Here is a 72,089-nt window from a genome sequence, read left to right as displayed (position 1 = left end):
TTTCCAAAGCATCAAACAAAACTTCCTCTACAATAAGTCCACCATCCCAAACTACAAAACTTTAAAATTTTAAAGTAACGAGCCTTGGGAAAAGACTGTTATTGAAACATACACTAAATTACACTATAGCAAAACATACCATTTATATGGTTATAAATTATATATAGTCAATTCAGATCAATGTAACTAATATATTGCTTTACAAGTTGAGTAACGAGCCTTCTGATAATTAGTGTATGCACAGAGAGAAAACATACCATTTATTAGATGAGTACCAATACTCAGCAGCGGAAACATATATATACATATATACATACATACATATACATATATATATATATATATATATATATATATATATATATATATATATATATATATCAGACCAATCAATTACAAAATTGAATCTCTGAATGCAATAAACCTAGCTAACAATTATACTAATTGATCATTAAACTAGCTAAACATAAACTTAACTTTAGAGAAGAACATTACTACCACACCAGCATTTTGAACTTCACAGTAGCAACACTTTTCAAACTTTATTTTGACAGCAATTGCTCTTTGTAAAACAGAATAACAAACTACTCCCACTGATCAAAAGACTCTTCACAAACATTAACTACCTCTTTGCCATTAGCTCTCAGATAATCCTTAAACAGTTCACAATCCTTTCTTAGATGACCTCGAGTTTTGTAGAAAAAACACTTAAGCTTGGCAACATTTTTAATTTTTGGTTTAAGATTGTTAGACCCTTTAGAAATATCAAATATTTTCAGCCCTTGAACTTTGATCAATGATTACAGGCTTGGGATTGTCAATTGCTATATCAAACTCATTGAGAGTTAATAGCAATCCAATTTCCCTTCTCCACTTCTTGTAGTTACTGCCATCAGTGAGAATTGGAATGTTGGCCAAATTTAGGGTCTTCATTGATATTGCAGACACTAAAGAAAACCAATGAAATCACATTATGAACTTTCCAAGTTCCTGATTTCCTTTTCTTAGTTTATTGCACATCATGACATAAATTCAATATCCATATACATAATCTTAACAACAGAGGTTGAAAAGCACATATAGAATAGGTGAATTTCACAGAAGGTAAAACCCTAAACTGAATGCGGATCATTTATAAACAATCATCATATTTATTTAAGTTTGATCTTAATAGCTGCAGATCAACCATACCATCAGAACACATACCTCATATGCGAAATAACATCAATGATTGTCAGCGGAAGAAAATTTTGTATCAATGACTAATTCAATTTTATAGAGAAAAGAGAAAAAATCAAAACCCAGACCACCGATGCATCTAAAGGTGAAAACAATGAGGTTTGCACCAGCAATTGGCCCGAGATCAATTCCCAAAAACCATGACAGTCATTTTTATTTTATTAATTCTCCGCTTATTGAAAACGCAATGTCGTTTTCATGAAACTCTCTTTTCCAGTGAATTCGTTTAAACCAGTTTCGAAACCTGGAAGTCGCAAATTTTTATTTTATTTTATTTTTATTTTTTAATAACTTACGAACTAATCGATTTCAAGACTGAATTCATAAACATGTAATCCAGGCTCTGATACCACATGTTAGCAAGAACATATTCCTATATACATGTAATATGAACCACAGACCTCAAACACAAAACCATGTTCATAACCTTCAAACATATAGCAAGATTACTTACCTGCAGATGAATTCAAAGAACCTGCCATGACTTGTTCCTGCAGCAGATCCGAAGTGCACCTTCTCCTCTCTTCAGTAATCAATTTGCTCTTAACTAATAATAGGTCTTAGTCTAGAAGAATAGAGCGTATATACTGCGAGAGCAGAGGTCACTATATATACAACATAATCCTAGCCAAGTTCTTTAAGGATTCCCCTATTAAAATCCATATAGACAACCAACATAGTGTTTCAGCATAACATGGATTACAAATCCATTCTCAATAGGACTTCCTATCCAAACTTGAATCAAATAACTTAATCCACAGATTCATACTCATGCTCATATTCTAACATTCTCCCACTTGAGCAAGTATGAAAAAGTAAATTAGTTCTATCAAGTTTACAACAGGATGATCACTAAGTCTTTTGAGTTTCATCATAAACAATCTACCCGTGCATTTCATAACATGGATTACAAATCCATTCTCAATAAGACTTCCTATCCAAACTTGAACCAAATAACTTAATCCACGGATTCATACTCATGCTCGTATTCTAACACTTGGGCTTTGCAGATAACGAGGTTGTTTCAATTTCTACTTGTAGGACACAAACGCAAGAAGACGGCAACGACATTTTCATTTATAATGAGAATTCCTGGTGAATGCAAAAGCCCCAAATACAAAGGGGTATGGATCTACCCCAAGTTTTATCAAATCTGTCCAAAAGATCAGAGTTGGTAATTTGATTCCAGTACTTCATGATGATCTCTTCTTTCTGGAATGGATTACCTTTTTCGTTTCTTGGCATTGCGCTCTTTCTGTTTGATTTCGGTCTGACTTTTTCATGTACTCTATTGCTTTTCTGTTTCTAATTTCTTACTTTCTGGGGTTATTCACTCAAACAATGAATGACTTGAAGGACTTCGCAATTTGGGTTTTCGTCAGATTTTGTTGGCAATCAACTTGGTTAGTGTTCAACCAAAATAATTGCAGCATTCTTTTGGTTTGTGCCGTTGTATGCATACAGTGGCGAAGCCAGGATTTGCCTAGGGAAAGGGCGAAATTCAAAAGAGTGCAAGGTTCAATCGAAACGGTTACTTTCACATTGGAGAGTGCAAAGTTTTGAGTCAATATTCATAGCAGAAAATAGTATCTCCACTAAAGCGGTTGTAAGCAATAACATCAAAGCCAATGTAAAAAACTGAAATTGGCTAGGATTAGATCCTAAAAAATGTTAGGCTCTAGTCAAGCAACGGACTGGGACCTAGCAGCTAGATGCCTAGGCAAGATCTAGGCAGGAGCCTAGATGGATTTAAATTATCATAAAATAAGCATTAAACAATATTTACATTGTTTTTAAAAAGTTAAATAATGTGAGAATTTAAGATAAATACAGTAAGAGTCTTAAAGGAGAAAATAAAAATACATACAAGAATTAAAAAAAAAAGAAAGAAAGAGAGAAATGGGTTAATAAACCACAAAAAAAAGGTGGGGTCAGAAGAGAAAAAAAAGGAGGAAATGGGTAAACAAACAAGTGGAGCATAAAGATAAAGACTGGAAGAGAAGTGGTAGGTCAATCCTTGGGTAATACTTGGGTAAAGTGTCAGTACCTAATTTTTACTGACTTATTAGGTGGCCCAATAATTGTCCAACACCTGTCTTTAAAACTCACACCCAAATAGATAAGACTTAGGTACTCGCAAGGGAGTACCCAAATTTTACTCACTTCTTATGTGGTCCAATAATCTTGAAACACCTGTCATCTATACTTTCTCTCTACATTTGTAACCAAACACTAAGTTTCCCATTGAACCCGTGACCAAACATAACCTCTCATCTTCCTACCTTCTTGCCATCGCTGCAAATCTAACCCTCGAGTCCCTTTCTCCTCCGTCGAACACCCACCCACCCCTTCCTTCAACCTTTTCGTCGATTCTAACCCGAATAGTTCTACAAACCTCTCTTCTCCGTCGAACCCTCTCTTTCGCTAAAACCTCCGTCTTCCGTCAAACCGATCCCCAATTCTTCCTTCGTGAAACCCATTTTTATAGGTGCCATGAATTCCAACAAGAGCGGAGGGGCTGAACCAGCGCTCCTAGGTGTGTTTTCCGGCGAGGGGAGAGGCTCCTCGCCCTCATGTAGCTTAGTCACTGTATGCATATATATATAAGCCACAACCATAGTATGTTTTTTCTTTTGTTCACTTTTGCAATGTCCAAATGAGAAGCGTCATTCGAGTTTTTAGTACTTCAAGTTTGTAGTCTCTCTTTGTTAGAGTTTGTAGTTTCAGGTTTGCCCTTCGGTGGTAATTCTCGGTTCATAGAGCCAGACAAGAAACATATTTACTCCTTACACCATAAGTGTGAAAACCAAAACCACAGTTATATATAGAGTTCGAGGTTACTTCAAACTAGTCCAGGGAACAATGAGATTTCGCTCTCATTAATACCACAGAGAATGTTACGTGTACTTCAAGTTTGTTACTTGTATATATTGTACTCTATTTCATATCAATAAAATCATTCAGTTAAAACTTTCTACATGATATCAATCGTTTAGGTTATTTTTCTAAGTAACTTCTCCTCTCTCGGGACCCAATGTTGCTCACTTTCTCAAACTCATGGAGTCCAACTATCTTTTCTAGACTTATCATATGAAACCCTTCTTGGTTGGCCATGACTTGTTTCAGTTTGTTGATGAATTGAATGCTGCCCTTGCAGCCACTCTCCTTATCTTCAGTGATGCTCTTGCCAAGCCCAATCCTGCCTATGTCAATTGGTACAAACAGGATAAGTTGGTAGGCATTTATTTTACCTCTACTCTTTCTGAGTTGATTATCTCGCTTATCGTCAGCAAACCATCATCCAAGGCTATTTGGGATTGTCTTCATGAGCGCTTCTCTCAAGATTCTAGGGCTAATGCTACTAATCTTCGATTTCAGCCGCTTGATATTTCCAAGGGTACTAATTTCATCTCTGAATACCTTTAGCATGCCGAATCTTTGTTCGACAACCTTTCTGCTATTAACCGCCCAATCTTTTAGGAAGTTTTCGTGACTACTGCATTGAAGAGGCTTGGTAGCGAGTGTGGATGCAAATTTCCACCGTTTTCTCCTTTGACGAAAATGCACTTGCAAAATAATAATACCTAAGATTAAGGTCAAAAGCCTCACGTGTTGACGATGAATTAGGGGGGGTTTTGGCCGAAGAATCTCCGATGCCAAAGTTATAATTCTGAAAAGAATGTGTTTAGGAGTTTGTGGGTAACAAAATGGCTTAGCTTTTTAGTAGGAGAATAAGACTATTTATAGGGGAGTGACTGGCCCTATTTGGAGAATAAGGGCCGGCCATATATGGTCAAATTGTGAGTATAATTGCAAGATATTATGTGAAATAATATCTTGCAATTAACTTGGCAATTAAACCTAAATTGAATGGGAAAATTGGGAGTTACCTTTTGAATAAGGATTTGATAAGGAGTGATGAGAGGGATTTGAATAAATACTATTTTGATCACCTTTGACTCTTCCTTGATTGAGCCATTATTATCCGTTGCATGCACGTGAGAATCCCAGTGTGCCTTGAGGGTAATTTTGTCATTTTTACCCAAAGGGCAACATGTATAGAGATCTTCCTTTGCTTTAGGAAATGTAAGATTGTTTCCTATTTTGATGTAGATTCCCACATTGATTGGAAATTAGATCCTTCTAGGAAAGAGAAATAAATCACTTCCAATGTTTATTTAAGTCTACCTTAAGTAGATGATTAAATCAACTTCAGAGAGCAATTTATTCTACCCTACAAGAGAGAGAAAGCTAGAGGATATTTGTTTCCCCTCCCCTAGCAATCTTCTACACTTGCTTGTGCAAAATGACCATCTTTTGTTGCTTTCTTCGTCTTCATGCCGCACCAAGGTAAGAAAAAATTATTTTTCCTTGTCTTCTTAATTTTTGGGAGCTTCAAGGCTTGAAATTTGGCTTGATGAGGGTCGAGGATGTGTGAAAAAATGGCTGGAGAGGTCACGACATGGATACTATCGTGGGTTGTTGTTGTTGGCTTGGCATGGGCCGAGGTCTGGATGCAACAATGTGGGCCGTAAAGGTGAGCTAGGGCTTGGCTTGGGTCAGGAACTTCTCAGCTTGGGCCTAGGTTATGAGGTGCTCATATTTGGGCCGCTGGGCTTAGGCCAGTGCGGGAGAGATGAGAGAGAGAGGTGCAAGGGCACCAGCCCCCTTTTTGGATTGTGCCGCAAGGCCTTTGGGCTGAGAGAATGGCAACGCCTGGCGTGTTGGGTCTCTTGGTGCGCTGAGCTACCTAGCTTGTTAGGCCGAGAGAGAGATGGGAGCTAGCACGGGCTGGGCTCCCTTGATTGCTATCCTTGGGCCGTGGAGCCTGATGTAATTTTTTTTTATGCAACCGTTTAATGATTCTTCCTTGTATCATTGTAGAATTTCTTTGAGCATGTCTTCTTCAAGCCACAAGAGTGATGATGGTGTGCCGCTGTTGTAACCCCAAGGTGGGTCTTTGAGTAAAGTGGGCTACTTCAAGGCTGCTCACTTCAAAATTAGCTCCGATGACTCGTTCAGAGATTTTCTTGAAGCATATAGGCACGTCATTTCGTCTCGGGTGCGTGTGAAGTGTGTCAAGGAAGGTGGTAGCCTTGAGCCAAGTAGTGGGGCTCAGAGAGCAAGTTTCACCCCTACTACTTTGTGTTGGGATTTACTTTTCCTATGCCACGTTTCTTCCAAGAAGTGCTTTGCTTCATGAAGTATGCCTTCTCTCAATGTTCTCTAAATGTGGTCCATGTGATGGTGGCGTTCCTCAATATAAGCTAATTCTTTGACTTAGATCTGACTATTAGCGAATTTTGGTACTTCTTTGACATAGGCCATATTGATAGAGTTAGGCAGCTACGATCCCATCATAGGCTATTCGATCATTCGAGTAAGGGAAATCACGACTGGGCCAAGGAGACTTTGGAGATAAGGAGGAAATGAGAATCTGATTCTTCCTTTGAGCTGCACGTTCCGATGATTTTCATCATCATTAAGTAGACTTCTTAGTCTTTAGGCTGCTTTGTGCTTTTCTTGAGTTGCTTTTTGATTTGTTGATTGTCCTTCTCTGCTTATGTAGATTCAGAATTCGGCTCAACTCCCAAGACTTCTTTAGATATGAAGAAGGGGCATGCTACTTTAGGTATCTCTACTGAGTACCATGAGTGGTGTTGGTTGCATAGTCATCTTCGCCGGAAGAAATGTAGGCTGCCCCCGATAGAGGAGATAAAGTGGATTAAGGCGGATGCATTAGCTTGTCCGATAAAGCAGATTATAGAGCCTGCTGTGAATGAAGGTGGAAAGAAGAGATCTTCTCAGCCTGCTCAAGAGATGCCGGTGAAGAAAAATTGAAGGCTTTTTCCATTGCTCGTGAGGGTCCGCTTGCTGCCTGTAGGTTTGTGATTGACTTGACTTTTTCCAAGGGGGAAGAAAGATAAGGCTGCTAGATTTGAACTAGTGACACATACCATGTCGAAGGTAGCTAGTACGATTGTATATATGATTGCTCAACGTAGAGGTTCCGTTGTGCCCCCAATACCAAAATCTATTCCAAGATGTCTGTTAAGAGCTAAGAATGGTTCCTATTCGAAGAAGCTTGTTACTAAACGATAAGGTGGACTCCGTTGCTATAGTGGCGCCAATGCCTTATCCTTTTGCTGCTGAGATTGGTTCGCCTGCTGAGAAGATGAGACTGCTCATTTGGGCAGTTGTGAGAAATCCACCAAGCCTGTTTCTAGAGAGGCTACTGAGAATTGTGCACTTTTGAAGCCAACTCTACTTGAAGACAAAGACGCGTGTGCCAAGCTTGTTGATGGTGTTAGATGGGGGTTGTTTGTCCAATATAGAAGGACTACTCTACTTGCTATGATGAAAAAAATGGCGATTTTGGCAGCCGAGTTTATACTCCTGAACCAAGAAGATACCAAGGCTGCCAAGGAGATAGCAAAAACTATGGCACCTGAAGGTTATTCTTCCGCTGAGAAGATCAAGAGGTTGGAGTCTGAGCTCATCGCTTTGAATGGGTCTAATATCTCTGCCCCCACTTCTTTGCAGCTTGATACCACTTACTAGAAGATCGTTGACTTGAAGACTAGGCTTGACGCGATCTAAGTTAAATATGGAAGTGTAGAGAAGGAGATTGGATGTTACATACCTTAGATTCAAGATCTTGAACGTGCCATTTTTGAGCTTCATTCTGCTACTTACGCAAAGGATGAAGAGTTGATTGTTGCTTATAATCAAGTGATCCACTTCAAAAAGGTCGTTAATAGGCTTGAACTCTAAGTGTTAGAACTCCAAGATGCACTTAAGATCAATGAAAGTCTGAAGAAGGAAGCGGATGAGCTATAACCCATCTGTGTTGCTCAGCTCGAGGAGAACAAGCAACTGAAGAGTGAGAAGGCGGGGCTTGAGGCTTCGTTTGTTTAGAGTTATGCCAATTTCTACAAGCTGGGTTATGTAGATCATTTCTTTGGTAGGTCGTATGACTTTGAGTTTGTTGGGAAAGACTTCAAGACATTTTCTATTTCTCTAGAAGATTTGCTTGCCTTTATTTTTTAGGCTTCCATTCGTGCAGGAGTCGGAGAAGTTAGTGCCCAAGCTGGGGCAGCTGGCGGTAAAACGTTGGATGATGTTGCTGCTGAGCGTTGCGACTACTGAAGGTGTGGCGACCGAGTAGTCGTGAGATGTCTAAGTTGTTGAAGAGTGGTCTTTTAGTTAGCCTTTAGGATTTTCCTTATTTTCCTTGTTGCTTTTTTTCTTTGCTTGAACTCCTTTGGCCTTTGCTATTTGTTTATCAATTTTTCTTGAAAATTTAATAAACTTGCTTCCTTCACTTTTCTTCATCTTTGCTTCTTTTGTTTACGCCCAACTTTTAACCTTTAGACTAGTGGCATATGTGCTACTTTTCTATAAGCAGACAGGCCCACGTAGGTTATGCATCCATAGGTGTTGGTGTAAAAATGTTGCAAAGTTGTTAGCCATAGGGTCGGTAGCCGAAAGCTTTGAGTATAGAAGCAGACAAGTCTGCATGATCACTTGGTTGTTAACCTTGGCTTTTTTTAATCCTTTGAGCTGTGTGACCTGCATCACAACTTATTAAAGATTTTTGGGTCATGAAATTCGTTAACCGTTCATATCAAAAGTACACGATTATATGGAATTTCCTAAGCAAAGGTCTTGGAGAACTCTTTGCTCCTTAAATAACCAATTCCATGGGTTGCATAGCAAGTATCACAACACTTTAGGAATTAATGTAGATCTAAACGATCCTTCTGTACTTGGCAGTGGTGAAGCTTATCGACTGCGTAGAATGTCGACAGTGGATAGAGCTTCGTATATACACGCTAACTGTTGAACCTTTCACAAAAATGTGCGGTTGTATAAGTTTAACATGACTTATTGCTTGAAGGGCAAGCCGTAGGCAGTGTTCTAGAAACCGTAGGCTACCTTAATGTACTCGTAGCAGCTTTAGGGTTCCATGGCAGCCATCCAAAGGGCGTACTGCATAATGTGCCTCTTCCGTCTCTGAGGCCTGGTTCCCCACGGATTAGGCCAATAGACCAAAAATCCTTCAGTTAGCTAAACCTTGAAAATGACCATTGTGTTTAATTCTAGGAATCTCAGCGCAAGACATCTTACACCTAGTTAAACCAGGGTAGCTTGACTCATCCATGTCTAGATATTTTGAATGTATAGTTTATCCTCATGCATCGGAGTGCAAATCCATATGGGTGTCAGAGAATTGGTTTTCCCTTTTGCACTGGAGAGCATGGTTTGGTCCTCAAGGGGGTGCAAGTCTTGCGACAAGTCACTAAGAAGGGCGCAATCTTTCTTTTGAAGTGTAAGAGTGATCAATTGTTGTAACCATGCAGCTAAGCCAAGTTGAAAATTACTTATGAATTCCTCATTGAAAAATGAGTGAAACAAACAAAAACTTAGCTGTAAGGTAGGAATTGCATAACAATTGGATAGTCCTCAGCTTGCGAAGTGGTGCCCGTCGAGCTGCTTAAGTCTTCAGGATTTAATATAGCAGGAGGTCATGCATGGTACTTCCTCAAATTGTAGGTGTTCCGCTGTTTTTCGATCTCTTTGTCATTCCTGATGGCAAAGGTGTAGCTACCCTTGCTGCATACTTTGCTGATCTTGTATGGATATTTTCAGATGAGATCCATCTTTTTAGAGCCTTCTCTATGGGTAGTGATGAAGGTTTTTCATAGGACTAGATCTCTAGGTTGGAATTGCTTGATCTTGGACGTTTTGTTATGGCTAGAGAGGAATTACTGCTGCTAAGCTACGATGCGAATGATGACCTTCTTGTGTTTCTCCTCTACCAGATTTAAGTTTGTGGCCATCTTCTTTCTGTTTTGCTCGATGTTTGGCAATAGAGTGCTGATACTTAGCATGATGACATTGGGATGAATGACTGCTTCTGAACCAAATGCCAAAGAGAAAGGAGTCTCACCGATTGCTCATCATTTGGTTATGCGTTATGCCCATAGACATCCAGAATGTTCATTTGGCCACTTTCCCTTCTTGTCAGAGAGGGATTTCTTGAGACAGTCAAGAATCATCTTGTTGGACGCTTTGGCTTGCCCATTGCCTTGGGGATACCTTGGAATGGACATGTGCTGCTTGATGAACATATCCAGATCTTTGCCTACGAATTGCAAGCCGTTGTTTGTGACGATGGATTGAGGGATGCCAAATCGACAAATGATGTTCCTTTATATGAAACGCTATATGTTCGTTTGAATTGTGGTTTTCATGGGCTCGACTTCCACCCACTTAGTGAAGTAGTCAATTGCCACGATCATCATGCATCTGCCCCTAGTAGCGGGTGGCATTAACCCTACCAAGTTGATTTTTCATTGCATGAATAGCCAATGACTCGTTTGCGAGTGTAGTTCGTTGGCAAGCAGTGCTGGTACTGACTTGTAGCGTTGGTAGCGGTCGCACTTTTATACTAACTCCTTAGTGTGTTGATGCATAGTAGGCCAGTAGCAGCCTGCGTTAAGAGCCTTCTGTGCTAAGGATCAACCTCCGGAGTTATTCCACAAACGCATTCGTGGATTAAACTTAGAACCTTTAGGTCTTTGGGTCACACTAGGCAGCAGAGATGTGGTCCAATGTAGGATATTCAGACGAGAATGTCGTTCCACATGTAGTAAGTGCTATTTTTGTTTGGAGCTTTCTAGACTCTAATCTTTCCATATAGAGTATGCCATTGACAAGGTAGTTATAAAGGAATCTTGCCAGTTTAGAGTTGTACTAACCTGTGACACCCCGGCTGCTGGCTCTACCTTTATGCTTGGCTTGTTTAGATATTCCAGTAGAATATAGCGTTTAAGTTGATGGTCGAAGATAGAGCCTAAGCCGGCTAGCGTGTCTGTGTGGGCGTTGTCTGCTTACGGAACTTGAGTGAGGGTGTAAGTTTGAAATGCCTCAAGTTGCTTTCATAAATTCTCTAGGTATCATGCCATCTTCAGATATTTTGTTGTGTACTCCCCAGTAGTCTGGCTGGTGATTAGCTGGGAATCAGAATGAATTGCAAGCTTTTTCATTGCCAAGTCTTTTGCCATTCTAACTTGCTAGTAGGGCTTCGTACTCTGCTTCGTTGTTGGATGCTTTGAATCCTAGAGTGATTGCTTGTTAGAGCATCGAATCGTCACCCCAAGGACCCCGCCTGCTCCCGACCCTTTATAGTTAGATGCACTATTGGCATGCAAATGCCAGAAGTCTCCATCAGGTGAAGGAAACATGGCTAGGGCGTGCTTGGTTTCCTTCAAGGCGTCGTTGGGTCACTCTGTTGCATTGTTTAGGCTAGGCGTGAATTATGTTATGAAGTTTGCCAAGGCTTGGGCCTTTATTGCCGTGTGGGGTCGGAAAATTAATTCGTATTGGCCAAGTTCCAACACCCATTTCATTACTCGTTGAGACGCATCTGGACTATATAGGATTGAGCGTAAAGGATACTGAGTCACGACAATGACTATATGAGCTTGAAAATATGGTCTAAGCTTCCGAGCCGCAACAACTAAATCTAAAATTAATTTCTTGATCTTCAAATATCTAGTTTCTGTATTGAAAAGAGCTTTAGAAGTGTAGAATACTAACAGTTGGGCCCCAAGCTCTTTTCGTATGAGGGTAGAGCTCACCGTTACTTTCAAGATTGCCAAGTAGATGTATAAATCCTCCGCTGCTTTCGGCTTGGAGAGTAAGGAAGGTGATGTGAGATACTTTTTCAGGTTTTGGAAAGTTCTTTCGCAATCATCATCCCATTTATCTTGTTATGCCCTTTTGATTGCTTTGAAAAAAGGATTGCATCAATCAGTAGACTGCGAGAGGAAGCGGTTAAGTCCAGCTGCTCGTTTGGTCAAGCTTTGGATCTCCTTCAAGGAAGTTGGAGACTTCATCTTTAGGATTGCTCGGATTTTCTTAGGATGTGCTTCGATTCTTTGTTGGGTTACTAGGTAACCTAAGAATCTACTTGAAGATACTCCGAATATGCATTGGGCAGGATTGAGCTTCATCTTGTACTTTCTAAGGATGTCGAAAGTTTTTGCCAAGTTGCCGATGTGGTCTGATCGCTGCTTGTCCTTCACCATGATGTCGTAGACGTAGACCTCCATGGTTACTCCAATTTTCTTCTTAAACATCATGTTTACCCATTGTTGGTAAGTGGCTCCCACATTCCTGAAGCCAAAAGGCATAACCTTGTAGTTGTAGGTGCCTTGCTCGATCACGAATATGGATTTTTTTTATCGATCTCGTGCATGGCTATTTGGTTGTAACCGGAGTATGCATCAAAGAAACTTAGCAGCTGGTTCCTGAAAGTTGAATCTACTAGTAGATCGATTCGAGGAACTGGATAAGGATCCTTCGAGCATGCTTTGTTCAGAGTTAGGCCGATTTCTACAAGTTGGGTTACGTAAATCTTTTCTTTGTTTCTCCGGAATACTTGCTTGCCTATATTTTTTAGGCTTTCATTCGTGAAGTAGTCAGAAAAGTTGGTGGCCAAGCTAAGGTAGTCGGTGGTGAAGTGCTGGATGATGCCGCTGTTAAGAGCGTCGTAGCTGCTGAAGGTGCAGCGACCGAGTAGTAGTGAGATGTCCAAGCTACTGAAGAGTAGTCTTCTAGGTAGCCTTTAGGATTTTCTTTACTTTCTTTGTTGCTTTTTTGCTTTGCTTGAACTCATTCGGCATTTGTTATTTGTTTATCAATTTTGCTAGAAAATTTAATAAACTTACTTCATTCGCTTTTCTTCATCTTTGCTTCTTTTGTTTACACACAACTTTTGACCTTTAGACCAGCGGCATGCGTGTTGCTTTTCTATAAGCAGACAAGCCACGTAGGCTATGCATCCATAGGTGTTGGTGTAAAACTGTTGCAAAGTTGTTAGCCATAGGGTCGGCAGCCGAATGCCTTGCGTACAGAAATATACGAGTATGCATGACCACTTGGCTATTAACCTTGGCTTTGTTTAATCCTTTGAGCTGTGTGGCATGCATCACAACATACTAAAGATTTTCGGGTCACGAAATTCGCTAACTTTTCGTATCAAAAGTATGCGGTTGTATGGAATTTCGTAAGCAAAGGTCTAAGAGAACTTCTTGCTCCTTACGTAACCAATTCCATGGGTTGCATAGCAAGTATCACAACACTTTAGGAATTAGTGTAGATCTAAATGATCATTCTGTGCTTGGCAGTGGTGAAACTTATTAATTGTGTAACATGTCGGTAGTGGATAGAGCTTCGTATATGCACGCTAACTGTTGAACCTTTCACAAAAATGTGCGACTGTATAAGTTTAGCACGGCTTACTGCTTGAAGGGTAAGCCATAGGCAGTCTTTTGGAAATAGTAGTCTAGTGCACTAGGTAGTAGCTTTAGGGTTCCATGGCAGTCGTCTATATGGCGTACTGCGTAATGTGCCTCTTCCGTCCCTGAGGCCCGGTTCCTCACGGATTAGGCTAAGAGACCAAAATCCTTCAGTTAGCTAAGCCTTGAAATGGACCATTGTGGCTACTCTAGGAATCCCGGCACAAGCCATCACACGCCTAATTATACCAAGGCAGCCCGACTCATCCACGTCTAAATATTCGGAGTGTATAGTTTATCCTCCCACATCGGAGAGCAAACCCATGTAGGTGTCGGGGAATTGGTTTATCCTCTCACATTGGAGAGAATGGTTGGTCCCCAGGTGGGTGCAATTCTTACGATAAGTCTCTAAGAAGGGGCAGTCTTTTTTAGAAGTGTATGAGTGAATAGTTATTATAAGCATGCAGGCGAGCCAAGTTGAAAATTACTTATGAATTCCTCATTGAAAAACGAGTGAAACGAACAAAAAGTTGTAAGGGAGGAACTGCATAACAATTGGATAATCCTTGGCTTGCGAAGTAGTGCCCGTCGAGCTACTTAAGTTTTCAGGCTTTAATGTAGAAGAAGGTCACGCATGGTACTTCCTCAGATTGTAGGTGTTCCATAGTTTTTCGATCTCTTTGTCGTTCATGGTGGTAAGGGTGTAGCTACCCTTGCTGCATACTCTGCTGATCTTGTACGGACCTTGCTAGATGAGATCCATCTTTTTGGAGCCTTTTCTGCCATATCTTAGCCCTTTTGTTGTAGCTAAAGAAAAGCTGCTACTAGTAGGCTGCGATGTGGGTGATGACCTTCTCGTGTTTTTTATCTACCAGATCTAAGTTTGTGGCCATCTTCTTTCTGTTTTGCTCGATGCTTGGCAGTAGAGTGCTGATACTTGGCACGATGACATTAGGAGGAATGATTGCTTCTGAACCTAATGCCAAAGAGAAATGAGTCTCACCGGTTGCTCATTGTTTGGTTGTGAGATACGCCAATAGACATCCGGAAAATTCCTCTGGCCATTTTTCCTTCTTGTCAGAGAGGGATTTCTTGAGGTAGTCGAGAATCGTCTTATTGGATGCTTTGGCTTGCCCATTACCTTTGGGGATACCTTGGTGTGGACATGTGCTGCTTGATGTCATATTTTTTGAAGAACATTGTCAGATCTTTGCCTATGAATTGCAGATCGTTGTTTGTGACGATAGATTGAGGGTTGCCAAATCAGCAAATGATGTTTCTCTATATGAAACACTCTATGTACGTCTAAGTTGTGGTTTTCATGGGCTCTACTTCTGCCCACTTAGTGAAGTAGTTAGTTGCCACGATCATCATGCCTCTACCCCCCAGTAGCAAACGGCATTGGCCCTACCAAGTCGATTGCCTATTGCATAAACGGCTAAGGACTTATCTGCGGGTATAGTTTGCTAGTAGACAGTACTGGTATAGGCTTGTAGCCTTGGCTGCAGTAGCACTTTTGTACTCGTTAAAAGCCTTATGTGCTAAAGATCAACCTCTGGAGTGATTTCCACAAATGCATTCGTGGATTAAACTTAGAACCTTAGGTCGTCAGGATACGCTAGGCAGCAAAGATGTGGGCCAGTGTATGATACTTGGATGAGAATGCCGTTCCACATGTAATAAATGCTGCCTTTGTTTGGAGCTTTCTAGACTTTAATCTTCCAATCTTTCTATACTTTAATCTTTCAATAAAGAATGTAGTCTATAAGGGAATCTAGCTGGTTTAGAGTTGTACTAACTTATGACACCTTGACTGCTGGTTTTGCCTATATGCTTGGCTTATCTAGATATTCCGCTGAAATAGAGCGTTTGAGTTGATGGTCGAGGGCGAAGCCTAGACCGGCTAGCGTGTCCGTGTAGGCGTTGTCTACTCACGGAACTTGAGTGAAGGTGTAAGTCTGAAACCCATAAGTTTCTTTTATACCTTATTTAGGTATTGCGTCATCTTTAGTTGTTTTGTCGTTTACCCCCAATAGTCTAGCTATTGATTGGCTAGGAATAAGAATGAATTGCAAGCTTTTTCACTGCTCTTTTACCATTCTGAGACCTGTAAGTAGGGCTTAGTACTCTGATTCGTTGTTGGATGATTTGAAGCCTAGAGTGATTGCATGCTTGAGCATCAAACCGTCTAGGGGTGACAAGGACCATGCTTGCTCCCGACCCTTTATAGTTAGATGTGATGTTAATGTGCAAATGCCAGACGTCTCCATCGGGTGAAGCAGGCGTGGCTAGGGTGTTCTCAGTTGCCTTCGGGGTGTCGTTGGGTCGCTCTGTTAAGTCTGATAAGGCTTAGGCCTTTATCATCGTGCGAGGTCAGAAAACTAAGATGTATTGGCCAAGTTCCAACACCCATTTTATTACTCGTTAAGAAGCGTTTGGACCATGTAGGTTTCATCATAGAGGATACTGAGTCATGACGATGACTGTATGAGCTTGAAAATATGGTCTGATCTTCCGAGCCACAACAGCTAGCATTAAAATTAATTTCTCGATCTTTGGATATCTAGTTTTCGCATTAAAAAGAGCTTTAGAAGTGTAGAATACCGTTAGTTGGGCCTCCAGCTCTTTTCGTATGAGGATAGAGCTCACAGCTACTTCCAAGATTGCCAAGTAGATGTATAAGTTTTTCGCTGCTTTCGGCTTGGATAGTAAAAGAGGTGATGTGAGATACTTCTACAGGTCTTGGAAAGCTCTTTCGCATTCATCATCTCATTTGTCTCGTTGTGCCCTCTTGAATGTTTTGAAAAAAAAGCTTGCATCAATCAGTAGACTGCGAGAAGAAATGGTTGAGTGCAGCAACTTGTCTAGTCAAGGTTTGGATCTCTTTCCAGGAAGTTGAAGACTTCATCTCTAGGATTGTTTCGATTTGCTTAGGATGTGCTTCGATTCCTTGTTAAGTTACTAGTTATCCTAAGAATCTGCCTAAAGATACTTCAAATATGCATTTGGCAGGACTGAGCTTCATCTTGTACTTTCTAAGGATGTCGAAAGTTTTCGCCAAGTTACTGATGTGGTCTGATTTCTGCTTGCCCTTCACTATGATCTCTATAGTTACTCCAATTTACTTCCTAAACATCATGTTTACCCATCGTTGGTAAGTGGCTCAGCATTCTTGATGCCAAAAGGCATGACCTTGTAGCAGTAGGTGCCTTGCTCGATCACGAACGCGATTTTCTTTTTATCGGGCTCATGGATGGCTATTTGGTTATAGCCAGAGTATGCATCAAAGAAACTAAGTAGCTGGTTTCTGAAAGTTGAATTTACTAGTAGATCAAGTCGGGGAACTGGATAAGGATCATTCGAGCATGCTTTGTTAAGGTCAGTGTAGTCTACGCAAACCCTCTATTTGCCCTTCTATTTCTTCATTACTAGCATGACGTTGGCAAGTCATGTTGAGTGTACTACCTCTTCCATGAATTTGGCCTCTAATAGATTATTGATTTCTACTTCGATGATTGCCACTTGTTTAGGTGCGAAATGTCTTCTCTTTTGGATCACTGGTTTGGCAGCGAGGTCGATGTGCAGCTTATGGTAAGCAATCTCGGGGTCGATGCCGAGCATGTCGAAAGGTGACCATGCAAAGACGTCACAATTTTCCCTAAAGAAAGCTGTACGTTCCTCTTTTTCTTTCGGGCTCAGACGTGAACCGATTCTAGCAGTATTCTCTGACTGCTGTGGATCAAGGATGATGTGCTCGGCATCATCTTCAGGTTTCCATCCAACCTCGTCTACTGGCACATTTACTTGGACATCATTTTCTTGATCCGTCTACTGTAATTGCTATTTGGTAACTTCATTGTCCCTTTAGACCTCGGGAGCCTCCACGGGGGTAAATGTCTTCTTTTTTTTACTCCTTCAATACTAGCACATTGCATCTTAAGATGTGGCCTAGTCAGACTTGATTTCTCCAACTCATTCTCCCGAGATGCGGAATCAGATTTTTTTATAGAAGTTATGTCATCCAGCTTTATCAGCTAATGTTGCCTTAGAATCCCATTATATGGAGACATGTCACTTACTATCATGAACATTGGCTTTGAGACAACTGGTGGTGTTATCACGTTAAGTGTAATGTTGCCGATGGCAATTGAGGTGTGTCCGTTGAATCCGATGAGTACCTTCGCTTTGTGTATAATTGTGTTTTCCAGGCCCATCTTCTGAATTACTAAGAACTAAACTAGGTTGACCGAACTTCCGTTATCAACCTTCATTCTAACGACTATAGCGTGGGCTAGTTTGACAGATACCATTAGTGGGTCACCATGTGGGAAGTCAACGCCTTCAGCATCCTACTCGGTGAAGTCAACGATGGGTCCAGGTTGTGTATTAACTGCCTAGACCCGTTAGACTAGTAAAGCCTGCTGGATCTTCCTTTTCTTGGAGTTGTTGATGGCCCCTAAGTGCTTGGATTAGCTAAAATGCCATTGATTCGGATCATCTTGGTCGGCAGCTTTTTGACGGCGTCAGTATTTCTTTTAGGATGCATATTTAGCTTGTCAAAGTATATGTCGACCTTGTCTTGTTTCACCAGCTTCTCTAGGTAGTTCCTCCAATTGTAACAATCGTTAGTTGTGTGACCGGGACCTCGATGGAATGTGCAGTACTTAGTGTGGTCAAACTTGAAGGTGTCTCCCTTTGATTGTTTAACAGCTTGAACCATAGTTCGCTCTTGATGTTGTGGAGGATTTGGTGGATCATGATCAAGAACTTCAAGTGGTTCTTGGGCACTATGCCTCTTTTTGTTGGGGATAGGTCATTGTGCTTGGCCTCCTACCTGCTTTTTTTGTTGTACTTATTCTTGTCTTCCTTCTTTTGAGTTACTACCTATTCTCTTCGAGGCTACTTGGGTACCTTGTCTGCTCACCGAGCCTCGTCTTAAAATGCATGATTTTCTGCTAGAGCGAAATAGTTTGTCAAAGTTAAATCTTCTTTCATGATGAGTTATCCGAATAGTAGGTGGTCTGCTAGAGTTAGATCTTCTTTGATTGCATCCGACTATCTTTGTCTTCTCTACTTTGAACCTCTTCACATAGTCGCGAAACGACTCTTTTTGGTTCTTCTTGATGTTGAACAAATACTCGGACTTTTTCTTGATCGAATGGTAAGATGAATATTCCTTGGTGAAAACCAAAGAAAGTTCATCAAAACTCCAGATGGATTATGACGGTAGGGTGTAGAACCAATCTTGCATCTCACCTTGTAAAGTGGTGGCGAATATCTTGCATATGAGAGCGTCATTATTTTGATAGAGGATCATTGTGCTTCGGTAGTGCTTCAAGTGTCTCTTCGGGTCTCCATCCCCTTTGAAAGATGTGAAATATGGCTTGCTGAATTTACGTTGAGGCTTTGCCTGCTCGATCTCATCCGTGAAAGGTAACATGCTTATGTTGGTCATGTCTCGTCGTAGTGCCTCATCAGTGATCTCGTTGTGTTGGAAATCACGCAATCGCTCGGTCAGGAACCTATTTACTTCTTCCTAAATTTACCTTTGTTGGGGGTAGCGGAGCTCTCGGCTGCCCCCGGTCTTAACCTACTGGTCTAGGCTGCTCTTTCATGTGTTCGGCTGGTCTATACCACGGCTGCGATGCTTATGGTCCTAGCAGGCGAACGAATTTCTCGCAGGCTGCTAATTACACTTGAGCTGGATTGAATGACTGCTTATCTTCGTCTGTTGAGCTGGCTACTCCAATGTGAGGTGGAGGATACTCCTTGAGGGCCTCGCCGTAAATGAACACTTCACCTGGAAGGTTGCTCATGTTGATTATCGAAGTGTGGACCCAACCATGAATGTATGCTCGTCTGTGGGCCTAACCAAGAATGCATTCTCCTTTGTGCGTTAAGACGAGAGTATACACTATCTCGGGGGCCCAATCGGGAGTGTACTTGTTGAAGGGCTGCTTGCAGGGACGTTGCTAGAGAGGTTTGTCATCTGCCCTTGTCCTACTTTGGGACACTTCTTCTGGGGCATGCTGCATCTTGGTATGCTGTAAGAGTTGATTCATCAAGGTCGTCTGATGTGCGAGGGCGTTTGTCAACTCTATGACTTGTCGGGACAAATGTTGTTCGCCATTTGCGTTGGAAGAGCTTGGACGGTATGATCTTTGAGTAATACAATGATAATAAACTCCGAGCGTGAGATTTGGTTATGTCAAATTTGTAGAGAAATAAGGTGAAAATACCCTCGGTTCAATTGTCGGTCTAGAAATCTGAAGCCGGAAAGGTTGAACCGATCGTACTGGACCAGTTTGGGCTGCTAAGAGGGCCACGAAAGTGGGCCAAACTTCGAGTTAGACAGCAGCAAGTGGGCAAGGGTTAGGCAACTGAAGCGCATAGGCGCTGGGCTCCTCTCGACGCAGCTTGGGCCTGCTTGGCATCCTTAACCTGCGAGTCTTAGGCCGCTGCGGCTGCATCTTGGGCCTGCTTGCGTTGGGTCGTGCTGGGCTTCCTTGTGTCAGGGCCCTAGGCTCGCTGCTGCAAGGTAGCATGGACCTGGGCTTGCAGCTGCAAGGTGATGCCTTCACCGTGGGCTTGGTCTCGCCATGAGTTGCCACAGTGGTGGCTAATGTTGGCATAGCCCTGTATGGGTGATGCCGCTCCACTCATCGTCGAATTGAGCTTCATGGATCATCGTGGTGAGGCTATGCCTTGATCTCTATCACTTGGTCCAAATCCTTGAACATAGGAAGTTCCGTTAATCGTGGTTTCCGAATTTCTAGTCATTGTACTTTTCTTTTACGTTTATTTAAAGAACTTTATAAAAAAAATCTTGGAATAAAAACGTATGAAAAATCTATAAATGAACAAGGAATGAGAAACTTTGAATGCTAGAGTCTTCTTCGAGCATGTGAATCAAGACTCTTAATAAAAGCACCAATTTAAAAGCACCAATTTCTGGATGCAAATTTCTGCCGTCTTCTCCTTTGACAAAAATGCACTTGCAAAATAATAACACCTAAGATTAAGGCCAAAAGCCTCACGCGCCCACGATGAATGGGGATGCTTTGGCTGAAAAATCTCCGATGTCAAAGTTAGAATTCTGCAAAAGAATGTGTTTAGGAGTTTGTAGGTAGCAAAATGGCTTGGCTTTTTAGTGGGAGAATATGACTATTTATAGGGGAGTGAGCGGCCCTATTTGGAGAATAGGGACCGACCATATATGGTTAAATTGTGAGTATAATGGTAAGATATTACATGAAAAAATATCTTGCAATTACCTTGGCAATTAAACCTAAATTGATTAGGAAAATTGGGAGTTACCTTTTGAATAAGGATTTGATAAGGAGTGATGAGAGGGATTTGAATAAATACCATTTTGATCACCTTTGAGTCTTCCTTGATTGAGCCGTTATTGTCCGTTGCATGAGCGTAAGCATCCCAGTGTGCCTCGAGGGTAATTTTATCATTTTTACCCAAAAGTCCACATGTCACCTCCATAATTTTCTTGATTATTTTTGGCTCCACAACGACTATTCCATGTTCACCACAACAATGCTTACTTTTTTCCCTTACCCTCCTTTACTGACTTGCGCTCTCAATGCTTAATTTTTTCCCTTGCCTTCCTTTACTGACTTGCGCTATCGACTTCTGCTTTTTGAAGCCCAGAAATAGCCATATGCCCCTGATGCTCAAGCATTCTTCGTTCAGCTACAACAGCCCAATCTGTATGCCCCGACTACTCATGTCCACCAAGTCGTGGGTTTTCGTGCACCTAGTGTCCCGACCCATGCTCATGTTTCGTACCAAGCCTATTGTACCAATCACCCTCCTCCACGCACCAATTGACCCCCTTATTCTTTCTGCCATGGTGGTCGTGGTAGCTTTGGTTGTGGTCGTGGTTATGGTGGTCGCAGTCGCTCCTTTTGGGGTCATCCACCCAACCCATCATCATGTCATGGCTTACGCTCATTGTCCTACTGCTACTTTCACTGGGTTTCATGTTCCATGCTATAGTTTGGATTCAAATAGTTGCATGACATTGGTGCCCCCATCACATGACTAACAATGGTGTTGCTCTTCAGGATCATCACCCATATACTAGTAATACTTATGTCATTCTTGGTAATGAAGATGCCCTTCCTATTCCTAATAGGGGTACTATATTGATGCATGGAAATTTAATTAGGTCTTCATAATTGTATTATTCACAAACTTAAAATTCCTTAAGTGTAAATGCTGCAAGTTGTGTCTTGCTTCAAGCAAAAAGATATCTCTTTGATGATCAAAACCTTCTTCACAGTGAGCCATAAAGCTTGTGGATCATCATCAGTGAGGTATTCTGTCTACAGTATGTAAATATTGAATGGAAGAAGGCAATGTAATATTTTCATGTCTCCTATCCTTTGCATGCTTTCTTGTACGTTGTTTCTTCTGTTATCAGTTATTCAGGAATTTGAAATGAATAATGCTTGGCTGCTAAAAGAAGAGGAGCAAGTATGACTGAAAGGTGAGGAGATATCAAACGTATCAGCCAAGAACCATAGCTCGATCTCTAAGGTATCCAAATTACGAAAGGTGAGGAGATGTCAAAGAAGAGCATTATTGTGGTGGGAGATTGTGTGTTTTTTTTTGTTTTGGGGGGAGGGGGGTCCAGTCAGTTGGGGTGATGTTTGTTCTTCAATTGTTTGGGCACATGCTCGTTTGTGATTTGGCACTTATTCATTTCAGCAGCACTTGCTACTCTTTTTTTTCAACAAACAAGCATTACTCATTTCAAATAGGCATATTTCCAACAATTCTTGAGCTGCAAAGTCGGAAGAGGGGGGAGGTCCAGTCAGTTGGGGTGATGTTTGTTCTTCAATTGTTTGGGCACATGCTCGTTTGTGATTTGGCACTTATTCATTTCAGCAGCACTTGCTACTCTTCTTTCAACAAATAAGCATTACTCATTTCAAGTAGGCATATTTCCAACAATTCTTGAGCAGCAAAGTCTAGTAAACTCTCCAAAATACTGCAAAAAATCACAGCACTACAGTAGACTTCCATAAAATCCCAAGTTTATGCAACATTTTCCCGCCAAATTTTTCCTTAAGTATGTTAATCACAAATCCTAGGAATATAATCCCAATTGAAGTATCCTCTATTTGAAAACAGTTTGTATACAATCACGATCCCTTTCTTACTTCACATATAATTAATCAGAGCAATGAACGCGCAATAATATACTACAGGTTCTGATTCATGACAAAGTAAAGTAAAATGAAATGACGAAAGTACCCCTGAAAAATTCGGCTTACTTGGGTACTTTTTATTTTATTTGATAACTATTTCGTTTTAATTAATCTACAAGTATTTATTAATGAATTTATTTATCATCAAGCGCATCCGTTGTTAAACCAGTGAAACTAGAACTCTTTTTGTAAATAGATATGTGAGCAGTAATATATATGTACACACACAATGTCTCTGCAGAAATCCTTCCAGTGACTATTGTTTTGGAGAGGGTCGGGGTTTCCTTGGATAAATCTCAAAGTACGTCTCCTTAATTTTCTCTTTTGTTTTTGTATTCGTACTCTTGGACTTTTATTATCATTTTCGTTAAGTTCTGAAACATTTAATTTGTTCTTGTTAGGTTTAATTAATTTCATGTGTTCTCGTTTTTCCTTAAATTTATCATGCATATGAATATGATCTTTAAATCCAATATTTCCACTGCAAGCTCAATCAATCTTGAGTTCAACTTATTGTGGAAGAAAATAAAAACAAAGCTGATCAGCCCTTCAATTCTCACCAAAACTCTGCATATTTTTATTTACTGCATATTACCCTTGTGGTAATTACTGCATATTTTTGTCGTAATTAAGTAGCATCTATATCTCCATGCCTCTAGTGTTAGAGATGGAGTCTTGTCTATGGAAAGAATATCATGGCTTAGGAATTAATATTGTAATCTGATTCCGATTGTATTCGTTATTTGTGGAGATCCTTACTTGAATGTCAAGTATACACGCTTGTATGAAAAGAATTATCAAGATTATAATTTCTACATCTAGCGGGTATCGTTGTGGCAAAATGTCTATGGAAAAAAAAATGCGAATGCAATCGTGGTCCGATCTTCCTCCTGAACTTCTGTCAATGATAGCAGACCGTCTGGGTGAATGTACTTCGTCGTGGAGCCACAATAAGTGGGTGCAAGTCAACATTCGTAGTACTCGAGCCATGATAAGTACAATAGAATGTAATGCTTATAGGACTCGCAAACTAGGATTCTACTTTTTAGACGGAAAAGATGGGTTGCTCGTCGTACCTATTAGCAAAAGCACAGTAAGCCCAGAGGTTTCTAGTGTTACTAATGCCACACACACAACGTCCAAGGCTGAAATATTCAGTACTTACAAGAAATATTTCAAGAGTACTAACATGAAGGAGAAGCTGGGGATTGCAGTCGACGAGGATGTTTCAATTTCTACTTGTGGGACTGTTGACCCTAGAAACTACAAAGCCTACGTGGCGCGCAAGTCGAGTAATTAATGAGCTAACTACGTCCTTCGGTGAATGCGGGGCGTGCCAACTCGTCGGCCGAGCTCGGCCGAGGAGTAAATTTGTTGATGTTGCGTTGGGTCGCGCTACTGACTTCTGCGTCTTGCGATTGCGGCCGAGAAAGGAACACGTCTCGGCCTCTTGGGCTCTCGAACCTGAAGACAAGGTTACTATTCTTACGAAGTTCAATATCAAATTCGGCTTTCAATGTGCCGAATGTAATAACTGTAACACCTCACTTCGCCGAGAAGGCTGATGAGATGACCTCGACCAATAAGGGTTCAGAAACCCTTCTCGACCGAGACTTGGATAGGTAATCAACTGTTCTCGCCGCAGTGCTGTTGATGCCAATGGAAGATACTGCAAGACCGATCGATTCTACGGTGACAGAGCTATCTATGCCGACTTAAGATATCACCGGTTGCTTCCACAGTGCTGTTGATGCCAACGGAAGATGTGTCAGCGAAAAAGGAAAAAAGAAAAATCACAAGTTGTGAGAGTTTGCGCAGGGCAATTTTGTATTGATTTGCAGGTGTTTGAATGATGTGCAACCTCTTCTATTTATAGCAATGGCTCCCCCCAAGGTCGAGTTAAAAACCTACTCGAACTAGGTTTTCTTCCCCTGATCAGCATCAACTCGACCAGTCCTACCTTCACTAGGACTGTGAACCTAGTCCTTTACCTGAGCCGGATTCGTTTCTGGGTCCTGCCGAGACTCCTTATTGCACTAGGATTCGACCTCTTGCGTTATGACCTAGCCGACCTAGGTTTGGAGGCCCACGTACTGAACGATCCATGGTATTCTTGTCGCAAGGCCTCCCGGGCCGAGAATGACCCTACACTCGGCCCAAACTGTTATTTTGGGCCCAAACATTGCCCCCTCGCTTCTGAGGTCCTCGGCCTGAATTCTTTGGCCGAGTTTCGGCCTTGAAGAAGCAAATCTACCACTCAGAACCCTAATGCCCGAGTTCCAAGGCGCATTTATTGAACATGATTGCACGATCTTGATCCTATTAACCGAACTCGCCATGTGGCGTCCTCTAACACGACCAATCCCAATAATGACGTCCAAGGCGTGTGCTTGCCTGAACCGTCTTGCCATTATGACCATTATCTCAATCCGCGAGCCACTTCCTCAAGTCGTGAGCCCACATGTCATCGTGCAGGCGTCGAAACATCTTCCGCCATTAATTTCGCCGTCATACGCAATCGTGTGCCCCCAACATCTGAAACCTTCGGTCTTTCAACTGCATTTCCCAAATGTTCATCATGATCAACGATTCTCTCGGTCGATTTTGCCCTTTGTTTTGAATTTCAAACGATTACCCTTCCTGCCAAAAGCCTATAAATACTGAAACTCTCTCATTCGCACTTTACGCTCCCAAAACTTTCTGAAAACTCTTGCTCTTATTCTCCAGCACATTTCTTTTTCCAGGTCTTCGTCTTCAAATCCCCCAACCCAGAAAACCCTTTTACGCCGTGCTTCCTTCTTACAATGGCGTCCTTCATCTCCAAGCTTTCCAGGGAATGTGACCAGCATCAGAAGATTCTTGATCGGAGCTCGATCAAGACTATACGGTTTGAAAGTGACATGAGCACCGTCCACCAAATCTTGGGTTCTCTCTTCAAGGCTACAATATCGCCGACCATTACTGGTCTTCTCCAGGAGCACTGCCTAACACCCTTGCTACAAGGGTTTGAATGGTCGAGATGGGATGCGGCGAAACCCCAAGGCTCCTGGCCCTCGACGACCACATCCTGGGCAGCCTGGGTTGTTCGAATGGAACGGCTCTTCGGTGAGCAATGGAAAGCCCTCGGTATCTACGACGCCATCCTCCTTTCGTCAATGGATGTCGTTCTCGACAAGGAGCTTCTCCTAGCCGCCTTGTGCTTCTGGTGCTCGGCCACCAACACCCTGGTTCTTCCTCTTGGTCCCATCGGTCCCACCATCCTTGATGTCACCGCCATTCTGGGGACTTCGGCAACCGGGATCCCCATCGACGCGGCCCTCTCTGGGCACCCGTCGAATATTGATCTGAAGACGCTTTTTGATCGACGAGCCTTCGAGGCCTTGAACCGTGACGGTCAAATCCCGTCGAAAGAAGACATCCAGAAGCTCTATAAGAACTTCTTTAATTACAATACTCTCTATCTTCACTTCGCCGGCCGAGGAGAGGAGGACCTGCGAGAGGGAGAGCATGAAGCCTTCCTCTTCTATTGGTACAACAAGTACATTTGTTGTACCAAGTCAAACAAATGCTTGGTCGAGAATATGCCGGTAGCCGAGGCCCTGGCCAGTGGTCACGTCCTGGCACTGAGCTCCAACATTCTCGCCCATCTCTTCCGCTGCCTGGCCGATGCGACCCTCCACAAAATCGATCCACACCAGAATGGTCCCCTCTGGGTCTTCCAACTCTGGTTACAAATTTACTTCGCCTCCTTTCGGCCGGCCATAGCTGACTTCTCACCAACGGAGGCGCTTGGACCTCAGCTGGCCTCTCGACCGACGCCTCCCCATCAAGCCGAAGAGGTATTTCGGTACCTCTTCGCTCTCGACGACTTCTCCAACGACGAGTTCCTGATATGTCGTCGTCGAGACTATCCTTCCTCCATCAGGCTGCCTACCTCTACGTGGGGCGCGGAGGAGGACGCCGATCTTCGTCAGACCTGTGGGTCGTTTGTGCTTGCTCGCGACCTCCCTCTCGGCTGCGATGGGAAACGGTCGGGTTGGGAAGTATATCATCCGAACTTCCTTGCCCGGCAGCTCGGCTATCTTCAGGGCTGCCCCGTCCCCCTTCTCTCCTCCCGAACAGTCCTAAGCGGTGGACGTGAACCTCGTTCCTCGGAGAAGGAATGTAAAACTGCTGCGAGGGAGTTCCAAGAGTACTGCCAAAAATTTCGCCTTCGACCGGCCACCCCAGAAACCCATTGCACTGACACCTTCGGTGAGTGGTGGGAAAATAACACCCAGGAGTTCTTTGGTGCTCCGGTCGAAGAGGTGCTGAACAAACTCTTCGGCGACCGACCTAAGAAGGCCTCGGCCCCACAAACTCAAGGTAATTGTTCATTTCTCCTCTTTTCCTTCAACCTTGCATATTGATTTGCCTTACTGAATTGTTTTTATCTTCTTAGGTAATCGGCCTTCGAGAAAAACGGAGGCTGTTGCCGCGGCCATGGTCGAGAAAAAATCGGCCGTGGTTAAAAGGGATAAGGCCGCTGGTCGGGCCGTGCTGACCAAACGCCCTAGCCAAGAGGCCGAGCCGGTCGTCGAACCTCCACCGCCTGCCAAGCGGGTAAAACAGCTGGCAAAGAAGGGCGCACGGGAGATCCACGTCATCTCCAGTCAAACCACAGGGGCGACGACTCCCAGTGTTTCCCCTTCTCCCGCCGTTGTTCAACCCTCGGTCGAGAAATAGCCCGCCCCGGCCGCAGCGACAGTTTGAACGTAGCCTATCTCTGGGACTGGTACACCAGTTGTGCCTCCCTCCGTCGAGGAAACACCCGTTCCAAAAAAGGTGGTTTCTGCGACCGAGGGAACAGCCCCTGGAAATCCAAAACCCTCGGTCTTCATTCTGGAAGAGAGTGAGGGGAGCGACGAGGTCCCGCTGGCAGATCGTCCTTACTCTCGTCGGCAACCTCTCCCAAGGTACGAGATGGTGGTTCAAGCCGGCCCCCCTACGGCTGATCGTGGCAAGCGCCCGGTCGAGGAACCGACGGCGGTGGCCGAACCCCTCGCTCTTTCCCAGGACCAGGATGTCCCTGCCTCCTCCGAAACGGCTGTTCCGGTCGGCCCATCTGCAGCCGACCGTGGCAAACGCCCGCTCGAGGAACCCAAGGCAACGGCGGAATCGGCCGTTCATCCTCAAGACCAGGGCTTCCATATTCCTCCACAGGAGGTTACCTCGGCCTTCGTAAGTACCTTCGACCATCTTTCCTTGATTGCTTTTTTTTGCTTTAGAATTCTAAACGAGGAAAATAATAAATGTCAGGTGCCTGTACATTCTTTTCACCGACAATTCTATGCGCCGAAGGGTGTTATCTATATTTCTTGGCCGCCTCAGTGGCCATCAAACGTAGATAACCTTCATCGGCCGCGTGAACTAAGAAGCAATCTGAGACACTGGGCTCGGCCATTGAGTTCTTTAGGTTCGAGCAACGATCCTGGGGACATGGCCGAGGTCTCCTCTCGGCAGGTTAAAAAACGAAACCTTCTTACTATTCTCGCCCTGCCTTCCTTTAAGCCTAAACTGATTTGTATGTGCAGGCTTCGTGGGAGGTCGAATTCAAAGCCCTCCTCTCCAGCACAACTGCCGAGTCCGGCCCTTCGGCTGCTCCGACTGAGGCTGCCGATCCAACCGCTCTAACCCAGCTGTGAGAAGTTCTATCGCTTTCAGCGCCGCAAGTACTCGAGCGCAACGGTCTTGATCTACTTGGCGTGTGTCTGAACGATCTTGGGGCAGACGGTCGCCTGAGCGGAAATGCCATCGTTCGGGCATCGTCTGCTTTGGAGCGGGTTCGGGAGACATTCAGTGTCTTCCAGACCGCCCTAAAGGCCGAACAGGACCTGCAAGCTGTCACGGCCGTTCAAGATACTCTCCGTCTGAAAATCGACGCTCTAAGGCCAAAAGGAGAAGTACTAGCCGAGCTCGACCGTCAGATGGCCGAACTAGCAAAACGTCGGTCGGCCATCGCGTCCGAGCTTGCTAGAGACTTCGAGTCGGGCGGAAAGGATCGCCTAACTGAGTACGCGGCAACAACAAAGCGGGTCGAGCGGTTGAAGCTGGACAAGAAGAATCGGTAAGATGAAGTTATCATGGCCGAGGTGTGGTGGTTGGAATTGAAGGCCCTTCTCAGCACCCTCTTACCTTCTTCCCCTTGAATGTACTTAGTTTTATCCTGAATGACTTACTTAGCTTGTACATGCTCATCAATCTTAATGAGATGGTTTTGTTTACTCTCGCATTTCCCACGTTACCGGGTAATACTTTTTCAAAAACTTCCCATTGATCGGTAATCTGTGAACTACACCGGTTCGGTCTTTAAGATGATACGCCCCTTTTCCGTATACTTTATGCACAATGAACGGCCCTTCCCAATTCGGCGACCACTTGCCGAACCTAGGATCTTTTAGTCCTACGGGCAACACCGTTTGCCACACTAATTCACCCTCGCCGAATGTTTTCTGTCGTACCTTTTGATTATAGGCCCGCTCGGCAATCTGTTTTTGTGCCACCAATAAGTTATAAGCGTCAAGTCGCGCTTCTTCCAAATCTTCTAGTTCCTGTCTCATGGACTGATTATATTCGGCGCTAAACAAACTACTTTGTTCAATTAATCGCAACGAATTTATGCTCAACTCGACTGGTAGCACTGCATCGTGTCCGTAGGTTAATGCGTATGGGGTTGTCGCAGTCGCCTACCGGGGCGACGTTCGGTATGCCCACAATGCCTCGTTCAACTTCAAATGCCACATGCCAGGCCTTTCTTTTATTATTTTTTCGAGGATGCCGATCAACACTTTATTACTTGCCTCGGCCTGCCCATTCGCCTGTGGATAATACGGTGTGGACTGTTCCAGCCGAATTTTCAAATTTGCCGTGTATTCTTTAAACCTTTCGGCTGTGAAGATTGTTCCATTGTCGGTTATGATCGTTTTCGGTACACCGAACCGGGTCACAATGTGTTCCTCCACGAAGTCGCAAACCTCTTTAGATGTTAACTCGGCGTATGATTTTGCTTCGACCCACTTAGTAAAGTAATCAGTTGCGACTATTATCCATGCATGCTTAGCAGCTCCAGAAGTCGACGTGATTTTGCCGATTACGTCCATGGCCCATCCTCTAAACGGCCATGGCTTAATGACCGAATGTAGTGACTCGGCCGGGACCCTTTGTATAGGCCCATGGATTTGGCACTGTACGCATCCTCGTGCAAACTCGATACAATCTTTCAGTATTCTCGGCCAAAAATAGCCGTGTCGTCGGAGTAGCCATCGCATTTTCCGTCCGGATTGATGAGCTCCGCATACCCCTTCATGAACCTCTGCGATCGCCCGAGCATTCTCTTGGGGGCCGAGGCATAGCAATAACAAACCATCTTCACCCTTTCGGTATAACTCGTTCTGGTACGTGACATAGTTCGTGGCGTGAACCCGTGTCCTGCGACTATGTTTCCCGTTAGGATTGTCAAGGTACTGCATAATGGGTGTTCTCCAATCATCCGGTATTACCTCGGTTGTGCAAATCTCGACAGAGTCCTGCCGATCTAACAACGAAGGTAAGGTCATAACCCTGGTGCGTATCACGTCGTCCCGTCGGAGGATTTGCTGGTTAACCAAGGCCGGGTATAACTGTCGTATCACTGGTATCTCTTGGCCTAGTTTGCCCCCCAAGAGTTGTGCGTCGGAGGCAATTTGAGCCAATTCATCCGCGTCGGTATTATGACACCGGGAAATATGTTGAAATGTAATACCGTCGAAGGATTCGGCCAAATAGCTGGCGACCATATGGTAAGGTGCCAGGGTACAACTCATGCAACGAAAGGAACCATTAAGTTAGTTAATCACAAGCTCGGAGTCACCGAGGACGAGGGCGCGGGTTGCCCGCAGGTCATGGAGAATTCCAAGGCCGACGATTAGGGCTTCATATTCGGCCTGATTGTTGGTGAAATCGAAATCCAACTTAAGCGAAAAGAACCAGCGATCATGATTCGGGGATTGAATGACAATTCCCACGCCCACCGAAGATGACGTACTGGAGCCGTCAAAGTACATCGTCCAGTGGTTGTCGCGCGTCTGAACCATGCCGATGTCAACGTCGTTGCCCTCAAAACCGTATGGGGAAGGATGTTGAGCAAGGAAATCAGCCAATGCTTGGCCCTTGACGGCTTTCTGAGCTACATATTGCAAGCTAAACTCGGACAGTGCCATGGTCCATTTCCCAATGCGGCCTTTTACGATCGGTCGGGTGAGCATGTAGCGGATGACGTCAGTCTGCGCAATAACCTGGGTGACCGATGGGAGCATATAATGCCGAAGCTTGGAAGCGGTGAAAAAAACGGCTAGGCACAGCTTTTCGACGGCTGGATAATTGATCTCTGGTTGACTGAGATTACGGCTGAGATAAAAAATAGCCTGTTCCCGTCCGGCGTCGTTATCTTGCGCGAGGAGGCAGCCGATGGACTCTTCGGCCGCCAAGATATAGAGCTTAAGAGGCTTACCGCGCCTGGGAGGAACCAAGACAGGTGGGTTCGTGAGGGAGACTTTGATTTGCGTAAACGCCGCCTGATGCTCGTCGTTCCACACAAATTTATCTGAGTCCTTGAGTTTTAAGAGTGTGGAAAACGCTTTCATTTTTCCTGCCGAGTTGGCAATAAATCGGCGGAGGAAATTGATTTGTCCGAGTAAAGACTGGAGCTGTTTCTTCGTCGTTGGGGGTGGGGCAGTGATGATTGCGCGTGCCTTATTCTCATCGACTTCAATCCCACGATGATGTACGAGGAAACCAAGAAAATTCCCGGCTGATACACCGAAGGCACACTTGGCAGGATTCATCTTGAGGTTGTGCTGATGCATGCGGAGGAAAGCCTGTCGGAGATCGTCCAGATGTGTCTGTCGGCGTTTAGATTTGACGACAACATCGTCGATGTAAACTTCGACGATGGTGCCAATTAAATCATGGAAGATGGTGTTCATCGCCCGTTGGTACGTGGCGCCGGCATTCTTGAGGCCGAATGGCATGACAACCCATTCGTAAGTGCCGAGTGCCCCCGGGCAACGGAAAGCAGTTTTGTGCACATCGGCTTCGGCAATAAATATTTGGTTGTACCCGGCATGTCCATCCATAAAGGATAAGATCGCATGATTCACCGCGGCGTCGATTAACAGATCTGAAATCGACATTGTATACTCATATTTGGGAGTTGCCAGATTCAGATTTCGAAAATCGGTGCAGATGCGCAGTGCACCATTTTTCTTTAATACAGGAACGATATTCGCCAACCATTCGACATATCGAGCTGTCCGAATGAATCCGGCTTTCAAAAGCCGAACTAGTTCGTCCTTGATACTGAGTTGTACTTCGGTCGAGAATCGACGAGGTGGCTGACGGAAAGGTTTAAATCCGGGCTTAATACGTAATTCATGCTCGACCAGAGTACGATCTAAGCCGGGCATTTCATGATAACTCCAAGCAAAACAATCTTTGAATTCCGTAAGCAAGGTACGAAACTCGTCTTTCATTCGTTAGGGAAGTAAAGCACTAATAAACAAAAGTCGTGGGTCATCGGCCGTCCCAACATTAATCTCTTCTAAAGGGTCCTTAACTAGGGGCCGACGATCTTCGAGCTCGGCCGGGGCGGCTCGAATTTTATCAAAAGATAATACAGGCCCATTATCTCCCTCAGCAAGGAACTCGACGAGGTTGACGCCCGAATTGGGTTGCTTAGATATCGTATACCAATGGGCCAGCAGTTGTTCCATAGTAGATGAAACCGTGGCCCTGCGTGTTTCCCGATCGGTGTCAAACATCGGCTTCGGGGAGGAAGTTGGCTAATCCGAGTCTCGCCGAATCCTGCTGGACAGTCTCGGCGCCAACCTCGATAGCTTTCTGAACGGAAATCCGAGTCGGCCGTCCCTCTTCATTGAAGCCTTGCAAAGTAATGTAGCCGACGTGATCGTCATAATACCGTGCTTGGATCATGTTAGCTTCGAAGGGCTGGCTATCGACCGGATGAACAGTGACTGATTTGCCGTCCCAAAAGACAAGCACTTGGTACAATGAGGAAGGAATACAACTGGTTTGATGAATCCAATCTCGGCCGAGCAGTGCATTATACTCGGTTTTGGAATCAACCATGAAAAAGGCGGTCATGTGGGTGCGACTGGTAATATTTACAGTTAACGGAAGTACACCTTTGGTGTGGGATTTGTCACCGACAAAACTACTCATTGTGATTCCTGACGGAATAAGCTCGTCATTTGAACGGCATAAGGCCTTCATGATGTTCAGAGGCATGATATTGACTGTAGCTCCACAGTCGACAAAAACTTTAGAAACTGGATATCCCTCGATGTGGGCCGTCACATACAGCGGCTTTAAATGGTGAAGCTTGGCCGACGATGAATGAGGGAACAATTCGACCAAAGCGACCTTTAGACTATCATCTTTTGTTGTTGACTCGCCTTCAGCAATCGATACAAAATCAACATGGCCGGGTTCCTCGGCAACCACATCTCCATCAAGGAAATTTGGTTGAGCCGTGCTTGATTGAAAATCGACAGGTAACACATGGACCATACTGATTTCCATATTATCCAGGACTGACGGGCCCATCTGGTCAAGACCTTCCTCGTTCGGTTGGTCGGCGACTACGGACTCAGTTGTCGTCAGAGTCGGACAACGAGACTCTTCTGTCCATTTTTCAATGACGTCACTCGGCGGAGCTGCTTCGGCGACTTGTTGGTTCTGCGTGACCGCCTCAGGTAAGGTTGAGATTGACAATGAACTTGGGGTCAGGACCTAAACCTGCTCCTGGTAGTGTAGCCGAGCATCCCTAGTGTCGAGATAAGCATCCAGACGGGCAATACGTGCGATTTCATCGGTCGTAAGGCCGAAGAGAGAAACCGCCGAAAATACTTCAAAGTGATATCGTAAATACTGAAGGTCCTCCAGCAAGAAAGGAAGGTCGGCTACATCGATATCGGTGTACGGGTCGACTTCAAATCCAAAGACACGAGCTTCTCGTATGTGATGGAACCTTGCTTTCAATCCTGCATCTGAGGTCTTCTGGATGATCCGCTCAGCATCCGAACAAGTCAGGACAAGATCAATGGTGTCCTGGCATGCCTTCGGCAAACCATACAGATCGTTGGCCGAATGTTTCTTATGAAATTCTCGCATATATTCCAAAGACTCCCCAAGGAACGGGGGATGCAAATTCCGTCGAATTTTGACCAAAGGTTCTTGTATAGCCGGCGGGGATAATTTGCTTTCGGCCTCTTGCCTGAAATGTTCAAGGCGTGCCTTCATCTCCCCTGGTCGAATGAGAAGTTTGATTCGTTTATCATCTTCTTCAAACGTGGTCTCGACATCTTGATCGACCAGCCGTTTCCCCTGTACCAACTCTGGCATAATTACTGGAGGTGGTCGCTCATCATCAGTGGCAGCTGTGTCCTTCGGCCGCCACTTAGGGGCCGAAGTTTCTTGGGCTGCTCGTCGGCGAGCCATGCAATCTATCCGTTGATGCCGGCGTTTCTGAGATTTGGACAACGCGGTGTAGACGCCCTTCGAAGAATGATATGTATACCAACGTTGATCTCTAGGCTCGGGAGGCTTGAAGGTCTTTTGGTTCCACGATGATTCTAAACTACTAGAATTACGCTTATGGTAATCATCGTCATAGAATGAAGCATCAAAATCGAGGCGCCGCCTGACCGGGGGTGTCTCTTCCATCCGTACTTTAGGACCGAGCCTCTCAAAAACCCCGTGATGTTAGCCTTCATTGGCTACCTTTTGCCGAGTTGCGGCCGCAGGTTGTGAAAAAGGCTTCTCATCTGGTTCACTGTCGACCTTCGCTCTACATTTCCTGCACAAAACCACCATCCCACTGTCTTCATCGGTGCTATAATCCATCATAGGTTTGACAATAGCTGGCCCCGTTAAAGCCGTAGGTGGTTTGTTTGAACGAAAATCGGCCATGAACCGTGGCTGAAAATTCTGATTCCGCGGGCGTTGCATCTCAACCACTTCGGCCTTGCCTTTCCCTTTGTCCTTGGGTAGGTACGCGTCGACCATATTTACTGTTGCCGTGGGGAACGGATCAGTATCAACACTCATCCTCTTCTCGGGAAACTTCAGTTTGCCATTATCAATCCAGCTTTGGACGTTATCGCGAAATACAACGCAATTGTTTGTCGTATGTTTACTCGAATTGTGGTATTTGCAATACACCTTTCCTTTAAGCTCTTCGGCCTTAGGAATGTTATGACCAGGCCGAAGCTTGATGATTCTTGCTGATAACAGTTGGTCAAAAATTACGTCAGCCTTGGTAATATCAAAAGTATAAACCTTTGATGGTTTCAATGTTCCTTCAGTGGCCGAGCGACTTTTGGCTTCTCTAGAATCAACCTGAGTCAATGCCTTGCAAACGTATGGCTTATCTATCACTATCTCAGCCGCATCCACACTAACGCATTCATCCTCGGTTGATGCATAATTGACAGTAGGGTTCTTGTAAATCGTTCCCCGAGTTGGAGTCTTCGAAGTCTTTTCCTCGCGGAGCAAATAATCATACTACTCGACATGTTGGGCTAATTCGTACATATCCCAAAAATTTGCCCCCAAGAATTTCTTTTTGTATTCAACGTCGAGGCCGTTCAAAGCAAGCCTGACAAATTCAACTTCGGGTAAAGGCACTCGGCACCAATTCCTAGCTGATTTGAACCTGGTAAGATAATCCATTGGTGACTCATCAGATGCTTGAGCCATCCGTGCTAATGAAGAGACTGACATCTCCATCCCCGGCCGATAAAACTGCTCGTGGAATTTCTCGACCAACTCCTCCCAGTTTTGGACGGAATTAGGAGGGAGATTGATGTACCAGGCAAATGCCGAGCCGGTCAATGAAAAGTTGAACAGCCGTAACTTATGGAAATCACTATTAACATCTCCGCATTGCGCGGTGAAACGAGCCACGTGTTCCAACGAAGACAGGGACGATTCACCGGAAAAAAGACTAAAATATGGGATCTTGAAACCCTTCGGGTATCCAAACGTTTCCACGTAAGCTGGGTACAGATGAATAAACTTGGGAAACTTCGGCCCTTTCTTCATGGCCGAGTCGATCATCCGCTGAACTTCGGTCATATCAACAGGTGTTGCTTCGATCCTCTGGTTGGTTCCGTCCGACCTACTATTCGACCCTCCTCATTTTTCCAAGTTAATTGGTTTGAGCGGAGCAGGAATAGGCTCGGCAGGTACAATCGGTACCGGGTTGTTTCCTGGTGGACAATGTTGGAGAAGATCGAAAGGCCTGCTGCCACCAACTTTACTAACCAGCATTTCGAGCAGCCTGGTTTGTCGATCATTGGAACTGAGTATCGCGTCATGCAGCTTGTCAATGCCTCGACTGAACGTCTGCTCGACTGACCGAGACTGCTCGTCTAGTCGCTTTCGGAGAAACGACCTCGTTGGTAGGTCAGATCCTTCACCACCATCCTCGTCACACTCCTCTACTATCCCTTCATTGAGAACGCATGTGTTTCTGTTAGGGATTTCTAAACCACGGAGTTGACCGCCGAGATTAACTTCTCTCTCTCAGCTAGTCGCGCTCGTGGACTCAGGTATCACAGCGCTAAGGGGATTCTGCGCCTGCGGCACACTTTGTCCCAGGCTTTGATTCGGCAAATCGACTGTCGACTTTCCCATAGTTGTTTTCTTTTTTACCGATCGTGTTTCAATTGGCATGAACTTCGTAGTTTAGCACTGGGTCCCACCGGGCGTGCCAAAATGTTGACCCTAGAAACTACAAAGCCTACGTGGCGCGCAGGCCAAGTAATTAATGAGCTAACTACGTCCTTCGGTGAATGCGGGGCGTGCCAACTCGTCGGCCGAGCTCGGCCGAGGAGTAAATTTATTAATGTTGCGTTGGGTCGCGCTACTGACTTCTGCGTCTTGCGATTGCGGCCGAGAAAGGAACACGTCTCAGCCTCTTGGGCTCTCGAACCTGAATACAAGGTTACTATTCTTACGAAGTTCAATATCAAATTCGGCTTTCAATGTGCCGAATGTAATAACTGTAACACCTCACTTCGCCGAGAAGGCTGATGAGATGACCTCGACCAATAAGGGTTCAGAAACCCTTCTCGACCGAGACTTGGATAGGTAATTAACCGTTCTCGCCGCAGTGCTGTTGATGCCAACGGAAGATACTGCAAGACCGATCGATTCTACGGTGACAGAGCTATCTATACCGACTTAAGATATCACCGGTTGCTTCCACAGTGCTGTTGATGCCAACGGAAGATGTGTCAGCGAAAAAGGAAAAAAGAAAAATCACAAGTTGTGAGAGTTTGCGCAGGGCAATTTTGTATTGATTTGCAGGGGTTTGAATGATGTGCAACCTCTTCTATTTATAGCAATGGCTCCCCCCAAGGTCGAGTTAAAAACCTACTCGGACTAGGTTTTCTTCCCCTGATCAGCATCAACTCGACCAGTCCTACCTTCACTAGGACTGTGAACCTAGTCCTTTACCTGAGCCGGATTCGTTTCCGGGTCCTGCCGAGACTCCTTATTGCACTAGGATTCGACCTCTTGCGTTATGACCTAGCCAACCTAGGTTTGGAGGCCCACGTACTGAACGATCCATGGTATTCTTGTCGCAAGGCCTCCCGGGCCGAGAATGACCCTACACTCGGCCCAAACTGTTATTTTGGGCCCAAACAGGGACACAAACGCAAGAAGATGGCAACGACCCATTCATTTGTAATGAGACCATTCCTGGTGAATGCAAAAGCCCCAAATACAAAGGGGTATGGATCTACCCCAAGTTTTATCAAATCTGTCCAAAAGATCAGAGTTGGTAATTTGATTCCAGAGCTTCATGATGATCACTTCTTCCTAGAGTGGATTACCTTTTTCGTTTCTTCTTCGCGTTGGGCTATTTCTGTTTGATTTCAGTCTTATTTTTTCATGTACTCTATTTGTTTTCTGTTTCTACTTTCTTACTTTTTAGGGGAAACTCACTTAATCAATGAATGACTAAAGTTCACAATTTGGGGTTTTGTCAAATTTTGTTGTCTAACTTGGTTGGTGTTCAACCAAAATGATTGCAGCATTCTTCTGGTTTGTGCCGTTGTGTGCATATATATATATAAAGCCCACAACCATGGTATGTCTTTTCTTTTGTTCACTTTTGTAGTCTCCTACTGAGAGGCGCCATTTGCGTTTTTTAAAACTTGGAGTTTGTAGTCTCTCTCTGTTAGAGTTTGTAGTTTCAGGTTTCCTTTTCGATGGTGATTCTCGGTTCATAGGGATATAGGAAACATATTTGCTACTTGCACCGTAAGTGTGAAAACCGAAACCACAGCTATATATAGAGTTCGAGGCTACTTCAAATTACTGCAGGGAACAATAAGATTTCGATCTAATACCACAGTGACTAAGGTTGAAAGAAAACATATGAGAGCATCATATGGAGTGATTCGCGGACTAAGAAATGTTCAAATGATTTTGTTAAATGCTCAAGAGGTGTACCAAACTCAATCGCAAATCCTTTCAACACCAGCTATATGAATATACCAGCAATTGAGAAATCCTGTAATTGTGAACAGTTGTATACAATTATCATCTATTTCTCATGTCACTCAACGATGACACCAGTTGTATACTACTCATATCAATCAAATCCTTCAGTTAAAACTTTCTACATGATATCAATCGTTTAGGTTATTTTTCTTTGCGTAACTTCTCCTCTCTCGAGACCCAATGTCGCTCATTTCTCAAACTCACGTAGTCCAACTATCTTCTTTGGACTTGTCAGATGAAACCCTTCTTGGTTGGCCATGACTTGTTTCAGTTTGTTGATGAATCGAATGCTGCCCTTGCAGCCACTCTCCCTACCTTCAATGATGCTCCTGCCAAGCCCAATCTTGCCTATGTCAGTTGGTACAAACAGGATAAGTTGGTGTGCATTTATCTTACCTTTACTCTCTCTGAGTCGATTCTCTCGCTTGTCGTCGGCAAACCATCATCCAAGGTTATTTGGGATTGTTTTCATTAGCACTTTTCTCAGGATTCTATGGCTAATGCTACTAATCTTCAATTTCAGTTACTTGATATTTTTGTTCGGGCAGGAAATCTGGCTGGTGGGCGTTCCTGGCTCGAGCACACAGCTTCCTGAGGAGTTGGCACTTTGGTTGATTGTCGAGCTCCTGCTTGTCACAATACTGCAAGACGATAACATAATTAGTTCTAAAATATGCCTTTGTGAGGGCCTTAGGTGTAGGAATTGAGACTCGCAATCAAAACCAACTAGGTGATTAGGCGTGCCACTACCATTTCTGTATGGCAGATGTAGAACAAGTGTGTTTTAAGTCGATTACTTGCGCCCTAAGTTATTTCTAACTTCTTGTTTATCAAAGGATTGTTGTAGATGGGTTAAGCCTACATTAAGTTCTTTTCTATGCCTTGAGATCAAGGACTTTTAGTTATCCTGTATGCTCGAGGGGTGAAGGTCCAAATCTGATCAAGGCATCAGTTTAATTCATTCCAATCTTGATAAAACCACTAAGTGAACCATATCTGAGAATTGATAGGGGTTTGAGTCATCAAAGGACTAGAAATAACTTGAATATAAACTAGGGAATACATTATAACACCAGATCTGTTAATTGAAAAACAAAAACAAAGAGAGTCGGGCAAGATTTCACCTTGTCAGGCAAGGTTAAAAGTCTTACGTCTCTTCTCTTTGCAGTTTACAAAGGATTGAATACTAAAGGGGATAACTAGAAAAGAGTTTACATAAGAGGGATCGATACTACAACATTTAAGAAAAGGTAGCAAAGTTTTTACATACACAAAAGATGTCTTTCTAAGGAAATCTAAGGTTAAAAGGGTGCAAAGTTTTGACAAAGCACGGCTTTCTGGGTATTTGCTTGGCTGAGAGACAAGTTGTATGTTTGTTTGTTTGATTGGTTGAGTGTCCTTGTCTCTGGGCCCTCTTCCTCCTTTTATAGATGAATTAACTTAACTTGTGATGTTTCTGTTCTTGCCCGAAAGCAATTTGGAGGGTAGGGAACCATCAGTAATTTACATGCTATGCCATTTGTAAAGTGCTTTTAGGCCGAGAGTTAGTGGATTTCCATTGGTTGTCACTTCCTTTGTAAGCACCCAATCTTTGCATTTAATGGAGAGCACCAATTGGTCTTAAGATGGACGGTCTGGGCTTGGTGTTGGGTTTTGAGCAAGCCTCATTTCTTTAGTCTTTTTGGGCCCTCCTTCCTTTCGGCCCAAAGTTCAAATGCTACCCAAACAATGCCCCCTTTAATCATTGTTAAGTCTGCCCTTTGAGACGCTAATAATGATTAAATCAGGGTGCGTCTTCCTTGGAACTTTCATTAATTAAAACAGCCGTTGCACTTCCAGACCCTTGCGCTAACCCCCAAATCCTATCTCTAAGTTGATTGTCCACTATAAATTTCCTTCTTAACTACTTGGTTAAACACCTTAATAATTTCAAGCTTTTAATCTCCTAATCTTCTCAGAATTTTCAGAACCTTCATATTTTCCAGAAAATCCTCCCTGGTTTTCACAGCTCTTGATAGCACCTTGAGTTTGAACTCAGCCCTCTTGTGAGATTGGTGAGGAGATTTCCACCATGTGCCACTTGTCATGTGGCCCTCACAGCTTTTGGTTTGACCTATGTACTGAGTTTTTCTTTGATGAGAGATGAGTGCTTTCTTTGAGACCTGCATGGATATCTCAGGCTTCAGTAGCCGCAAAAAGCAACATGCTTAAGGCTAATCCTAGCTTCTGCATCCTTGGTCACTTCATCATCATAGGTGTATGCTTTGGGATCAATATCAAAGTTTCTGGGAAGACCATCATCAGCCCGAGCCTTATTCTTCTCGAGCGTCAAAGTATCCATCAGCTTCTCATTGATTCGAATGACGGGTTCAACCATGAGATTGGTAATGGGCCTCAGCCTTAGCATATGCCCCCAAATTTTCCATTCCATAGAGTGGCTTTAGTGCACCCACATAGCAGCATGGGTCATTTAAGCATGGATGCAGAGGGATTCTATTGCTTCAGATGAGCTGAGTAGAATCTTTATTTTTACGTCGGCACACCATCTTAAGATAGTTGCTTCAGAGGAGCTGAGTAGAATCTCCATGTAACTTCATCATTTAATGAAATGAAAATGTCTTCTTTTCTTTACTTTAGCTTGTACTCAACTGTGATGAAGATGTTAATTGTCTTTAGATCTCTCAAATCATTTAAACTTCTTCGACGCAACAATCTCTAACATCCCATAAGGTTGGATGATAATCCTTTTAGGGTCATCCACCCAGCCCCACAGGTCAGGGTGTCATTGGTGCTCTGCTCGCCTTTTGGTGCACTTAATGTAACTCTCCAAGTTATCATGTCACGACTTACGATCACCATCCTACTGCTACTTTCATTGGGTTTCATGCTCCATGCTATAGTTTGGATCCGAATTGATTTCATGACACTAGTGCCCCCTATCACATGACTAACAATGGTGGTGCTCTTTAGGATCCTCACCCCTATATTGGTAATACTTATGTCATTCTTGGTAATGAAGATCCCCTTCCTATTCATAATAGGGGTACAATATTGGTGGCATGGAAATTTAGATTGGTCTTCTCCAAGAGATTTTGTTCAATCAAGTCATCTTTACAAAACTTGAGAACTGATCAAATTTGACAAACTTTCTAATTGTATTTATTCACAGACTTAAAGTCCTGAAGCATAAATGCTGCAAGTTATGTCTAGCTTCAGGAAAAAAGATCTCTCTTTGATGATCAAAATGTTCTTCACAGCAAGCCATAAAGCTTGTGGATCATCATCAACGAGTATTTGGTCTGCATTACTTCATGCGTATGCCTTCGTATGAAGATCATGGCGGTTACTTTATCAGCTTCGCCAGCGGTAAAGTCGAGTTTGTTGCGACATGTTGTTGTCACAAAAAGAAACATGATTGTGGTTAGTACAATGAAGAAATCAAATCATTCATATACAAGGAGTAGAATATTTAGGTTAAATTAGGCATGTTTTGGTTTAAATTTTCATGAAAACTTTGAGTTCATGGGGGTTATATTTTAAAAAAAAAAAAATCAACGAGTTTCTATGACAGTTTTTCGAAAACTTTGGATTCAAATTTTATAAACGTTTTTGACAAAATAAATTTTTTATTAACTTCATGAGTACCTAGGGAAATCGTAGGATGATATTCTCTGGACATTGATCCTCTCCGGATCCAATTGTCCTAATCCTAGGGATCCATCAATCCTGGATGTTAAAATTTGATCTAACGGTTACAAACAGGGGCACACTTTAAAAGTTATAATAACTTTAATCGTTGGATCAAATTTCAACGGTCCGGATTGATGGATCCCTAGGATTAGTACAATTGGATCCGGAGAGGATCCATGTCTGATATTCTCCTATGCAAGTGCTTTTATTTATAATAAATCAGTAATACAAAACCTAATAAGAAATTATTCGTTTAGATGTGCTTTTAAAATGACTGAAAGTGTTTTTAAATAAAATATTTTTCGAACCAATCTTTAATAAAAATATGAATTTTTTTTTTAAACAAATGATATTATCTACACTAAAGGGAAGAGTGGTAGGTTTAGCCTCACAATTGGCTAAGCAATAATGTGGTTCAAATTCGCATTTGAACATTTTACTTACAAGTAAAATATCATTAGTCCATAGTACTAAGTGGCAACACACAATATGAAATATTAATTACAACAAAATAAAATATTTATTAAACTGCCCTTAAAAAAATTCCACAAATTGTTCACGTGGTATTTAATTACATGATCCGGAGGGGATCTCATTCCTTCAAAGTTCAAACAGTTCAAACGCTCACCTCTCATTCGTTCTCTCAAATACAAATAATTCTTTCCGAAAACCCCAAATCCCATAAAAATGGAGAAAACCTTCACACTCCTTCATACAATTGTCACCGCAACCGTCTTCTCTGCTGTTTCCGGCTGGTACGGCTTCATGTTCGGAAGGGAATCTGCTCGCAAAGAACTCGGCAGCTTGATCGAAGACCTTCACGGCCAGCGTCCCAACTCCGATCGCCCACCTCCATCTCCACCTCATGCTTCAAGTTGAAATTGATGGGTACCTGTACTCTCTATAGAAAGATAAAACTTTTTCAACAAGATTGTATTTCATTTCACAAATGTACAATTACACACAAGAGAATATATATAGCATTTTGCTCTTTACAAATATACCCTTGACTACCTTAACTGAATTTGTAACCATTCTAACTAACTACAGTTAATAACAAACCAACCACATTTAACTTTTGCTAAACTGTTTTTCATCAACAGAAATGGAAGATTTATTATCTTCCTTAATACACCCCCTCAAGCGAGAGGAGGAATCAGAGTTGATGCCAACGGGAAGCTTGGAACACAGGTATCGAAACTGATTTTTAGACAGGGATTTTGTATGAAGATCAGCAAGTTGATCAGCACTGCAAACAAACTGGACTTTGAGAAGATGAGCAAGAACCAGTTCGCGAATGTAATGATAATCAATCTCAACATGCTTAGTGCGAGCATGAAAAACAGGATTAGAGGCTAAAGAGATGGCGGAAATGTTATCACACCATAAGATAGGCAGTTTTGGGAGAGGACAATGAAGATCACGAAGGATTTTACAAACCCAAGTGAGTTCTGCAGCTGTATGAGCCAAAGACCTATATTCAGCTTCGGTAGAAGAACGGGCGACAGTACTTTATTTCTTGGCACTTCAGCTGATGAGGTTGGGACCAAGAAAAACAAAGTAGCCACTGGTTGAGCGCCGATCAAAAGGGCTGCCAGCCCAATCAGCATCAGAATATACTGAGAGATCAACAAGACCCTGTGTAAACCATAATCCCTGAGAGACAGAACCTTTTAGAAAGCGAAGAACCCGTTTGGCAGCTTGAAAATGTTGTTCATGCGGAGCATGCATAAACTGGCAGAGCTGATTGACAGTAAAAGCAAGGTCCGGTCGAGTCCACGTGAGATATTGAAGGCCTCCAACAAGAGAACGATACTCGGTGGGGTTAGGGAGAAGAGAACCAGTGTGATCCAGTTTATTGGAGCCAAGAGGTGTGCAACAAGGTTTTGCACCTTGTATATTTGTCCGTTGAAGAAGATCAAGCAGATATTTAGTTTGATGAAGAAATATCCCTTTAGAAGATCGCTGAACTTCCAGCCCCAAGAAATAGTGTAAAGGACCAAGATCCTTCACTGGAAACCGATTACTAAGCTGATTAATGAATTGATGACATAGATGAGAATCAGGGCCAGTTACGAGAATATCATCCACGTAAACAAGAACGATAACCAGCTTAGGATTATGAAGGACAAACAGAGATGCATCAGAAGAAGATTGATGGAAGCCAAGATCAAGCAGAGCTCGAAATAGTTTTTCAAACCAAGCTCTAGGGGCTTGCTTAAGACCATAAAGCGATTTTTGAAGTTTGCACACATGACTGGGGAAAAGAAGATCAATAAAACCCGGGGGTTGAATCATGTAGACATCCTCTTTTAAATCACCATGAAGGAAGGCGTTGCTGATGTCTAACTGATTTAAAAACCAATTATGTTGAACAGCAAGACTAAGAAGGATTCGAATGGTAACCGGTTTAGCAACCGGACTGAAAGTCTCCTGGAAATCAATTCCCTGTTGTTGATGAAAGCCCTTGGCAACAAGGCGGGCCTTGTAACGATCCACAGTACCATCAGGTTTCTGCTTAACCCGAAATACCCACTTGCAGCCAACAATGTTCTGAGAGGAATTCGAAGGAACTAATGACCAAGTGCCTGTAGACAGTAAGGCATTATATTCATCCTGCATAGCAGCACGCCAGTGAGGAAACTTAGATGCTTGGAGATAAGTACTGGGAACGGAATCCATGACAACGGATAGAGGATGCTTAGTGGCTGTATAAGCCTTAGGTTTGTAGATGCCGGCTTTGGATCGGGTAACCATAGGATGAATATTGACCATAGAGGTAGAGACAGGTGGAGAAGCATCGGAATGCAGGGAAGTAGCTGGAGAAGGAGAAGTAGTTGGAGGTGGAGAAACAGCAGTAGTAGAAGGAGCAGCAGGAGGTGAAGAATCAGGAGATGGATACGCACCAGGATGAGTAATCATGCGAAAATAAAGATCCATCGAAGAAGAAGACACGGGAGAAACATCGTCAGAGTGAGAATATGGAAGCTGCAGAGACTGAAAAGGATAGACTGCTTCATTAAAGAGTACGTGTCTGGAGATATAGACGCGGTTGTCAACCGGATCAAAGCACCGATAACCCTTGTGCTGAAGACTATAGCCCAAAAATACACAACTCTTGCTTTTAGCATCCAATTTACTGTGAACATAAGGTTTAAGCCAAGGGAAACATTGGCAACCAAAGACTTTGAGTTTGGAATAATCCGGGTGCTGATGAAATAAAATTTCCCAAGGAGATTGCAAGTGACCAGAAATGGGAAGACGATTAATGAGATACAAGGCAGTAGAGAAAGCCTCGACCCAAAATACATGAGGAACATGAGAAGCAACAAGTAAGGTTCGGGCGGTCTCAACAAGATGGCGATGTTTTCTCTCAGCACAGCCATTTTGTTCAGGCGTGTGTGGACAGCTTAATTGATGAAAAATACCATGCTCATTAAGAAAAGATGCAAAAGAATGACCAGTGAATTCACCCCCTGAATCGGAACGCAACACTTTGATTTTATTACCAAGCAAATTTTCTACATAATTCTTGAAAACAACAAACGTAGAAAATACATCCGACTTGGCCTTCAAAGGGAAAAACCAGCTGTATTTGCTAAAGTCATCAACAAGAAGTAAGTAATATCTGAAACCACTGCTAGATGGAACAGAAGCAGGTCCCCACAAATCATAGTGTAAAAGTTGAAGACTATGAGTAGTTGCTGAAGAAGACAGGCCAAAAGGAAGCTTGTGGTTCTTTGCCAATGCACAATCGGAGCAGAAAAAATCAACGGTAGACCGACCTTGGACGGCAAGAGTAGTAGTAGACATTACCCGACGAAAAATGGCAGAAGATGGATGACCCAATCGCCTGTGCCATACCTTTATTGGAGCTTTAATACTGACAAAGGCTGATGCAGCAAGGGAAGGAGAAGCTTTACCAGAAACGAAACTAGAAGATGTAGTAGACTGCAAAGGATAGAAGCCATCTTTAACGGAACCCCGCAAAAGCGTCTTCCCCGTGGAACGATCCTTAACAACGGAGCCATTAGAATCAAGAGTCAATGAACAATAATTGTCTCGGAGAAATTGAAAGGCAGACAGCAAATTGTGTTGCATATGAGGAACATGAAGAACATTAGACAATGTAAAAGAAGAAGTAGGGGTGCATAATGTAGATGAACCAACATGGGAAATAGGAAGACCTTTACCATCACCGATGTAAACTTTGTCTTCACCAGTGTAGGGGGTAGGGGAGGTGATATTTGATATGTCATTAGTAATGTGCGAGGTTGCTCCTGAGTCAATTAACCAAGTAGGAGAGGACTTGACATCGGAACGGGCACACATTGCCTGAAGTTTGGCAGGGGGGATTCGACCACAGATATCAGGATTCATCCGGTCAAAGCAGTCAAGCGCTTCATGACTGGAGTTACCACAAATCTGACAAGGAGCCCGAGGACCAGAGGGAGAACCACGATTGGAAGAATTACCACGATGGAAACCACCAGTGAAAGAGTTACCACGATTAAAACCTCCAGCAAAAGAATTACCACGGTGAAAACCTCGATTACCACGATTTTGCTTCCCACGATTGGAATTGTAACGAAAAGAGTGCTGAAGGGGTTGATTCTGAGCAACATACACCTGTGGAGGAGTGGGAAGAAGTGGAGGTTGAGCCTGAATCGATAAGGCATGAAATGGTTCAGACATACCAGAAGAGACAACTTTCTTGCGACGATTCAGAGAAAGCTCTTTGGTAAGGAGCAAGCCATGGAGTTCATCCAAAGATGTAGACGATAACCTAAGCATGATTGAGTCGGTGAAAGATTCAAATTCATCAGGAAGACTAGCCAGAGTAGCAGCAATGAGATCGCGATCAGAAATTGAGGCTCCAGCAGCAGTGAGAGAATCAGAGATCTCTTTGAGTTCTTGCAAATAATCAGACATGGATCGAGAACCTTTCTGAACACTTTGAAGGCGAGAACGAAGCTGATGAACATGGGCATCAGAGATACCCCCAAATCGTTGTTCGAGCTTAAGCCACAGATCGCGAGAAGACGAAACACCAACCGTGACAGGAATTACCTCTTCAGACAACGTGGAATTAAACCAGATCAGAAGATTCTGATCTTTCTCATACCAAATTTCGAAAGCTGGATTAAGAGTACGATCAGGGAGAAGAGGAGCAGGACAGGGTTCGGTGCCATCGACGATACCAAGAAGACGATACCGTCGAAGAATCGGAGCAAACAGAGCACACCACGGCAGATAATTGGTCCTCTTGAGCTTGATTGGCACCATACTGCCAATATTTTGGATCGTGAGAGAGGAATACAAAGAGGAATTAGGGTTAGAAGATGAACTAGGGTTAGAAGAGGGATTGGGAACAGGCACCGACTCAGACGAAGTCGCCATGAAAACAGATCAAGATCAACACCACAGAGAACAAATCGAGATACAGATTAGAAGATCGGAGCGGAAGAGAAGAGGATCGAGAGGAGCCGTGAGGCGACTGGCGATGAGACCATATAGAAAGATAAAACTTCTTCAACAAGATTGTATTTCATTTCACAAATGTACAATTACACACAAGAGAATATATATAGCATTTTGCTCTTTACAAATATACCCTTGACTACCTTAACTGAATTTGTAACCATTCTAACTAACTACAGTTAATAACAAACCAACCACATTTAACTTTTGCTAAACTGTTTTTCATCAACAGAAATGGAAGATTTATTATCTTCCTTAATACTCTCCCACTCCCCAAAATTATCTTGTATTAATTATTTTAATTGGGATTAATTAACTGTTGTTGCAACTTGCAAGCTAGTGTGATCTCAGTTAATTAACAATTAATGGGTATCTCTATTTGTTGCATGTGATTGTAATTCACCGATTCTGCAAAATGTCACGAGCTGGAGTTTTCTTGTTTCGTATTTTAAAATTTGAATTGATAGAAGGAAAGAAGCTTAATAATATGAAATGAAAAACTCTCTCTGAGCAGCAGGCTATGATATTCTCTGTTTTTTTCTTGAACTATAGCGTGCTTTTTATGAACCGAATGTTGCGATGACTGAACTGAAAAGATATGATGCTTGTGATATTCCTGTCAAAGCACATTTTCCAATAGTTTGATTTATAGTATTGCCAGTGTTTGAGATATCCTGGATATACGTTGAAGATCTTGGATGTTGCATGCTATTATTATGTGGATATCAGTCAAGTTTGATAACAAATATATATGTTAGGTTATAATTTATTTTTTAACAAACACTATTGTCTACACCAAGGACGAGAGGGTGGGGTTAGGCTCACAATAAACTAGCAATAATATGATTCAAATTTGCATTTGACTATAATCGAACTTAAAACCTCTCACAACCTATGTCCTAATTAAAAACCTTAAAAGTCAATCCAATTATCCTCACTTATGCAAATCTACGCAAATTGTAAATTAAATTTGTAAACATGTGATTACAATTTTATAAAATATTAGAGTAAAATAAAAGAAAATATTTTTTAGAGTAGAAAGGTTGTACAAACTTTACATCAAGATTTAACGGCTATATTATTTTTGCTTTTGGTTATTTTTTTGTTCTTTTCGAAAGATGCTATTTGAGGATTGAAACACACATTGAATACACCTAAGTTGTGAACATCTAGTACCTGGCCGCAGATTTGGAGGTAAACTCTAGCCGGTCGTTGATTTACCAAAAAAATTAGTTGAAGAGTTAGCAACTCGACTTAACTTTTCTATAAATCAAAGGTTGGATTAGAGCTTAATTCCATAAAACTTTGACTGTCAAAACCAAGTTGCTTCACAATGAAGGTGCATTCTAGTTGAAGCAGCCAGGACATGACCATGAAGAGGTTTCCACCATATATTTCATTCGATTTAAAAGACTGAACCATCATATAGGTGAGATCACACATTACAAAAGCTTGTGATGGAACAAAATAATGAAACAAATAATTTCTAGCATCTTTACACAAGAACAGTTTCCAGCATCTTTACACAAGAACAGTTTCCTTGGTTTTCTCGACTTTCTTCTCTTTGATAAAACGAGCAAAGAGGTCGCTTCCGGTAGAGTCGCACTCTAAAAGACTTCTGTTCCGGCCACCTTCTGCCATGCTTCTCACAAATTCAACCATGTTTCGCCAGTTATCCCCCTCGAACAATCTCTTGTTCATTCGGAGATATGTAAATGCACTTAAGGCATTGCCGGAGTCTGAGCTGCATGTTGCTAGAACTCGTGCAAACGCACCAGTGTCATACCTCTCCAGGGCATTTTCTCCTGCTAGGTCAATTCCAGCACTCTTGGTCGCCATCTTTACCTGCCTCACCAGACCTTCCGGTGAGCAATTTGCATGTTCAGGCTGTTCTCTATCTTTCATTTCCATGCATGTGAAGTTTAATACAACCATGTTTTTGCTGAACATCCTGGCTGTTGGTACGTAACCATCTCTGTGTCTAGTGTTTTAGTAGCCTGCAGTTAATTCAGCCGCATGTGATCTTGATCCGTAGTGCCAGTGAATCCCAGCAATCTTTCCGGATAGTTTAGCTCCAGATCCTTGGAATACTCCTTTCGCAGCTGACAATATTCTATCTCCGTGTCTTAGTAGCTTTCCGGAGTACCATTCAAAGAAGAACTGTCCATGCTCAGTGTTCCATGTTCCATCTCTTTTGAAAAATCCGGTGTCTTCAGGAAATTGATTGTACTGGCCGGAATCATGTGGTCCACTTCTTCCCCAATGCCTCTGCTGATGCTTCCAAGGAAGCTCTCATGTACTGCTTGACATAAAAACTTGTTTAGGAATAAGGAATATCACAAAAATAAATTATCGAAATATGATGTGGTTCGGTTTAGGGTAATTGAATTGGCCAGCAGAAATGGAATAAGGGCTTCTGTTTAGAATAATTACCTTGTCATAACATTGGAATTCCCCGATTCCAGGAAACCTCCAAGTTCCGTTGCTTTCTGGATAAGCTGGATATCTGAGCGCCCCACAAGGACCCATGCCTACTTGAATTTCCTGTACAAGTAATTGGAATTGAGTTTCCAACTTTGATACAAGTCCCTTGTAATTTCAGACGAATGTTGACATTCGTCGAATGATGCCAGCTTGTCCTAGCCCAAATTAGTTTTCTTCTGTTTGAAAATCTTTTTTATTTTTCCAGTCAGACACTGGCAAAAATCTCTTTATGTCTACTTTTTTGAACTTTCGAATTTCTACTACAAAAATAATAGCATAAAGTTGAGTTATGACATTTTTGTTGCAGATAATTACCACAATAACGTCGCCCAAGTAGTCGATGAATCTGTCGTGGAAGCTCCTCATGTAATCGGTGTAGACCTGAATGGGAGTTCTTCCTCCGAGAACAGGCAATGAATCACATCCCAAGGATATGTACTCGGGATTCCTCCTGCCTGATTTGTCTGTGTAAACAAGGTCAGGGTTCTTGCTGACTTCTTCAAGCACCCATGGAGGTAAAGGAATGCTGAAAATTCATAAAATTTGTGCTTTAGTGAATCGCTGCATAAATCCACACTAGGTGGAGTTAGATCAAACTCTGGGCAAAAACATAGAAAGCACTTTTTGCTCATAAGCACTTTTATGTTAAGCATGTCAAAGGTTCCATTAAAAATCCAATAGCATGGCTGTTTGTGTTGTGTAAGTTACAGAGAACATTAAACATAATATACTGCAATTAGAACCACCAAACACACCTGCATGAGTCTCCAACATTTCCTCCGCACTGATGAAAAGACATGACGACTTGGATCTTCATGCCGTGCTTTTGCACCATCTGCACAAGCTCGGCATACCCTTCCCAGTTGTACTTGGAAGGTCCGTCCTCCTCCACCAATCCCCACCACACATCCACCATAACTCCTTCCACCCCTGCTTGCTTCAGGGCCATCAAACTCGCATTCATGCTTATTCAAATGCCCTACGTGACTCACCGTGTCGAGCGGAAGCATCACGTACACAGGCACCTTGTTGTCAGTGCTGGTGTGAGCAATATTGGGTAGTGCATGAAGCAACTCTCTCCTTCCATCAGAGATGGTCATTAAGTTCTTCTCGTGCAAGAGCCGTGTTTCTTGCATTGAACTCTTTGCCCGTAGACGGCATGATGGCTTGGTTTGTGCAAAGCATATCGTGCCGGGGGAGTCTCCGGAGTTTTTAAGGCCCTTATGGTCTTTAAGATTGACGAAGGAAGTTGAAGAACGGAGAGTTAACGTCATTGTATTTTCTGAAGCGTGTTTTGGGGTTTGAATGGAAGGGAAGGGAAGAGAGAAAAAGTGATGAGAATGCATGAAGGGGTTGCGTCCTTAATTATAAAAATAAATTCCCTCTTGAGGAATGGTCGGTTTGGTGGGATCCAGTTGAAAAGAGAAAAAGTGCAAGTGATCAAAAGCAGCTCAGCTCATATTTCATTTTATTTGTTGGTCTGACTCAGCTCACTTTTTTTCAGTTGTTTTCTCTATACGTGGTTACACCTCTTCCATTCTTACAAGTTGCAATTTCCAGGAAAATGTGAATTTCCTTTCCTTTTTGGTTACAGGGAACTTTGGCGTTTAAATTTGAAGTAAATTGTAGTAATGATCTATCAACGTTGATTGAATTGAAATAATGATTTTTTAACTAAAATTTCACAATCATTGGTCTTTAACTCATAAAAACGTGCATTTATGATATTTTTTATCAACTTCATCAGAACATCTGTCAAAATGAGTTACGTGCCATGTACGTGAAGCTAAATTAAGGGAGAAATATAGATAACAAAAGTGAAAATTGTTCTTTACTTTAATCCAATAGCAGTGGTTCCTCAACTTTAACCTAATTAAAGAAATAGTCTCTCAACTTTAACCTAATCTTAGTAATGATTCTTCAACCACGAGTCATTTTAACAGAGGTTATGACAAAGTTGGCGAAAATGACCATAGCTGCACATTTTGATGAGTTAAAGGACCAACGCTCCAATTGCGTTAAAGTTAAGGGATCATTGCTACAGTTTTCTCTTAAATTGTAGTGCATGTGGAAATTTTAAAATTAATTAAAAAATGGTAATTTTAACGAAAAATTATCGGTACTGTTCATTTTAACAAAAAATCATATTTTTACACTAAAAAGTCAATCATAATACTTTTCACTTTACCCTTTATTTTAAAGAAAACTAATGAAAATGGCTTGAAAACTTTGAGTTTTAATGATAAGGACAAAATAAAAGCTAAAGTGAATAGTACCAGGATTGACTTTTTAGTGTAAAAATGTGGTTTTTTGTTAAAGTGAACAGTACCGGGTGGTTTTCGTTAAAGTTCCCTTTATTTTATCCTTATCGTTAAAATTCAAAGTTTTCAAACATTTTTTTCATTAGTTTTCCTTTAAAAATTTTGAACCACCTTTAATTTATACTGGTTTTGTTTCTCCTGTGCTATTGGCCTTGACTTACGGAACAACTTTCAAGGGTATATTAGTCATAAGATTTGGATAGATTATAAATATTTTAGTATGCTTAACACACTTGAAGCCGCAAGCATTCATGCATGAATCTTGGCTGGATATTCTTATGCGACTAAAATATCTTGAGCTAGCTCTTGTGATATTTTGAAATATCTTGAGCTCCTCTCTCTAAAGATGAAAATATCTTCAACTGATGATTCATCTCGTCTGATATTTTTAGACCAAAATCTGTCATTTTCCATGTTTTGCATCTATGTTTTGTTCATTTACCGTTAAATCCGCGTGAAGTGATGGAACTGAAGCTTTTGTTTCAATTGATTCCCTTGTCTAGAATGTAATTGCTTGAGCACGTCAAACTGTTTATGAACTGTTGTATGGTTTTTGTTGTGCATGTTTTAAGCTTTTTATTGTACGTTAATAATGAAATGCGGCTCCATACCACTCTTCTAAAGATCTATATGTAATTGCTGGCATCAAGTGGCCACTTAATACTACAGTCTAGTGGTATTCTTCTTTTCTTGTAAGTCAGAGTTCTTAGGTTCGATTCTCGCCAAAGACAAAATTGAACCACATTTTTTTATAGCTCATTGTAAGGTTAAGCTCATTCCCAAGCTCATGTAGATAATATCATTTTTCAAAAAAAATAATAAAAAACATATGAGGCGTGCCTAGGCGGCTTTGGAAGCGGGGCATGAGTGATAACACATTTGCCCAGTGGGAGTAGGCGAAAGCTTGCCTAGACGATCGACTAGGCGTTCCTAGATCCATCAACGATCTGAAATTGAAGTCGAAGGGCTATGTCTTCTAGTTAACTGTTACAGTGCGACAGCATCTTCAGGAAGAAGATGACCATAAAGAATGTTGATGCACAAAACCAGAGGTTTTGGAACAACGTAAATCCGACCGTGAATCTGCAAAAAATGTAAATAACACAAGATGTATCGTGGTTCATCCCAAGGTTTGGGCTACGTCCACACTGATATTGTATTTATCTGAGAGATGAGGGAGAGAAACTCTGAATATGAGAGGGGATGTGAGAGGGGTGAAAAGGCTTCAGAAATGGCATCCCCTAATTGTGAGGGTGAGAAGTCATTTTATAGAATAAGAGCTCCTCACTTATTACATATTTGCCCCTTCCTTTATTACATAATTACATTTAAGTCCCCCGAGTATTTATACGAGATCTAAATACGGATGCCCTAAGACCATCTCCAACCCTGACCTTTAACCTAAAATTTCCCCTTTTTTTCTCCCCAAAATCCACTCCAACCCATGACTCAAAATTAACCTAAAACCTAAAACTCATTTGAGGGTCAAATACCAGCCCAGTTTTAGGCCACAAAGCAAAATGGGCCCCATCAACTGAGACTGGGGCTGTGAAGCCCAGTTCCATTTCCCTACTCGCCTACGCGCTTCACGCGCTAGGCATTTTCAGAAACAGAACAGTCCCACGTGGGGGTGTTCCCCTGGCTGTCAGGCGCTGTCTGTTCAATAAGTAGCCCAACGGCTACTTTTTGTAATCTAACGGCTATGTTTAAATGGGCCGTTGGTTAATCCAACGGTCCTGGTTCAATTTTTTTTTTTTTAGTTTTATATTTATATATTTATTGAATTCAACGGCTTAGATCGAATATAATCAAATCTAACGGTCCAAATTTAAATCCAACGGCTAAAATAATTAAAAAAAATTATTTAACTTAAAATTCAACCAAAAACTCTATAAATACCTATGTATTTGTTCAAACATCCACACAAAACTCACTTTTCTCCTACAATTCTTCCAATTTTTTTTTTCCTACCATTTCTTCTCATTTCCAAAATTTTCAAGATGGCAAAAGAGCATGTTAGAGGTCGTAATTGGACCTTTGATGAAGATATTGCTTTATGTTTGGCATGGATTTCTGTTAGTGAAGATGGTGCCGTCGGCACCAATCAAAATAGAAAGGATTTGTGGGGTAAAATCGTTGATAAGTTCCATGAAAACTCCAACGCCGGTCGAAGGGAAGTTGGTGGTGTTTATGATCGGTGGAAGATTATCAACAAAGCGTGCACTTTGTGGAAGGGAAGCTTGGAGAGAGCCATGATTGACATGCCTAGTGGAAGGGGCGCCTCAGAAATTGTGAGTTTCTTTGTTGATATTTTACTTGTCATGTACATAATAGTATTTTGCAACTAATTATTTTTATGTATTTGTTGCATAGGGTGACAAAGCAATGGCAATTTACAAGACAAGAACTACACCAAAAAATCAAGCTTTTAAGTTACATCATGCTTGGAACATCCTCAAGGATTGTCCGAGGTGGAGAACCGATGCAAATCAACAATGTGGAAGATTATTTCACAATGAAGCCCCACCCCCAAATGATGTCAATGAAGGTGTGAATTTTGCCGACAATGAAGGTATCGACCAAATAAGCCCAACTTCTTCTTTGCCAAGGCCCTCGGGTAGAGATAAGCAAAAGGAAGCAAAGAGAAAAGGGAAGTCCCAAGATCCGATACATTCACAATTTGTTAGCGAAATGGCAAGAATGAACGAAAACCAGTGTCGTCGGCAAGAAGAATCGGCCCAAATGTTTTTGGCCATGAAACAAGAAGGGGATAGGGAGCAAGAAAGGTACGAAACTAATTTGATAATAGAGGACCTCGATAAATACACTACAGAGAGGAAGAGATACTTACGTGGTAAGCCAAAATAAATTTTACGAAGGAATGCCACAAGAAGTATATTTCAAGATGATGATTCATCTCAAGACTATCACCCAAGTCCACCACCAAGTCAAGATGATGGATATCATTATTAGGTTTATGTAGTCTATGAGTTTTCGATTGTATTAATTGTCTTTTTTTTTTAAGTTTATGTGGTTTATTAATTGTCTTTTTTTTTTAAGTTTATGTGGTTTATTAATTGTCTTTTTTTTTAAGTTTATGTGGTTTATCATGATTTTCATGTATTGATTTAGTGATTTTTCAAAATTTATCGGAATTTAAATATTTTTAGGTTAAAATGTTCATAAAATTAATTTAGGATAGTCTACATAATTTTTTTTTTAAAAGTTAATTTAAAAAAAAATTAGCCTTAATTCATTTTTTGATAATCTGGGGCTCAAATTTTAGGCCAAAAGGGTTGGAGTAGAAAAGCTGTTTCTGGGCTAAAACCTAAATTTTCTGGGCTAAATATTTTTAGGTTTTAGGTCAGGGTTGGAGATGGTCTAAGTATGGTACAAACAGTAGTCCCCCAAGTCTTCAGTCAAGAGAGTCTTTTGGCTTGAGACTTGAAATTCAATCCATGTGTGGGCTGAAGTAACTAGATGTCGTCTAGGACTGATACTCGATATGAGGCAGTGCTCAATCTAAAATGATGCTCAACTAGAAGTAGCACATGTTGCGAGGCTGCTCTGCTTGTGGCTTATGTTGCCTTGGTTGACTCGACTTACGGCGTTGAAGGTGAGTGAGTCCCTTTTATAAATTAAGGGATCGCTCCTCAATACATACATGATGGGCTAGAATCGATGCTTGTGGCGAGGCGGTTGTTCAGTAGGCGGCGATGCTCTCTAATGATGGTGAGGGTGCTCTCTAATGATGGTGAGGGAGTCCCTTTTATAGAATAAGGGCTCGCTCTTCAATACATGAATAATGGGCTAGAGTTGATGCTCTCTAATGAAAGTAAGGGAGTCCCTTTTATAAAATAAGGGCTCACTCCTCAGTACATGAATAATGGGCTAAGTCCCCCAAGTATTTTTCATGAGGCCCAGTTGAGGCCCAATATATGGTACATTATGTAGTCCCTCAAGTCTTTGGTCAATAGAGTCTGTTGGCTGGAGACTTCAAATTGAATCCATGTATGGGCCGAAGTGGTGGTTGTTCGGAGGCGGTATTTGTATACCCTGCACTGAAGCTTTGTAGGTGAAGCTTTGCAAGTGAAGCTTTGAAGCTAGAGCTCTGTAAATGAAAGCTTTCGAAGTTAGAGCTTTTGTAAATGAAGCTTTTGAAGCTGTAACTCTGTAAATGAAGCTTTTGAAGCTAGAGCTTTTGTAAATGAAGCTTTTGAAGCTAGAGCTTTTGTAAATGAAGCTTTTGAAGCTGTAGCTCTGTAAATGAAGCTTTTGAAGCTAGAGCTTTTGTAAATGAAGTTTTTAAAGCTAGAGCTTTTGTAAATGAAGCTTTTGAAGTTGGAGCTCTGTAAATGAAGCTTTTGAAGCTAGAGCTTTTGTAAATGAAGCTTTTGATGTTGATTGACATGAGTGATGCTCATGAATGTTTATGTTGATTGACATGAGTGATGCTTATGGATGTTGTCATGAGTGATGCTCATGAATGTTGACATGAGTGATGCTCATGAATGTTGACATGAGTGATGCTCATGAATGTTTATGTATGATTGATATGAGTGATGCTCATGAATATTTATGTATGATTGACATGAGTAGTGCTCATGTATAATTTTGAAGTACTGGACGTACTTTTGATCACCTGGTTAGCGGTAATAGCGGCAGGTTGCCGAATAATTTTAGAGTACTTGGCGTACTTTTGATCACCTGGTTGGTGATAATAGTGGCAGGTTGCCGAATAATTTTGGAGTACTGGGTGTACTTTTGATCATCTGGTTGGTGCTATTTTGGGCTTATGGGCCTTCGCTCTCCACACAACATTCCAGCCCATTTATTTTGGGCTTTGCCCTTTTTTTTTTTTATTACCCTCTGATAGGGTTTACACAGATGTCTTCGAGAAATAAGAAAAATAAATTACATCGTTTTGTCTGATAAAGATAATAGAGTTCTTTATTTTCTTTAAGTGGTCGACACCTTTTTTGTTTTTCTCCCCAGACATCTTTTTCTTTTTTATATTCATTTTCTTTCCATTGCAGATTTAGATCATGGGGTTTGGTCAGTTGCTCCATTTATCCCTTTCTTTTACAGATTTGCGTATCTATTTTACAGCAAACTTCCATGTGGGTGGTCTACAAAAGCAAAAGTAGCTTCAAGTATGGCGCACACTATCCTTTGTACTTTGTCAGACGCTCCAATTTGCATCTTTTGAGGGCCCAGAATTGTACCAAGCCCTGAGCAGAAATGTTGATGCACAATTCATCCAAATTTACCCTCAGAGAAAAGTTTAAGAGAGGAAAAACCAACATCAGATAGAGGGCATAGCTTAATCTGACCGCATCATTCAGCACTGCCCCCATTGCTGAATCTGAGCTTCTATCAAAATTCACAAGTATGTCAACCACGATTGCATCCCCAAACAAAAGGTACCCAAACAGTCCAATGGAGAAGTAGATGGCTGCATAGAGCACCAATGAAATCCTGACCGTTGATATCATATCAGACGGCTTACCAAGCTCAAAGCCAATTGGGTGAACGTTGAAGTGAAAAGTGAAGGCTGTAACAAGGACTGGAACAACAGTGAAAAAGTCAAAGAAGGAGGTTTGTTTGCCCGAGCTTGGTAACAATCTTGGGGTGTTGACTTTCCCTTCAAAGATTGCATAGATCGCCATGGCAGAACTTATGCCAACAAAAACCACAGCAAGAAAAACTGATATGGCTGAACTGAACCTCAGAGACTCTTAACAAAACCAATGGCAGAAAGATGAAAATAAACGTGAATAGGAGGGCAATTTCACATGAGTTCCACCAATAGACTCCAAACCACTCTTGCAGAACACCGGAATGCCTTACTCCGACAGCCCCATTTCCAGATAGAACATCCCCAATTATAATCTGGTACATAATTAAGCACCCAAGATTAGTAATCATGACACATATCTGTGGCAACCGATCCCACCTGCCCAAAGGACTCCCTCATAACGCCGGAATACATCGTGGACTCGTCGGAATGCGTGAACCTCATCAGGAACTCCACCGAGACGTCGGCCAACAAAGCAATGATCACAATAAGCACAAAAGCCGGTATCACACCAAGCACCTTGAGAGTGGCCGGTATGGACATGATTCCGGCACCAATTATGCTCATGGACACGTTGAACACCGCCCCTGAAACAAACCTGCGCCTCACCGGCTTTCTGTCCTGCAGCAGTGGCACATGGGCTTCGACTGCCAGCAACATTCCGATGGCTGCTCGGTTTTCTTGCTCGAGAGAGAAACGCCAGGCATTTTTCGATCTCTCGGATATTTTCGCTGAGGGATTTCGTTCGTTGATGCGAATGTTGACCAAATGGTGCTAATCAAATGCTTGCTTTGATCAAACGACAGCTGATTAAATGCTTGCTTTGATCAAACGACAACTGATTAAATGCTTGCTTTGATCAAACGACAGCTGATTAAATGGCTGCGAATCAATGGTGTTGATCAAATGCTTCCTTTGATCAAACGGCAGCTGATTGAGCTTGGAAGATATTTCCTTGGGGCTCAACCCTCATCAATTGACACGTGTTGGGAATCGTGGTACAGCCACAAACCTCGAAGAGCATGCAGGTAGTAAGTCACACAAGTTCCCTTGGCTATTAAGAGCGTGGTGGCTTTACAGCTTCTTCTCGTCTATTATCTCCGTGGTTGTGCCTCTGTGTGGGTTTTTGTAAATCCACGGTGGACAGTGGTGAGGTTTTACGGTGGTGAGATGAAAAAATGTAAGAGAACCGACAGAGCTTTTCGTGTCGTTTCCCACAGACGGTGCCAAATGTTGATGCACAAAACCGGAGGTCTTGGAACAACGTAAATCCGACCGTGAATCTGCAAGAAATGTAAATAACATAAGATCTATCGTGGTTCACCCCAAGGTTTGGGCTACGCCTACACTGATATTGTATTTATCTGAGAGGTGAGGGAGAGAAACTCTGAATATGAGAGGGGATGTGAGAGAGGTGAAAAGGCTTCAGAAATGGCCTCCCCTAATTGTGGGGGTGAGGAGTTCTTTTATAGAATAATGGCTCCTCACTTATTACATATTTGCCCATTCCTTTATTACATAATTACATTTAAGTCCCCCGAGTATTTATACGAGATCTAAATACGAAGGCCCTAAGTATGGTACAAACAAAGAAAAAGATTTTTTTTTCTTTTTTCGAAAGACTTGGTCTAAAAAGACGTCATTTTAGACAATTCTTTATTTTTTTTTTAAATGACTTGATCCAAAACAACGTCGTTTTTTGTCAATTCTATTTTTTTTTTATAACCCACAATAGTCCCCTGTTTTTTTTTTTTAATAATCCACAGTTGTCCCCAATTATACTCACAATAGTCCTCAATTATTTAGGTCCCTTAAAGCTTCGCCTTACACCTCAAGACTTTAACCTAGACGGGGCTATCCATAAACGCCTTACCTACACCTCTGCCTTTGCCTTTTAAAATATTGGCTAGCATGAACGAATATCTGTAGGTATTCTATTCTTCTTTTTCTTTTTCAAATGCTTGTTTATCTGTGAAAAAAGAAACGAAACGTCGGGCCTATATCTATAATTTGGCGTGATAAGCATTGGGTGGTTTTGTTTTGAACAGTGTAGAGAAAACCCCACAAACAAGCTAGCTAGGGTTGTGTTTGGTCTATATGTGTTAGACGACACCGCATTTTTGTGGATCAGAAAATATCTCAGGAATTATAAGTTTTCTTGGCTAGTAGGTGGCTCTCTACCATATTGGTGGAGATAAACGATGTCTTTACATGACAGTTAGGGTTCGAACTTCATGGCAAATTAATTTCTAACTTAACGACAATATCAGTCAACTCAAAAAATAAAAAATAAAAAAAGGTTTTCTTGGCTTTGGTTGATTTAGGACAAAAGAGAAGTAGTATTGCTGGGAATGGCATTAGCAATTGAACATGTGGTTTCCAACAATGTCTTTGCTGCTTTCTCCTGTCTTGGATTTTATGTCTTTCCATTAAGCCCTAAACTCTGGAGTATTCAAACTTAATCGCTTCAACGACTCCGCATTTTTTATTGTTTTTGGGGAAGAAGTCCCCATTCCAGGATTTTTGGCTTTTTTCGACCAATGCCGCGTTTGCATGGATGATAGATGGGAGTCGTATATCTATTTGTGTACATATATCCTAGTTCCCACCTGTTTTTGAAATTAACCAAAATAACCTCTACATGTTGCGTGTGTTTTCATATGCCGACTGAAGTTTTAATGAGAAACATTAACTTTATTGGCTATTAATAATAATATCTGCAGTGCTCCAAACTCGAGGTAGCAAATTAACTTAGAAGTATGATATCCACACACCCCTTCTTACTTCTCTCACATCTTTTTAATTTTCGGTCGTTGAATTAAATGAATTGAAGAAGATCAAATGACAGAAATTAACAAAGGGTATGAGAGAAGTAAAAAGGGGTGTGTGGATAGCACACCCCTTAACTTATTGAGTTGTTAATGGGTACCCGTTAAGACCCGTTTAATTTGATGTACTATAATAGAGAGGTGAGATCGGAAGTGATGGTGATGGTGTAAGATGAAATCAAACTAAATGGATCTGGAGACATTCCAAATATAAGTATTATGAATGGAGTGTTCTAACGACATCAACAAAAAAAATCGCCTTTCGGAAGACACGAGTCAAGGTCTAGAAAGTAATCTGATGTCCTCAATGATAGTTTTCAATCGCGAAGGCGTTCTGCACTTGGTTCAAAATAGAAAAAATGAGTTGGAATCTTAAAGATCTAGATGTCGATATTTTTTTTCTTTTCAATCTGATGATTTGTGTGGGCATGTACTTAACAAGTCTACCATAAGTATTCTTGTGGAGATTATGAAAACCTTATCTCTTCGACGTTCTCACTCTCATATCCGATTCACCTTTATCTCAATTCACGAGGAGAACCCCAACAAATTACCAGGAAAATGAAATCCGAACGGAACTTGTTAACTAATAGGCAATTGGTTGAAAATTCACAACCAAGTGAAAACAATGAGCAGAGATAAAAAAAAAAAAAAATGGACAATTTTCACATATATTAGGGTTTCTCTTTACTAAAAATGGAACTAATTGGTGGCTTCGTTATGGCGGTCCACCTTTTCGGAAATCAGTAAGACTCAAAGGCATTTTAGCCTCCTCAAAACTATCATCTTTAGAGTTTCTAACTCTTACAGAAACACTTTCGGTTATTTGAAACCGCTTTTAGCCTCTCTCCCTTGAGTGTCATATGTGAAATCGTGCCTCAGGTCGAGTAAATAGATAACCGAAATATGATTGGACAAAGATTTCAATCCCAAATCAAACTAATATAATCTTGCAACAGAAGTAAATTAACAAAAGGATTTTTGTACCCAATGGTACGAGGAAAAAACCCAACCGGGAATAACGTCTAGAAATCCACTAAGAATAGACTATTACAAGACTCAAGAAGATAAACTCTTAAACAAGAATCTACCCAATACTTTTGTCTTGCCTTACATGGTCCTTGCTTGAACTCTCTCAAATCGATGATCCTCACGAACAAGCATGCAGCACGTAGCTTTCACTGCACACAGCTTCCAATATAGACTATGAAATATGAAGATGCAAACTAGAAATAAAAAGCTTCACAAAGTTGCTTTATCATTCTAATTTTCCATGAACTCACCTTTGCTTCTCTCAATGTAAATCTCTCAAATCAGATTTTGCAGAAGTAAGTCACAAAGGTCTTCAAGCTTTGCTTTTTTTAATCAAGAGAAATCACGTTCCAAAAAGAGTAGGAAAAAGTAGAATTGATTTTAACGTAAAAAAAAAAGAAAACAATTCTGCTAATTGATTTTATTATGAATTTCATTCCTAATAAAACTTAATCACAAAAATATAGTTTTCCTAATATGATATGCAAATGCAAATTACCTTGTAGACAAAGTCAACCCTTGATCTACTCAATCTGGATAAGTCTTGTGCCCCAAATTAATTTGCCTAAAAACTAGGCCTAAATCTACGAAACGAAGACACAATTACAAGTCTAAGAAATTAGCTAATTCCTAAGTAAATTCACATTTACAATATGCAACATATATAGTGTAAAAACACAAGCCATATAAACTACAGAACTTTTTTTTTTTTGTCACATGACTTGAAAATAGTCGAATAATTAAAATGCCGACTTGAAAAGAAACAAACAAACACAAAAAGATCTTTCATGCCATAGTAGGGAATCATGCAACAAATTAACTTGCAATAAAAAACCAAAACTATAAGAAGGGAGCCTTACATATAGAGATAAAAATATGCACAATATTTTGAGTAACTCTACTACTTTTATACATTTCAAGGAGAATAAAAACACAAAAATACCTAAAGTCCAACCAAAAAATATGGAAATAATTTTTTAAAATACTAGTCATACCCCTAATAATTTTGTTTGTTAACATAGCCCAACCTACACAACTTCAAAGAAATTAATATGCTCCATCAACTCAATTCCTCATTGACCATTTTTATGGATCACTTTCGAAACAATATGTTGAATAAATTTGTATCCTTTATTATTAGAATCAATCTAACCCCTCATCGATCCTTTTTTGCAGAATTAATTTCAAATACATGTATTGAATCAGGGTTTAGTACGCAGTTGAGATCTTCTCATGGTTTGGTCATAGCTTCCTGAAAAAATTGATCCTTAGTTAGATAAGTGAAGTATAAGAATACCAACTAAAATTTATCTTCAATACTAAAGAAGCTTGGTCTTCAGAATATACTTTTACACGGAATCAAGCTCTAATCGCATCCATGATTTACCAGAAAGCTAAGTCGAGATGGAAAGTCTCTAACTAATATTTTTATAAATCATTGAACGACAAGAATCTACTATATATATATTATCATAATTTAAGAAGGTCAAAAATTATTATAATAGTGTTTGATATATGAAACTTAATATGCTGACTAAAAATCAAAGAATTAAGCAAGTGGGCATTTACCACAGCGGTGAAAAAGGTGTTGAATTCTTGCATAACGGTGTGGGTTCAAACCCCGTCGATGACTAACCTAACATCTAATCTAACAAAATCTATCGTTTGACCAAAAAAAATAAAGAATTAATGTTTAAAGAAAAAAAAATTTGAGAATGAAAATGCATGTGTGACAACCTGTACCTAGTTCTACGATTTTATAAATTTTAAAAGTGTGAATTTACGAAAATGCCCTAGAGGTGAAGGTTTTGACTTTCATTGACCAACGTATATGATGCGAAAATTAATTTAACACACAAATTAAACCCTCTTGTATCAATTGTAGTAAAGAATGTAAGTAGGGATCGTTCTGGATGGGGGATTAGGAGGGTTTGCTAATAACCTCTAAACTGACTTAAAAACATATAAACAAAGTTAAAAACACTAAACTAGACTCAAAGAATTCAAAACAAACTCAAAAAACTCAAAACAAGCTAAAAACGCTCAAATATGCCTAAAAACACAAACTGGGCAGATTTGGACTCTAAACACACTTTTGGACGAATTTTGGTTTTAACTTGTTTCGAAATACTTAAAAACACAAACTAAATCAGTTTCTAACTAATATGACTCAACAAGGTAAAGGGGGTTTTGGTTTTGACGAATTTGAAAACAAAACAAGTAAATTAAATAACTAATGAAATCTGCACGAATTTGAGTAGATTGAATGGATGGAAGGATAGCTAGGAGGTTCTTCTCCACACATGACACACTTGCAAACAAAACGATTTCCAGTTGCTTTTCAATAAACTACGAATTCTCAACGCCCCAGATTAACTGTGAATTGCACTAATTAACCCTCAGATTTTCCTAATTTCATTGAATTGGATGCTTGCGTACAACAACCCAAAGCATTCCCCACAAGTTCCCTACATGAATTGCATAATAGAGATACAAGCAAGAATCATTAAGTTCTATGAAAATCATAAGCATTGACGAAACACTTGTAACTATGAATTGCATGAAACTTATGCCAAGAATTTACTTAACACGGTTGTGACGAGCAACCTTTACTACTTGTGAATATAAGTTCATAACGATTAGGTAAAACTCCCTTATATCCTCGCATCAGAGTTATGCATGAAAATTAAGCGTGCACTCTCAACCAACATACACAAATCAATTTTAATTCAAATGGATAAGTAAATTGAATTCACAACTTATGAATCACAACTGAAAGTAATCAAATCATATTGCAAGCATGAACATGGTTTCGAATTCCCCCTAGCTAAGAGGGGTTTAGTTACTCATAATTGCAACAAAATCAGAAAATAACAAAGTAGACATTGAAAGCAAGAACAAAGTACACCTAAAACGCTCCAAGGTTTCATGCTTGAAACGCCAAGGACCTTCGTCTTCACCACCTTGTTGCAGCACAATTGTCTAAGGATGTGTATGGATATATGGAAAGGTTATGAATGTATTTAGGATTGGTGAATGTCTCGGCCAAGGGAAGGGAGTGTATGGAGTTGTGTTTTGAGATATATGGGAAATGGATGGATGAATGGATGAATGGATGGTGCTCACGGCCAAGGAATGAAAGTGTAAGTGTATGAAGTTGTGAGATGTGAATGTAGTGTCTTTGGATGGATTTTTTCTGATCTTTTGTTATGGTGAAGGGTGGATGTATTTATAGGCTAGGGAGAGGACCACCATCTAATTAAGGTGGTAGTGATGTATGTTGTGGTAATGAGTGGATGTAATGGGTGTAGTTGATGAGTGTTTGGTAATGAGTGGATGTAGTGGGTGTAGTGGATGGATGTTTGGTAATGAGTGGATGTAATGGGTGTAGTGGATGGATATTTGTAGTTGTAGGTCAACACACTTGCACACACACATGCTGATTTCTAGCTTTCTAATCTTCAAAAACGTCCATCCTCATGTCTCCATGCTTGCACTATCCAATCTTGGCCCAAAAATGCTCCAAAATGTTCCAAATAACACTTTGTTGCCAACTTTGTTATTTGAACCTACAAACACACGAAAATAGCTTAAAGTACTAAAATAACTAGAATTAAACTAAGTAAATGCCAAGAAACAAGCTCACTAAGTTGCATAAATATGCTCCTATCAGTATAGTGAGACGTACTAAATATTTTTTTAGCGTATTCTTGAAGTACTCGACGATACGAACGCGTAAGCGCAAGCAGAAGTGAATTTGGAGTTATGGAGTTTTACGGAGCTACGAACCCGAAACTATTCTGAAGAAATAACTATTTTAATTATTTATATTATTTTATAGTACTAAATTATTAGGCCACATGTGGGTGGCTGAGTGGGGGAAAAGAAAGGAAACGAGGAAAAGAAGAAACTGAGGAGAAAGGGAGGGCTGCTGCCCAATCGAATGAGGAAGCTGAGAGGGTTGCTGCCCAATCAGGAAGATGGGAGAAGTGAGGGACCAACCAGAGAAGATAGCAAGGAGGGGAAATGAGGGAAAAGAGATGCGCCAGATCTCATTGACCCGTTTCTCCCCCATCAGACTCACTCGACCCAGAGGTTTTTCCATCATTTTTGAGTCGATTTTCCAGCGACTCGAACCTCACCACCACCTGAAAATGAATCATCATCCTTCCCTTTTTCATTTCCATGCAAAACTCAGTTCCTTTAACCCTCAATTTGAGGGGAATTGAGCCATCAAACCCGTGGGGGTTCCGAAGGTTGCCACGACGGAATCCGCCATTTCTGAAGCATTTCTCTTCAATTATCACCACCAAAACACTCCTTAAAAGGTCAAGAACAAAGCCCAATCAGTGGTTGGATCATCGGAGTTAATTTGAGGACGAAACAAAAACACCTAAATTCTAGGGTTCCGACGGGTTCACGATGATTTGGAGCTTTTCCCGGTCAAATTGGACTTGACCACAGGTATAAAACTTGATCTACTCATTGAGATCTTCATTTATGTGAATTTGAGATTTTTTAGAAAAAGTTGATTTTACCGGCGAGTCAAGACGGCCAGCAGTTGTCTGCGGTGGCGCGTGGCCGAGGCGGGTGGGCAAGGCACTCCTAACTTTCCTAGGCTGAATTTAATACCCTAATTCCCTTTGAGAAGTCCGATTGATAAAATTTCATCGGTTGATCATAGTTTTGATAGAGACCGCTACTTCATCATAATATGAATCAACGATCCGACCGTTGGATTGTCATCAAACTTTAATACATTATAGTAAGTAATATTTGAGGATATTAGGAACTTACGGATTGGGAATCAGACGTACGAATCTTCCCGAATTGGATTTGTAAGTTCATAAAATAAAACGTCAGCCGTCACTTCATTTTGGCAATTGGCGGAGATCCGACCGTCGAATCGTGGTATGATTTTAGTATGTTATTCTAGAAGCATCATGTGGATCTCTGGAAGTTACAGATTGGAAAGGTGCAGATCTTCTGGATTGAGTTATGTAGGGTTATGGACCCTACCTTTGATCAACGATTAACTTTTGGTCAATGAGTTACAAATCATTCTAGAACGTCCTTGGGGATATGTTTTATGTAAGTTACGTGTTCTATCGATAAGAACTCTGAGATGTGATTTGATAATTGTTATAGGCGACAATGGTTCGTGATGTCTCGATATTCGTGCTAGGGAGTCGTAGCGCGGATCTCAGGTGAGTGGGTCTTTTCCTTTTTATCGTGTATATATATATATATATATATATATATATATATATATATATATATATATGATTGATAATTCCACACGTGCTTTTAAATTGATTTATGCATTTTATGCCATGTCATATATATTTATATATTCTAAAATACTATGATATGGTTGAGTTTTAGATTGCATCATGGCATATCCATATGCATATTACCTACATACAATTACTGTGAATGCTTTGAGGGGCTAAGGTGAAAGAGGGACATGCAGGTAAGTTTATGTGAGTTTATTGTGTTATTTAAAATGATTGAGTTATGACATGACTAGATTTGTGTTATAGGCAACTCTGCCACTATCGTACAGACTGCAATAATAGGCGACTCCGGCACTGTCATATAGGTTGCGTATGAGTCGTACAGGTTGCATTAGGCAACTCCGACTCATGTGTCAGCATAGATTGATGAGCACCTGATTTTATTATGTTGCTACTGATATGTAATGATTTGGAATATTTACGGATTTACTATTGATTTACATTTGATTTCATGCTTATACATGGTATAATTTTCTAGAAACTATACAGGTTTTACAGCGAGGGGTTATAACATTTTAGAAGGTCTTTATTAACAATTTATTTTCAGGCCCACTCACCCTTGTTTTGTTTTCACCCCTCCAGGTTTAATAGCTGAGCTTTCTTATCAACGAGGATTCGTGGTAAATCTTGGCATTGGAGATTACCTTCAATGATATGATTCTCAATCCACTCTACTGTACTTTACTTATGCTCTGACATCATGTGTGAAATGAGTTCATTTCCGCTCATAGTGCTCTCATATTTAGGCATTTTTAGGTTTAAATTTATTCACATATTCCACACCATTACACTTTATGGTTTCGTTACCTTCCAGGTGTCGGCCAGCACCACTCGATTCGGAGTCATAATGGACAATCTGAGTCGGGATGTGTCAGTTTGGTATCAGAGCATAAGTTGGGCAGTATTGCGTTCATCACACGCATGATGTAAGCATTCTTGATTCTTGAACCTAATTTCCGAATAGGCTAGCAATAAAGGGGAGGGGATGATGTTAGACTCATAATAGGCTAGCAATAATGTTGTTCAAATTCAAGTTTGGCTAGAATCGAACTTAAGACCTCTTACAAGTGGCATATGTCCTAATTAAAAACCTTAAAAGTCAATCTAATTATCCTCATTTATGCAAATCTACGCAAATTGTAAATTAAATTTGTAAATATGTGATAACAATTTTATAAAAAATTAAGAGTAAAATAAAAGAAAATATTTTTTAGAGTAGAAAGGTTGTACAAACTTAACAACACGATTTAACGGCTATATTATTTTTGCTTTTGGTTATTTTTTTCTTCTTTTTCAAAAGATGCTATTTGAGGATTGAAACAGACATTGAATACACCTGAGTTGTGAATATCTAGTACCTGACCGCAGATTTGGAGGTAAACTCTAGCCGGTCGTTGATTTACCAAAAAAATTAGTTAAAAGAGTTAGCAAACTCGACTTAACTTTTCGATAAATCAAAGGTTGGATTAGAGCTTAATTCCATAAAACTTACTGTCAAAACCAAGTTGCTTCACAATGAAGGTGCATTCTAGTTGAAGAAGCCAGGACATGACCATGAAGAGGTTTCCACCATATATTTCATCCTATTTAAAAGACTGAACCATCATATAGGTGAGATCACACCCTACAAAAGCTTGTGATGGAACAAAATAATGAAACAAATAATTTCTAGCATCTTTACACAAGAACAGTTTCCTTGGTTTTCTCGACTTTCTTCTCTTTGATAAAACGAACAAAGAGGTCGCTTCCGGTAGAGTCGCACTCTGAAAGACTTCTGTTCCGGCCACCTTCTGCCATGCTTCTCACAAATTCAACCATGTTCCTCCAGTTATCGGCCTCGAACAATCTCTTGTTCATTCGGAGATATGTAAATGCACTTAGTGCATTGCCGGAATCTGATCTGCTTGTTGCTAAAACTTGTGCAAACGCACCAGTGTCATACCTCTCCAGGGCATTTTCTCCTGCTAGGTCAATTCCAGCACTCTTGGTCGCCATCTTTACCTGCCTCACCAGACCTTCTGGTGAGCAATTTGCATGTTCAGGCTGTTCTCTATCTTTCATTTCCATGCATGTGAAGTTTAATACAACCATGTTTTTGCTGAACATCCTGGCTGTTGGTACGTAACCATCTCTGTGTCTTGTGTTGTAGTAGCCTGCAGTTAATTCAGCCGCATGTGATCTTGATCCGTAGTGCCAGTGAATCCCAGCAATCTTTCCGGATAGTTTAGCTCCAGATCCTTGGAATACTCCTTTCGCAGCTGACAATATTCTATCTCCGTGTCTTAGTAGCTTTCCGGAGTACCATTCAAGGAAGAACTGTCCATACTCAGTGTTCCATGTTCCATCTCTTTTGAAAAATCCGGTGTCTTCAGGAAATTGATTGTACTGGCCGGAATCATGTGGTCCACTTCTTCCCCAATCTCTCTTCCCCATTGCCTCTGCTGATGCTTCCAAGGAAGCTCTCATGTACTGCTTGACATAAAAACTTGTTTAGGAATAAGGAATATCACAAAAATAAATTATCGAAATATGATGTGGTTCGGTTTAGGGTAATTTAATTGGCCAGCAGAAATGGAATAAGGGCTTCTGTTTAGAATAATTACCTTGTCATAACATTGGAATTCCCCGATTCCAGGAAACCTCCAAGTTCCGTTGCTTTCTGGATAAGCTGGATATCTGAGCTCCCCACAAGGACCCATGCCTACTTGAATTTCCTGTACAAGTAATTGGAATTGAGTTTCGAAATTTGAAACAAGTCCGTTGTAATTTGAGACGAATGTTGACATTCGTCGAATGATGCCAGTTTGTCCTAGCCCAAATTAGTTTTCTTCTGTTTGAAAATCTTTTTTTATTTTTCCAGTCGGACACCGGCAAAAATCTCTTTATGTCTAGTTTTTTGAACTTTTGAATTTCTACTACAAAAATAATAGCATAAAGTTGAGTTAACATTTTTGTTGCAGATAATTACCACAATAACGTCGCCCAAGTAGTCAATGAATCTGTCGTGGAAGCTCCTCATGTAATCGGTGTAGACCTGAATAGGAGTTCTTCCTCCGAGAACAGGCAATGAATCACATCCCAAGGATATGTACTCGGGATTCCTCCTGCCTGATTTGTCTGTGTAAACAAGGTCAGGGTTCTTGCTGACTTCTTCAAGCACCCATGGAGGTAAAGGAATGCTGAAAATTCATAAAATTTGTGCTTTAGTGAATCGCTGCATAAATCCACACTAGGTGGAGTTAGATCAAACTCTGGGCAAAAACATAGAAAGCACTTTTTGCTCATAAGCACTTTTATGTTAAGCATGTCAAGGGTTCCATTAAAAATCCAATAGCATGGCTGTTCGTGTTGTGTAAGTTATAGAGAACATTAAACATAATATACTGCAATTAGAACCACCAAACACACCTGCATGAGTCTCCAACATTTCCTCCGCACTGATGAAAAGACATGACGACTTGGATCTTCATGCCGTGCTTTTGCACCATCTGCACAAGCTCGGCATACCCTTCCCAGTTGTACTTGGAAGGTCCGTCCACCTCCACCAATCCCCACCACACATCCACCATAACTCCTTCAACCCCTGCTTGCTTCAGGGCCATCAAACTCGCATTCATTGCTCTCGGCTTATTCAAATGTCCTCCGTGATTTACCGTGTCTAGCGGAAGCATCACGTACACAGGCACCTTGTTGTCAGTGCTGGTGTGAGCAATATTGGGTAGTGCATGAAGCAACTCTCTCCTTCCATCAGAGATGGTTATTAAGTTCTTCTCGTGCAAGAGCCGTGTTTCTTGCATTGAACTCTTAGCCCGTAGACGGCATGATGGCTTGATTTGCGCAAAGCATATCGTGCCGGGGGAGTCTTCGGAGGTTTTAAGGCCCTTATGGTCTTTAAGATTGACGAACGAAGTTGAAGAACGGAGAGTTAACGTCATTGTATTTTCTGAAGTGTGTTTTGGGGTTTGAATGGAAGGGAAGGGAAGAGAGAAAAAGTGATGAAAATGGATGAAGGGGTTGCGGCCTTATTTATAAAAATAAATTCCCTCTTGAGGAATGGGCGGTTTGGTGGGATCCAGTTGAAAAGAGAAAAAGTGCAAGAGATCAAAAGCAGCTCGGCTCATATTTTATTTTATTTGTTGGTCTGACTCAGCTCACTTTTTTTTTCGGTATACGTGGTTACACCTCTTCCATTCTTACAATTTCCAGGAAAATGTGAATTTCCTTTTTGGTTACACGGAATTTTGGCGTTTAAATTAGAAGCAAATTGCAGCAGTGGTCATTTAACATTAATTGAATTGGAATAATGATCTTTTAACTAAAAAACGTGTAGTTATGTTTTTTTATCAACTTCTTCAGAACTTTTGTCAAAATGACTTACGTGCCATATACGTGAGGCTAAATCAAGGAAGAAATATAGAAAACAAAAGTGAAAATTGTTCTTAACTTTAATCCAATCGGAGTGGTTCCTGAACTTTAACCTAATTAGAGAAATGATTCATCAACCTTAACCCAATTTTTGTAATGGTTCTTCAACCATGAGTCATTTTAATGGAGGTTATGACGAAATTGACGAAAATGATCATAGCTACACATTTTGATGAGTTAAATGACCAACGGTCCAATTGCATTAAAATTAAGGAACCATTACTGCAGTTTTCTCTTAAATTGTAATACATGTGGAAATTTTAAAACTAATTAAAAATTTTGAACCACCTTTAATTTGTACTGGTTTTGTTTCTCCTGTGTTTTTGGCCTTGACTTATGGAACAACTTTCAAGGGTATATTAGTCATAAGATTTGGATAGATTATAAATATTTTAGTATGCTTAACACTCCTGAAGCCGCAAGCATTTATGCATGAATCTTGGTTGGATATTCTTATGCGATTAAAATATCTTGAGCTGGCTCTTGTGATATTTTGAAATATCTTGAGCTCTTCTCTCCAATGATGAAAATGTCTTCAACTGATGACTCATGCTTTCTGATATTTTG

At 41.4% G+C, this 72,089-nt stretch overlaps 2 protein-coding genes and 2 pseudogenes across 2 annotated transcripts; 1 reads left to right on the top strand and 3 right to left on the bottom strand.

Moving 5' to 3' along the window:
* Positions 1-42,689: 42,689 nt before the first annotated feature.
* On the top strand, positions 42,690-50,744 carry LOC139197191 (uncharacterized). The gene is made up of 2 exons (XM_070823974.1): positions 42,690-42,964; positions 50,349-50,744. Exon 1 carries the CDS (start codon positions 42,764-42,766, stop codon positions 42,953-42,955), a length of 192 nt encoding a protein of 63 aa, XP_070680075.1. The 5' UTR covers positions 42,690-42,763; the 3' UTR covers positions 42,956-42,964; positions 50,349-50,744.
* On the bottom strand, positions 48,925-51,362 carry LOC103428197 (beta-amylase 3, chloroplastic-like; annotated as a pseudogene).
* A 5,830-nt stretch (positions 51,363-57,192) lies between these two features.
* Positions 57,193-59,366, bottom strand: LOC103428184 (amino acid transporter AVT6C-like; annotated as a pseudogene).
* Positions 59,367-68,646: 9,280 nt separating this feature from the next.
* Positions 68,647-71,192, bottom strand: LOC103437033 (beta-amylase 3, chloroplastic). The gene is made up of 4 exons (XM_008375497.4): positions 70,506-71,192; positions 70,066-70,276; positions 69,701-69,811; positions 68,647-69,566 (listed from the first exon to the last, which is right to left on the bottom strand). The coding sequence occupies exons 1-4, from the start codon at positions 71,030-71,032 to the stop codon at positions 68,775-68,777; spliced, it is 1,641 nt and encodes a 546-aa protein (XP_008373719.2). The 5' UTR covers positions 71,033-71,192; the 3' UTR covers positions 68,647-68,774.
* Positions 71,193-72,089: the final 897 nt, after the last annotated feature.

Source organism: Malus domestica, chromosome 06, assembly GCF_042453785.1.
Source record: "Malus domestica chromosome 06, GDT2T_hap1".
Lineage (NCBI taxonomy): Eukaryota > Viridiplantae > Streptophyta > Magnoliopsida > Rosales > Rosaceae > Malus > Malus domestica.
The sequence above is the reverse complement of the archived record's forward strand: the minus strand, read 5'-3'. Positions and strand labels throughout refer to the sequence as shown.

Excerpts from the sequence above, each read along its gene's own strand:
- LOC139197191 (XM_070823974.1), top strand. The coding sequence starts at position 42,764 with ATGGAGAAAACCTTCACACTCCTTCATACAATTGTCACCGCAACCGTC.
- LOC103437033 (XM_008375497.4), bottom strand. The coding sequence starts at position 71,032 with ATGACGTTAACTCTCCGTTCTTCAACTTCGTTCGTCAATCTTAAAGAC. Across the intron at positions 70,277-70,505 it reads AATGTTGGAGACTCATGCAG|CATTCCTTTACCTCCATGGG; the intron begins GTGTGTTTGGTG and ends ATGAATTTTCAG. Across the intron at positions 69,567-69,700 it reads AATTCCAATGTTATGACAAG|TACATGAGAGCTTCCTTGGA; the intron begins GTAATTATTCTA and ends TATGTCAAGCAG.